Source organism: Neoarius graeffei, chromosome 8 (assembly GCF_027579695.1).
Source record: "Neoarius graeffei isolate fNeoGra1 chromosome 8, fNeoGra1.pri, whole genome shotgun sequence".
Lineage (NCBI taxonomy): Eukaryota > Metazoa > Chordata > Actinopteri > Siluriformes > Ariidae > Neoarius > Neoarius graeffei.
In genome coordinates this window covers 73,058,394-73,120,604 of record NC_083576.1, presented here as the reverse complement: position 1 = coordinate 73,120,604, position 62,211 = coordinate 73,058,394, and the positions used below count along the sequence as shown (strand labels likewise).

The 62,211-nt window shown below is 40.7% G+C and overlaps 1 protein-coding gene across 2 annotated transcripts; it reads right to left on the bottom strand.

Annotated features, from left to right (window-relative positions):
- Positions 1–13,812: 13,812 nt before the first annotated feature.
- znf277 (zinc finger protein 277) lies at positions 13,813–49,604 on the bottom strand. Of its 2 annotated transcripts, none has more exons than XM_060928203.1 (12): positions 49,562–49,604; positions 44,376–44,586; positions 40,769–40,857; positions 38,134–38,216; positions 34,055–34,146; positions 31,806–31,916; positions 31,463–31,595; positions 31,248–31,315; positions 31,038–31,134; positions 21,529–21,571; positions 21,273–21,447; positions 13,813–14,659 (listed from the first exon to the last, which is right to left on the bottom strand). In XM_060928203.1, the coding sequence occupies exons 1-12, from the start codon at positions 49,596–49,598 to the stop codon at positions 14,485–14,487; spliced, it is 1,314 nt and encodes a 437-aa protein (XP_060784186.1). In that variant the 5' UTR covers positions 49,599–49,604; the 3' UTR covers positions 13,813–14,484. The 2 variants fall into 2 exon arrangements, with proteins under 2 accessions (XP_060784186.1, XP_060784187.1); XM_060928204.1 differs by lacking the exon at positions 49,562–49,604 and adding an exon at positions 46,146–46,266.
- Between the last annotated feature and the right edge of the window lie 12,607 nt (positions 49,605–62,211).

Below are 62,211 nucleotides of genomic sequence, written 5' to 3'. Positions count from 1 at the left end.
TCAGAGAGATAGGAAGATGAATTTACTATCTCTGGTTTAGTGTTCGTTTTCATTTAGTGTTATTCATTTGATATCATCGGATGTTACTGAGCTGTTAGCCTATTGTTACCTTAATTTTGTGACGTTTCATGATTAAAAAATAAAAACACATCCCCCCTTCTGGTTTTTTGACAAATCGCACCCTGCTTAGGTGTATAAAGTTACAACTTAAAATACAATTAGTGATAACTGTAAACTTTTCAGTGGACTACAACCTTTTTAAGGGAATGTGATGTAGTCAACTATTTATCATGTCCCAGATCAAGCTGCCATTTTTCCACAAATTTGCAGAATTTTTGCCAAATTCTGAATAGAGTATTCACATAAAATATTTAGTTTTATCTGTATTATTTCTTTCAAATTAAAACCAACATCACCATTCAAAAACATATAGTTTATTGACTGTGAGTATATTTAGTGGGGTACCCCCACAGTACCCAGTTTCTGAGACAGACCCATATATATATATATATATATATATATATATATATATATATATATATATATATATATATATATACACACTAAATAATTTATTTTATTATAAATTTATATATAATATAACCTTTCTCTTTCATATATTTCTTCTTCCATATATATATATATATATATATATATATATATATATATATATATATACACACACACACACACACACACACAGTGGTGCTTGAAAGTTTGTGAACCCTTTAGAATTTTCTATATTTCTGCATAAATATGACCTAAAACATCATCAGATTTTCACACAAGTCCTCAAAGTAGATAAAGAGAACCCAGTTAAACAAATGAGACACAAATATTATACTTGGTCATTTATTTATTGAGGAAAATGATCCAATATTACATATCTGTGAGTGGCAAAAGTATGTGAACCTCTAGGATTAGCAGTTAATTTGAAGGTGAAATTAGAGTCAGGTGTTTTCAATCAATGGGATGACAATCAGGTGTGAGTGGGCACCCTGTTTTATTTAAAGAACAGGGATCTATCAAAGTCTGATCTTCACAACACATGTTTGTGGAAGTGTATCATGGCACGAACAAAGGAGATTTCTGAGGACCTCAGAAAAAGCGTTGTTGATGCTCATCAGGCTGGAAAAGGTTACAAAACCATCTCTAAAGAGTTTGGACTCCACCAATCCACAGTCAGACAGATTGTGTACTAATGGAGGAAATTCAAGACCAAAACCTTTCAAGCACCACTGTAATAATGAAGCTTAGAATTTGTCTTCGTGGTCCTCAAGGAGAGATATGTGAAATTATATTTTTATTCAGCTGATGATAAATTTGACTGGTGATATTTAATCGTCAGTTGGCACATGCGTCAGTTTCCTGAGACATTATGGATGTTGATAATAACTTCATAATCAGGAGACAGAAACTGAAGTGAACAACAGAAATGTAAAAAGCGCAGTGCAAAAAATCAACAGTAAAGATGTCATCACCTTTGAATGTGTCTGGGTGATAATATTTCTTGTAAAGTTAGATATAACCTCCCCAACTATCAATGCCAATCTGCCTTAAAAATACAAGCCCCAGGAAAACCTGACTCGGACCCTGGTCTTTTCAACAGCTAGAAACGCCCTTGAGTCAAAAGATTATGCAAAAATCCATTACATTCCAGAGAACAAGATGATATTCTGACACTTGTACGGTATCTTGAGTTTACTTATTGACTTGCGACAAATCATAAAAGGTTTAGTGTAAAAAAGACGTGGCTCTCTGTGTCCTTTCTTTCTTGTGGCATTATTTAGAAATTTTCTGGCTTCACTTTACAAGATTGGATCAACTTCATCACGTCCCAGACACCACGGCTGAGCTGAGAGTCTTTCCTCCTCGATTGCTTCATATAAAAGAGTAAAGCGCTAAGAGATTTTCAACTACATTTCCCAGAATGCACTGCAGCCAGGAAGCATGTGGTGGAGATGAATGTACGGTATAAACTTCAACAGCTTTGTTTATCCGTGTCCTTGTTTTAATTTTAGCTTTTTATAAATGTATAATTATTGTGCAAGAGCAGTTTCCTGTGATTTTCATTGTGTGGATTCTTCTCATTTGCTGAAACCTCTGTTACTTTGAAACGGCTGAGCCGAGAATTATAGGACATGCAGTCTTTCCTCCTCGATCGTGCAAAATAAAAGAGCAAAGTCCTATTAGAGATTTTCAGTTACATTTCCCAGAACGCACTGCATGTGATTGTTGTCTCAGAGAATATCTAAGTTTTTGTAACTGCAGCAATATGGCCACTCTGACGACTTTTCTTCCAGCCATCAAAGTTTCTAGTAGTGGTTTCCCACTGCCTTCTACTGGATTATTTTAGAGGTTTTCTCCCCTCGACACCTATGGGCAATTTAGAGTAGCCAGTTAACCTAACTGCATGTCTTTGGACTGTGGGGGAAACCCAGGGAGACACGGGGTGAACAGGCAAACTCCACACAGAAAGGCTGCCAACAGCCACTGGGCTTGAACCCAGAACCTTCTTGCTGTGAGGCAACAGTGCTAACCACTACACCACCGTGCCACCCTAAATTTGCAACTTTAATCTTGGAAATTATGGAAAAGTTTTTCTTGGAAAATTTCCCCCTCCCACAGCTCTGTACAACCCCAATTCCAAAAAAGTTGAGACAAAGTACAAATTGTAAATAAAAACGGAATGCAATGATGTGGAAGTTTCAAAATTCCATATTTTATTCAGAATAGAACATAGATGACATATCAAATGTTTAAACTGAGAAAATGTATCATTTAAAGAGAAAAATTAGATGATTTTAAATTTCATGACAACAACACATCTCAAAAAAGTTGGGACAAGGCCATGTTTACCACTGTGAGACATCCCCTTTTCTCTTTACAACAGTCTGTAAACGTCTGGGGACTGAGGAGACAAGTTGCTCAAGTTTAGGGATAGGAATGTTAACCCATTCTTGTCAATTGTAGGATTCTAGTTGCTCAACTGTCTTAGGTCTTTTTTGTCGTATCTTCCGTTTTATGTTGCGCCAAATGTTTTCTATGGGTGAAAGATCTGGACTGCAGGCTGGCCAGTTCAGTACCCGGACCCTTCTTCTACGCAGCCATGATGCTGTAATTGATGCAGTATGTGGTTTGGCATTGTCATGTTGGAAAATGCAAGGTCTTCCCTGAAAGAGACGTCGTCTGGATGGGAGCATATGTTGCTCTAGAACCTGGATATACCTTTCAGCATTGATGGTGTCTTTCCAGATGTGTAAGCTGCCCATGCCACATGCACTAATGCAACTCCATACCATCAGAGATGCAGGCTTCTGAACTGAGCGCTGATAACAACTTGGGTCACCCTTCTCCTCTTTAGTCCGAATGACACGGCGTCCCTGATTTCCATAAAGAACTTCACATTTTGATTCATCTGACCACAGAACAGTTTTCCACTTTGCCACAGTCCATTTTAAATGAGCCTTGGCCCAGAGAAGACGTCTGCGCTTCTGGATCATGTTTAGATACGGCTTCTTCTTTGAACTATAGAGTTTTAGCTGGCAACGGCGGATGGCACGGTGAATTGTGTTCACAGATAATGTTCTCTGGAAATATTTCTGAGCCCATTTTGTGATTTCCAATACAGAAGCATGCCTGTATGTGATGCAGTGCCATCTAAGGGCCCGAAGATCATGGGCACCCAGTAGGGTTTTCCGGCCTTGACCCTTACGCATGGAGATTCTTCCAGATTCTCTGAATCTTTTGATGATATTATGCACTGTAGATGATATGTTCAAACTCTGCAATTTTACACTGTCAAACTCCTTTCTGATATTGCTCCACTATTTGTCGGCGCAGGATTAGGGGGATTGGTGATCCTCTTCCCATCTTTACTTCTGAGAGCCGCTGCCACTCCAAGATGCTCTTTTTATACCCAGTCATGTTAATGACTTATTGCCAATTGACCTAATGAGTTGCAGTTTGGTCCTCCAGCTGTTCCTTTTTTGTACCTTTAACTTTTCCAGCCTCTTATTGCCCCTGTCTCAACTTTTTTGAGATGTGTTGCTGTCATGAAATTTCAAAATGTCTCACTTTTGACATTTGATATGTTGTCAATGTTCTATTGTGAATACAAGATCAGTTTTTGAGATTTGTAAATTATTGCATTCCGTTTTTATTTACAATTTGTACTTTGTCCCAACTTTTTTGGAATCGGGGTTGTATTTTTTTTAACCCATAATGGCTCTAATACGCTGTCGTAGGACTCTCTACTGGTTGTAGCCAAAATATTAACTACATTTGTGCTAACCAGCATTGTGGAAACAGTAAGCGTGGTTTGTTTAGCCCATTGACAAGAACATGGAATATACTCTGAAAGAGAAATATATATGTATACATTAATGGCATTAGCAGACACTCATCCATCATTATGTCAGATCTCCCCAGGCAAGTGCACTCCACACTTCCTTATATCGCATGCATGTTGCTATCTCCTCAGCGGTGGACAAACCAGTGTCTTTTTTCAGAGCATCTGTAAATGTGAGACGCTGTCCTCCTCTCGAGGCCCAGCCATGCCTTGATTCCCAGAGAACTAGCCGACTTGCAGGTAGATCATTGTGCCTCACACAGTGGCCTGCTCGACTCAAACGGCAAGATCTTATGTTGGCCAATAGCTGAGGGAGATTTCCATATAGAGCTTCGCTCTTGACACGACCCCTCCAAGATACATTTAACTCCATCCTTAGCATTCTGGTATAACCATCAAGCCTTGCCTCTTGTTCTGCCATAAGAGTCCAAGCCTCACAACCATATGTTAGAATTGATTCAATTGTCACTACAAAGAGGCGCCGTCTCAGCTCATTATTCAAAGTGACATACAACATACCCAGAGTAGCCTGGAGGTTAGGTGCCTTGCTCAAGGGCACTTCAGCCATTCTTGCTGGTCCAGGCAATGAAACCAGCAACCTTTTGGTCCCAAAGCTGCTTCTCTAACCGTTATGTCATGGCTTCCCCAAGGCATATACACATTTAAGGAAGTACATTTGGGGTATACACATTTAAGGAAGTAACTAACAACTTACATTGTTACACTGAACATACTTGGGATACTTACTCCAAGTACATTTAGGGTAGACACATCTAAGGAAGTATTAACAACTTACAGCAATTTTGAATTCAATCCTGAACTCAGGTTTTGACGCCAAACCAACTTCAACTCATCTGTTCTGTGCCCAGTGTGCTTGTATACAGCTTTTGGAAAGATGCACTTGTTTTCCTGTCATTTCCCCCCCCCATTGACATGAATGGAGTATTTTGGTCCAATGGGAATACATGAAGTTCTGAAATCAAAGTCTTCTGGCTCATTCACACTTCATCAGAGATCCACCAAACTTCATTTCATAAATCAGAACTCACCCAACCAATCCACCCATCCATCCATCATGAACCGCATTTGTCTTTTTCACCATGGAGCAACCACACTCACATTTTCTTGTGGAAATGCATCTCTAGATTTCCATTAGTATTTACCTCATCTTGTTTTACCTCATCTTGGGGGACACCATGCATGATATTTCATGTATATAGTTTTAAAGCTTTACTTCCCTTCAGAAATGAATATGATAAATCACACTAATATGGATACATACTACTAGGCAGACAAGTACTTTTCACAATCACAAATACTTCTGACAGCAGTGTTCTGGAAACAGTCACAAAGACACAAGTAACACGATATTCCCTTTTCAAAACACAATATGTTGGTAAAACTCATGAGCGTGACCACCATGACATTAAACCTACAGCCACAGTATTGATCCTGCAGTGATATCCATTAAAACTACGATGCACGCTTCTCTGTATTTTCTTACACAGTGTCATATCTATGGTAAACGTCACTAGAATAGCACCAGATGAACCACAGACTGACCTTGACTGATACAATACTGCTGTTGTGTTTTACAATGTTTACAAAGGGTAAAATACAGACATAATAAAGGTACTATTTTACTGTTTTATGATACTCAAACTTACTTTTCAGAGTCCAGGGATGACTAGTGCTCCATCTGTGGTTTGAAAGTACCAATTACTCTGGAGATAAAATCAAGAGACATAGTCTAGGTAAGGAGAACTTTTAGGTATTACTTTACTTAAAGTGCAAGCAATAATTTAAATAAAATAATATAAATACCAAGTTTTAAATATGTAAATCTTGGGGTGAGAGAGAAAATGTGTTTTGTTATAGTTGTGAGTTGTTGCGTAGATTTTATTTTGGGATTAAAACAAAGACAATAATTGCAAGGAAGGATGGATGGAGGGAGGGAGGGAGGGAAGGAAGGAGGCAGGAAAGGAAAGGAAGGAGGCGCGAAGGAAAGAGGGAGGGAAGGAAGGGAGGGAGAAAAGGAAGGAAGGAAAGGAAGGGAGGGAGGAGTGAGGGAGGAAAGGAAGGAAGAGGGAGGGAAGGAAGGAAGGATCACAACACAACATCAACCTTGTGTTGCTGCTTCTGCCCCAAGATGGCGTCATCATTGGGTGACAGTATTTAGTCATGATGACAGCTGGTGCCGAGCAGCTTCAACTTGTCCGGTGTTTCTCAACGTCAAGGATACTTCATTGGTAGGATGGGTCCTTCAGACGCAAGGTAGGTGCGCGTCATTGAAAACGTTCCTCCTTGTACTGTACATGCACACAGGATTGTTGGTGCTTTAAGAACGCCAAGTATACACACATACATCCTTGAAAATTCTCTAAACTACACTGCAAAAAATGGCCTTTCAAAAAAGAAATAAAAGATTAAAACAAAGCATATTTGCTTGAATCAGGTGAAAAAATCTGCCAATGGAACTAGTCAAATTTGACTTGGTAAGATTTCTTAAAGTAAGATGAAAAATCTAACCTGTTTTTGATGGAATAATTCCAAAATAAGATTGGGGAACTTATTATGCGAGATCTGATTAACTCAAAATAATTCTTATAACAAGATCGTACTTCTTACATTTAGCCATTCTTTTTTTAAGCCTTTTCCACCTTTATTGGATAGGACAGTGTAGAGACAGGAAATGACCTCAGGTCGGAATCAAACCTGGGTCCTTGGATTTATGGTATGGCACCTTATCCACCTGAGCCATGACAATGCAGTTTGGGGGCACTAGATTCAAACTTTTCAGTAAAGTTAATTTATTCCCAAAACAAGCATACGATACTTTTTTTTTTTCTTGAAACAAGATGAACCGCATTTGACAAATGTCCAAAATGTACTTACTTGTTTTTTAAAAAAACTTGTTTTATTTTCAAAGGTGCTCCAAATAAGACTTTTTCAAGACATTTTGTCTATACAAGATTTTCAAGATGGGCTGTCTAAAAACTAGCCTTTCTAGCTAAATGAGATTTTGCTTGTTGGGCAATTATGTCTTATAATAAGGGTGGCTAGATGTTTTGACTTGAAAATAGACAAATAAACTTCCTAAGATTTTTATTATTTGCAGTGTAAGGACTTGGCCGTTGGTAGAATTTGAAGGATCCTAGACACTGGAACAATCCTTTGGTGGGATTTGATGACATGGCATCCTTGAAATGCAGTTGTTTAGGATCCTTCCCTGACTTTGAGATACACCCATCAAGCCTTACCTGACTGTCTTCCTGGTTGTGCTTGAGTAGTCCACTCCATTGTTTATTGCGATGTTTCTGGTTCTTAACTGTGCCTATCCTGACTACGAGCTTGATCTGCCTTTTGGTCTTTGTTGGCTGCCTAGATTTGTAAACAGTCAAACTAATATTGTTGTAAATAACAATATATTGTGTATACTCAATGGTAGTAGGGGTGTGACTACCATTTTTGTTGGGTGTGGGTTATTGAAGAAGCAGCCTTTATTTTTCACATGTACACTCAAGCACAGACTTAAGCACATAGTGAGATTCCTCTTCTGCATTTAACCCATCTGAAGCAGTGAACACACACCCAGAGCAATGGGCAGCTATGCTACAGCGCCCACTCAAGGGCATTTCAGCCCAACCTTCAGGCCATGGCTGCCCCATATTAACCTAACCACGTGTCTTTGGACTGTGGGGGAAATCATTCTCTGTTTCTTGGGAAGGTAGTTTAGGGAGTTTGCTTTGTTGTTTTCTTATTTAGGTGAGTTAGTTTGCAAAAACAGTGTTTTTTGTTTTGGCCGTGATCCACCCTGAAGTTGTCCCTGGTTTCTTTGTGGTGTACCGTACAACAACTCACAAAATGTATATATTCTATCCCAATATATCACTTTTTGAGCTAACACCTGTGTGTTCTTCATTCCTGGCTAACTCTTAGGCACCATATATCGTACTCATTCCAGTCCACCTCACATACAACCCCTTGCTTTAACTTGCGCTGTGCCAGTGTTACCCTGGACTGGGTTGTAACAACATGCAAAAAAACATGCTGCTGGGTGGATTGGCTAAAGTAAATTACCCCCTGTTAGCAGAGCAGGTAATCAAATGGTGATACAAGCATGAAACTTGGCATGTGGCTTTTCTAGGGGATATGCATCAAATCTGCCTGACTAGCCACTTGAAAATCCAAGATGGTGGCCATTTTTTTTCAAGATGGCCACCAAAGGTCTCAATAGGCACTGGTTCTTCATGCTAGTGGCTGTATATGTTAACAATTATTGACGGTTCGGTCATTACTTGAATACACATTAATGAAATTTGGTCAGATCTAGCCATCTGAACTATCGGTGATTCGAAATGGCAGCATTTTTCAAGATGGCTGCCATTCAGGCCTTCAGAATCATCAAAGCGCTGCGATTATCTGACTGACCAGGTGTTAAGAATCAACATATTATTAGAGGCTGTTTGTCAAACTGAACTAAATGTCTATCTGGAAATACACAGTCGTAGTCATTGTAAGGTTCAAGATGGCAGCCAAGATGGCGGTTGTTCTTTTTTGGATTAGACACCTTAACTTTTTGATTTAACTTTCTTCACTATGTGATAAATCTAGATGTTGAACTTGGGTTTAGTTCATGTCAGACTGTACATGCAATAGTGAGACACATGTTCACAACTCCATGTTGTTTGCTACTGAGGCATCTAGGAGTGAGTCACATCTGTTCACAACTCACATTGTTTACTGCTGTTCTCACACACAGCTGCACAGCGCAGTACATGGAAGACCTGAGCTGTAACATTTGCACCTCTGACTGCAGTTCTTCTTACAGGAACACTTGGTAAGCTCTTGGCAGCTTGTTGCGATTGGTGGTAGAACTGTCCAGCATATCTCCCATGCGTCTCCGTTCTGAGTCCATCCCCAACTGGAAGGACTATTGAAGTCTGGAAGGCGGACTGTTGCCTGTCCCCAAATTATTCCTGCCTGATTTGCAGCACACTTTGCATGCTCCCTGAGAGCTGCTTGCATTGGCGGGATTGAGTCATACACACTCTGTTTTCGAGCAAACAGATGCAATCGAGCTTTATTCACGTGTGGTTGCACTAGACCTGTCATACATGAGAACAACAAACTTCTCAAGCTGTTGCAGGTCATCATCTGTGACTGTTGCAGGTCGATGGCGGAGTCTGGTGAAGATATCTGATACCTCATCGTCACATACATTCCATGTTTGCCATGCATTTTTTTTCCCTTTCCACAGAAGCCAGAAATGATGCCACAGCCAGTGAAAGCATGGAAATATACACTATATTGCCAAAAGTATTTGCTCACCCATCCAAATTATCGGAATCAGGTGTTCCAAATCACTTCCATGGCCACAGGTGTATAAAATCAAGCACCTAGGCATGCAGACTGTTTTTACAGTTTGGAGCTGGCCCCTTCCTCTTCCAACATGACTGTGAACCAGTGCACAAAGCAAGGTCCATAAAGACATGGATGACAGAGTCTGGTGTGGATGAACTTGACTGGCCTGCACAGAGTCCTGACCTCAACCCGATAGAACACCTTTGGGATGAATTAGAGCGGATACTGAGAGCCAGGCCTTCTCGTCCAACATCAGTGTGTGACCTCACAAATGCGCTTCTGGAGGAATGGTCAAAAATTCCCATAAACACACTCTTAAACCTTGTAGACAGCCTTCCCAGAAGAGTTGAAGCTGTTCTAGCTGCAAAGGGTGGACCGACGTCATATTGAACCCTATGGATTAGGAATGGGATGTCACTTAAGCTCACATGTGAGTCAAGGCAGGTGAGCGAATACTTTTGGCAATATAGTGTAGGATTCCATTCGCTCACTTCACTGATATTACAGAGTCTTTGAGGTATCTTGCTACTGCTCCAGTCTTCTGTCTCAGCTGCAGAAGCTGATCTTTTCTGGGCCCTCTGTAATTTCAAGTTGTTAAAAAGGAGCCTACAACTCTCATGATATTGTGCCCTGTTTCTCCTCATTGTCTCTTCAATTCCGTGACCCTCATTGAGCCTGTCAACATCAATTTTGATGGGCATTGCGTTCAGTGAGTGAAACAAAGGAATGTTCCTTGCCAAACCACTGTAACCATCGCCTTCTTTTCTGATAGGATGTGTCTGTGGACTCTTAAGGGTTTCCTTTTTGTCTTGCTGACAAAGACAGCACTTGGTCCAGTCTGTGGACCATGATTTCTTGGAGGTTTCCATACTTCCTGCGCTCTAGGGTCGAGGGGCTATCCTTTTACCACCCTAAGAAAAAGCACTGTAATGTACGGGATTCAACAAGGATCCTGCTCTCTGCCATACACCTAGCCCGATCATTCATCCAGTGCCATTAGTCCCGTGCGATCTGTACACCATTCGGATAACTAAAACCCCCGTTATCCTTGGCTCGGCTCTCCAGTGCTGGCACATCCAGTCAATTCAGGTGTGGCTGATTAACATGATTGGGGTTTGCTAATCAGCATTTGGGATACTGAAGTTAATAATCTACAAAACCTCAGCTGACACTGAACCCCATGCTGGGTTTCACAGCAGTGACGTCACCAGTGTGCCCTGGTAGTGCTTGACAGTCACTCCGTTAGAAATAAAAACAAATATAGATAGATAGACAGACAGACAGACAGACAGATAGAGCAAACTTCTTAAGTCTAGAAAAAGACAGTCAACCACAATCTTTCATTTCCATCCTTATTCAGATGAGTGTTATCAACGCCAAAAATAGGAATTTCAGAACAAAACCTGCTAACAAATTTCAAAAGGGAAACACAATTCACTTCTCAGATTCTAAAATAGTCACAGTCAATACTAGCATCAATGATCTGGCAAAAAGCGCCAAAGAAAAAAATGAAAACAATGCCTCTCTCAGCAAAAAAACTGATATCGGGTGACCAGTTTGGCAGCCATCTTGGATTTTTGAATGGCCAATCGGCTAAAAATTATCAATAGCCCATGGAGCATCACTGTACCAAATTTGGTGCTTGTATCACCATTTGCACGATTTTACGTAAAAGTTGGGTTTGTCCGCTCTGCTATATGTGAATGTGTGCGAGTCCCATCCAGGATAGCATGGTTACTGAAGATGAATGAATGAACGAATGAATGTTTTCTAGCAGGAAAATTAGGCATAACACAGCTGGCTACTTGATTTACTTGAGTAAAACATCCACTCTGCTTGTTATAAATGTCATAAAACAAGAAACAAGAGTGCTCTGAGAGCACAATATCCCCCGCTGGCAACTATATCTATGCTAGAAGTGCTTAATACACCCTCATGAAACTGTCAAAGTACAAGTTTGGTAATCAAGGGCCATACTCTGGGGAAAATGCGACTGAATTCAACGAAATTGCAATATGTGTATTACCAACGTACAGGGTATCCCAAAAAATGTACTCACATTGAATCCATTGGGCCGCGATATTGGCTGTGTTTGGAACACAGTGGTCGTCAGTTTGAACATTTGTAAACATGCATTTATCCATTAATCTTGTTTCTAAGTCAATAAACAATGCATTTATTGTAATTCAAAGAATGAGTACATTTTTGGGACACCCTATAACGAATCCTGTCAAGTTTCTTGAAATTCCTCCAAAAATTCTGAGAGGAGTTGATTTCAGAAGATGAGTACTCTTCCCGGGACGGCTGGCCAGACATTGCCACGACATAATCCCTCTTTGGGCCTTTCAGCCAGCGGAGGATAAAAATGCAATAAATACACTACCGTTCAAAAGTTTGGGGTCACCCAGACAATTTTGTGTTTTCCATGAAAAGTCTCACTTTTATTTACCACCATAAGTTGTAAAATGAATAGAAAATATAGTCAAGACATTTTTCTGGCCATTTTGAGCATTTAATCGACCCCACAAATGTGATGCTCCAGAAACTCAATCTGCTCAAAGGAAGGTCAGTTTTATAGCTTCTCTAAAGAGCTCAACTGTTTTCAGCTGTGCTAACATGATTGTACAAGGGTTTTCTAATCATCCATTAGCCTTCTGAGGCAATGAGCAAACACATTGTACCATTAGAACACTGGAGTGATAGTTGCTGGAAATGGGCCTCTATACACCTATGGAGATATTGCACCAAAAACCAGACATTTAGGCTACATCCACACGACAATGGCAACGATATTTTTTTTTAGCGGGTAAAAAAAAAATATCGCGTCCACATGGGCAACAGATCAGTAAAATATCAGGTACATATGGCAACGCAACGCTTGCTGAAAACGATGCAATACACATGCCACACCTCTACGTGCGCTGTAAGACGGTCCCATCGGAGACACCAGAACAATAGAAGAAGTAGGACGCATGTGCATAAACCCCTTCTTCTACCCGGCGTGAAGCACTCACAGGAACAAACACACAACAAGAAGAAGAAGATGGCTTAATTTTGCTTCAATAATGCGAATAAACTTAGCAGCGACTGCAGCACTGAAACTACTACTACTCTGGGGTCCGCCATTGTTGCTGTTACGAATGATGCGCGCGAGAGTGCTGCTTGTTCTAGTCATGTGATTGTGACATCATCGCAAACAAATCCATTCTACTCATCCAGACGACTTCACAATGGCGCCGTTGCCAGATTTTTCCATTCTGGAAACCGTTCTCAAAAAATATCGTTTTGGGGCACCCAAAACGCCGGTGCCGTGTGGATGCCAGGCCGAAACGATAAACAATTTTATCAGATTCACCTGAATCCGTTGCCGTGTGGACAGGGCCTTAGTAGAATTTAGCTAGAATAGTCATTTACCACATTAGCAATGTATAGAGTGGATTTCTGATTAGTTTAAAGTGATCTTCATTGAAAAGAACAGTGCTGTTGGAGACTATGTGGACAGGCGGAAGCAGATCATGCACATGTGTTCTGGAAATGCCAAAAAATAGAGACGTACTGGAAGGGAGTGTGGTGCGAACTAAAAAAAATACTGGGATATGAGATACAAAAAACATCTTTGGTACTGTATTTGGGATATATACCACAAGACGAGGTCCAAGGAGAAGATGTATACCTGTTAAAAGTATTACTTGCAGCTAGCCGAAAAGCAATTACAAGAGCATGGTATAAGGAAGACCCCCCAACTCTAGAACAGTGGCTTAGTATTGTGGAAGAGATTTACAGCATGGAAAAGCTATCATACATTTTGAAAATGAGGGAAGAACAATTTGAAAAGAAATGGGAGAAATGGTATTGGTACAAGGAGGAAGATGATACCACGGACTGAATGATAATGTGTCAGACTTGATTGTTTACATCTACAACAGTATAAATGAAGGGACCCATAAGCTGTTCATACCTTATTTCTTTTATTTTATAGTTATTGTTATTACTATATCTTTTTTACATTATTTTTCTGTTCTTTTATTCTTGTACATTGTATTTGGATGTAAAAGATCTAATAAAAAACAAAGTTTAAAAAAAAAAGAACAGTGCTTTTCTTTCAAAAATAAGGACATTTCAAAGTGACCCCAAACTTTTGAACGGTAGTGTAAACTAATATAAGAGTACTTCGCCAAACTACCTCAGTATACCTTAAAAACAAAACGTGAGGGCCGAATGTAAATTTGGGATTTGCAGTAATACAGTAATAATGTGCATGAGAAATGTAGAACACACTTCAAGTTCTGTTCGATTAGCTTTATTTACACTTGCGACAATTATGAAATGACTTTCATCTTTGATATAAATGTAATAACTGAATACTGAGATCCAAACTTCAGGCAGTGAGTCAGTCACGTGAACAAAAACATACAGTACACAGGATAAATTAAGTTTCTTCATGAAAACTATTCAACTCTGACGCATTGAAGTGATATAAAAATGAGTGTTTCTTTTGGAATCACTCGAGTGTGTATGAGAAACTATATTATCATGAATTTCTGTGATGCATTCTGAGAACACCACAGCGAACTGTGTTTTACGAAAAACCTGCTCATTATATAAACACCACTCTCTTATGCGGAGTTTACTGTACAGCAGCAGAAATGTTCTTGTGCAGACATTTGCCGCTGTGAAGGAGGCACCGTGCTCACGACAGTGAGCATTTCCAGGGCAAAACAACAGTGAAGTCTGTGTGTGTTGGGGTTGATTGTAGTTGGCGATGCCTCCTAAAAGTTCTTCAGGAGTTTGTTCAGCACACTGTTCTGCTTCAAGGCCTTCAGGTTGGAGATGTCCTCGGCGAACACAGGGACGTCCGAGTTCTGTTCAGCTCCTTCACACTCACTCTCGCTGTCGGACAGAGCTGTGAGAAGAGCATCGTTCTCATATGTTGGGAAATAGTACCTACAAACAAAGGGAGGGACAGGAACTTAAAGAAAAACTGCACACTCAAATGTGCATTTGAGCTGGAAACTAAATGAAATGACTGTATTGTGATGAAACACATCACATGCTGGTGTTAATATTGACAAAATCATTTTTATTTAAAAAAAAAAAAATCTGCATTTTATGATTTGAAAAATGGATCAAATCGCCATCTACTGGTTAAAATCATCCTGAACCCGATAGTTCACTGAAAACAGTACAAAGACAACATATCAAATGTTGAAACTGAGAAATTATTGTTTTTTTTTTTTTTTTTTAAATAATACAGCAACACATTTCAAAAAAGTTGGGACAGGGCCATGTTTACCACTGTGCTGCATCATTTCTACTTTTAACAACACTCTGTAAACGTTTGGGAACTGAGACCAATTGCTGTTTTTTTGAAAGAGAAATGTTGTCCCATTCTTGCCTGATATACAATTTCAGTTGCTCAACAGTTCTGGGTCTCCTTTGTCTTATTTGGTGCTTCATAATGCACAAAATGTTTTAAAGGCGAGGCAGGTCTGGAGTGCCAGCAGGCCAGTTTAGCACCCAGACTCTTACTACGGAGCCATGCAGTTTATTATGTGCAGAAAGCAGTTTGGCATTGTCTTGCTGAAAGAAGGAAGGCCTTCCCTGAAAAAGATTTGGTCTGGATGGCAGCATATTGCTCTGAAACGTGTCTATATCATTCAGCATTAATGATGCCTTCCCAGATGTACAAGCTACCCATGTCATGTGCACTAATGCACCCTCATGCCATCACAGATGCTGGATTTTGAACTGCGCACTGATAACAAGCCGGATGGTCCCTCTCCTCTTTAGCCTGGAGGACGTGGTGTCCATGATTTCTAAAAGGAATTTCTAATTTTGACTTTTGCACAATTTTCCACTTTGCCTCAGTCCATCGTAAAAGAGCTCGGGCCCAGAGAAGGTGGCGGTGTTTCTGGATATTGTTTATATCTGGTTTTAACTTGCATTCGTGGATGCAGTAATGAACTGTTTTCACAGATGATGCTTTTCTAAAGTGTTCCTGAGCCCATACAGTGATTTCCACTACAGACACGTGTCTGCTTTTAATGCAGTGTCTCCTGAGGGCCTGAAGATCACAGGCATCCAGTGTCAGTTTTCAGCCTTGTCTCTTGCATACAGAGATTTCTTCAGATTCTCTGAATCTTTTAATGATATTATGGACCATAGATGATGTGATCCACAAATTCTTTGCAATTTTACATTGAGGAACGTTATTCTTAAATTGTTGTAGTTTGCCCTCGCAGTCTTTCACAGAGCGGTGAACCCCTCCCCATCTTTACTTCTGAGAGACTATGCCTCTCTGGGATGCTCTTTTTATACCCATTCATGTTATTGACCTGTTGCCAATTAACCTAATTAGTTTTTTTTTTTTTGACATGACAAATTTTTCAGTGTTTTGTTGCCCCTGTCCCAACTATTTTGAAATGTGTTGCTGACATCAAATTCAAAATGAGCACATATTTTTCAAAAAGCAATAAAATTTCTCAGTTTTAACATTTGGTATACTGTCTTTGTTCTGTTTTCAATGAAAAATAAAGTTTCCATGATTTGCAAATTTTCACATTGTTTTTTATTTGTTTTATGCAATGTCCCAACATTTTTGGAATTAGGCGTGTGTGTGTATATATGTTAACACCCTCTAATCAGCGGTGGGTAGCCCACCTGCCCCAGCCCCCGCCTCTGAGTGGGAGTCTGAAACTGCGCTCATTTTCAATTATATGCTGATTGAAACTCATTCACATGAGTCTACGCCCCCAGCCCCTCCCCGCCTTCCCTCAAAATTATGTAGTGGGTGGAGTTAGGCTCAGAGCTGGGGGTGAAGTTACAGTTTAAATGAACGGTCAATCAAGAAAGCATGTTAATCTCAGAATTCAGCAAGTGTTGATAAGTCTCACTATTTTACACTTTATGTACAATGCTGTACTGAATCACAAAATGAATATCATAAAACACGCAACTTGTCGTGTCACAGAGAAATCGGAATACGCAAACTCCTCTGTCCCGAAGACTCACAAAGTCCTGACGCCAGAGTCTCCTTCCATGAATGTTAAATAAAGATCTCCTTCAAGGAAACTTCAAGTTACGTATGAGTTTACATTTTTAATCCTTTTATTATTAGTCTTAGATTATGTTAAGGGTCGACCGTACAAGTCATTCTGAGTGAGCTGTTGCTATAGGAACGATAACATATCACAAGGAGTGCATTAAAGGGGAACTGAAGGCAAATTTTTTATCATCAAAATTCTATTTCTCATTTTATTAAATATCGGAATGCATTTTCGATAGCCATTTTGTTGCTGCTATAGCAAGTTATGAGTGTTTGAAATGTACTACGTACAACCCCGATTCCAAAAAAGTTGGGGCAAAGTACAAATTGTAAATAAAAACGGAATGCAATGATGTGGAAGTTTCAAAATTCCATATTTTATTCAGAATAGAACATAGATGACATATCAAATGTTTAAACTGAGAAAATGTATCATTTAAAGAGAAAAATTAGGTGATTTTAAATTTCATGACAACAACACATCTCAAAAAAGTTGGGACAAGGCCATGTTTCCCACTGTGAGACATCCCCTTTTCTCTTTACAACAGTCTGTAAACGTCTGGGGACTGAGGAGACAAGTTGCTCAAGTTTAGGGATAGGAATGTTAACCCATTCTTGTCTAATGTAGGATTCTAGTTGCTCAACTGTCTTAGGTCTTTTTTGTCGTATCTTCCGTTTTATGATGCGCCAAATGTTTTCTATGGGTGAAAGATCTGGACTGCAGGCTGGCCAGTTCAGTACCCGGACCCTTCTTCTACGCAGCCATGATGCTGTAATTGATGCAGTATGTGGTTTGACATTGTCATGTTGGAAAATGCAAGGTCTTCCCTGGAAGAGACGTCGTCTGGACGGGAGCATATGTTGCTCTAGAACCTGGATATACCTTTCAGCATTGATGGTGTCTTTCCAGATGTGTAAGCTGCCCACGCCACACGCACTAATGCAACCCCATACCATCAGAGATGCAGGCTTCTGAACTGAGCGCTGATAACAACTTGGGTCGTCCTTCTCCTCTTTAGTCCGAATGACACGGCGTCCCTGATTTCCATAAAGAACTTCAAATTTTGATTCGTCTGACCACAGAACAGTTTTCCACTTTGCCACAGTCCATTTTAAATGAGCCTTGGCCCAGAGAAGACGTCTGCGCTTCTGGATCATGTTTAGATACGGCTTCTTCTTTGAACTATAGAATTTTAGCTGGCAACGGCGGATGGCACGGTGAATTGTGTTCACAGATAATGTTCTCTGGAAATATTCCTGAGCCCATTTTGTGATTTCCAATACAGAAGCATGCCTGTATGTGATGCAGTGCCGTCTAAGGGCCCGAAGATCACGGGCACCCAGTATGGTTTTCCGGCCTTGACCCTTACGCACAGAGATTCTTCCAGATTCTCTGAATCTTTTGATGATATTATGCACTGTAGATGATATGTTCAAACTCTTTGCAATTTTACACTGTCGAACTCCTTTCCGATATTGCTCCACTAATTGTCGGCGCAGAATTAGGGGGATTGGTGATCCTCTTCCCATCTTTACTTCTGAGAGCCGCTGCCACTCCAAGATGCTCTTTTTATACCCAGTCATGTTAATGACCTATTGCCAATTGACCTAATGAGTTGCAATTTGGTCCTCCAGCTGTTCCTTTTTTGTGCCTTTAACTTTTACAGCCTCTTATTGCCCCTGTCCCAACTTTTTTGAGATGTGTTGCTGTCATGAAATTTCAAATGAGCCAATATTTGGCATGAAATTGCAAAATGTCTCACTTTCGACATTTGATATGTTGTCTATGTTCTATTGTGAATACAATATCAGTTTTTGAGATTTGTAAATTATTGCATTTCGTTTTTATTTACAATTTGTACTTTGTCCCAACTTTTTTGGAATCGGGGTTGTAATATATGAGTTCATATGTCAAAGCAATGGCCGTAAACGAGATTCATTGAGACCTGTGTGAGACATCGTAGGACGGAAGTAAAACGTACAGCGGAAATCAAAGCGACCAATATCTGCCAACGTTCCCTGTGTCCGAAATCGCTCACTCGTTCACTACTCCCTGTATAGGGAATTACTATATAGAGGTGAGCTCATTGGTAAAATGAAAAAAACTCTTTCGGACACCAGTCCGTTGCGCTGGTATTTACGTCATTACTGTCGCACAATTAAAACGTGCCAGATCAGGCGGCTGGTGGTTTTTTTATGATAAATCCATATTATACTGAGCGTATTTCCCACATTAATCAATACAAAGTACCTGCATCTTTCAGTTCTTTTAAATCAAGGCTGAATACTTTCTTCTTTGCTGCTGCCTTTTATTAAATCAAATTTGAGACTTTTAATTTGATTTCTTTCAGCGCGACCGCAATGCATGATGGGATATATTGCTTTGGTTAGTGATCATCGTTGTACACTTCTTTTCATGATGCATTGTGGGATACTTTCAGTGCACTATATAGGCTGTAAATAATCCTCACTAAGGTTTCGGACAGCGCTACAAAATGGCGTCCTCACTATACAGTGCCCTATGTAGTGAGTAGGGAGCGATTTCGGGCACAGGGGTCGTCAAAAGACGCGTGCGCCCTTTTTCGAACGCTGATGTAATCAAGCCGAAAGTTTTGTTTGTTTTGAAAGCGATCATAGCCCAGGAGTAATAGGGTTATACCCGGAACAAATTAGTAACAAGCTGAAAATTTCAGAATATGTTCAGAATACCTTTAGGAATAACATACTAAAAGTCCCCGGAAATCCCCCTTGTGCTCTCTGAGAAATTCAAGATGGTGTCCAAAATGGCCGCCAAATGGAGATCTGCCCATATCTCAGGCCCAAAACAAAATATTAATGCAATTAAAAGGTCAGAATATATGTTTTGTAGGGTAGGAAAGTAAATTCCAACATGTGTGTATTAATTACATTGTGTATTAACATTATATAATAACAATGTACACATTATTATAACAGTATATTTGTGTATAGTGTGGATCCATTGGTTACTCGTTCACTCCGTATCATCCTATTCTGCTCACAAAACAACAAACAATTACTAGGGGTTGGAGCACTTATTTTCATTAATATTAAAGTAAATTGGTGGTGTAAAATGAAAAATGGCATGTTAAAAGGTCATGCTGAGTTCAGTCATTTTTAAAAGGTCATGCTGAGTTCAGTCATTTTTAAAAGGTCATGCTGAGTTTAGTCATTTTTCGTCCGAACACACTGGCATTGCTAGTAGTAAAGACTGGCGCTAGAAACTCAAAGATTAATTTTTTTTCCACCCTTAAACAAGCTTGAATAAATTCCCTACTTCATTGATGGTACAACAAAGGTCCAAGCATTACAGCTGAGGCACTGAGAAGTGTTTAAGTCTACTCATTGTTTATAAGCAAGAGCTTTTATTGAGGCAGACCTTTTTGTCATGAAAGTCGCCGGAATGTTGAAGAAGTGTACTGAAACAGCTTGCCATTGTAGTTTTAGAAGATAGAGTTCTCAAATTTAATTTCCCTTTAATATTTTATCAAAGCTTAAAGATGCACTAAATATTAAGGAAATTGATGTCTAATTGTTGTCTTACATTATGTTCATGTATGTAGGTAGCCTACTAAGCTAATCTGTCAATCATGTCAACCATCAAATTCCATGTAATTTCCACATTAATGACCTTGTAATCTTGGTTAATTTTAATTTTAACAGTGTGACAATGGTGAATTTGCATTGCTTGTATGAGAGAACATATAATTTAACATTTTAATTGCATTTATATCATGTTTTATCCCTGAGATATTGAAAAATCTCCAATCGGTGACCATTTTGGACGCCATCTTGAATTTCTCAGAGAGCACAAGGTGGATTCTCGGGGACTTTTAGTATGTTATTCCTAAGGGTATTCTGAACATATTCTGAAAAATTCAGCTTGTTACTAATTTGTTCTGGGTTGGACTCAATTTTGAGCTAATGCTCTTGGGCTAATCAGGAAAGTTTGAAAAAAGTCGGCAGTAATCGTCATTTAAACTCGTTTTTGTGCAATATTTCGTTTGGAAAAGAGTTTTCAAAATGGCGGCACTGACACCTGGCTGACACTTCACGTTTTGAAGTCTCGCAAAGATCGCGCGGATAAGCGACACCTGCCGTGGACCAAACGAACTAAATTCGACATGGCTAAAAACCGAATAGGCCGATAAGTATAATATTTAATTGCAATTAGTTGCCAATACAAGTCACAATATAAGGTTACTAAAACCGAAAACGTAATTGAATAACACGTTAATTAAGAAATAAAGCAAGTTTAAAAATGACTTCAGTTCCCCTTTAATTATGAACCTGTGAACTGAACTACTGTCAGAGCTGCTGTTATAGAAAATTAATCCACACCGTCTGACTGAACAGAATCAAAATTTCATCAGCACTCTGGTATAACCGTGTACAGCCCACATAATAATAGTATGCGGTAAATGTGGTTGTATGCTGTATAACTGATTATTAAATACAATATAATAAAGAGTGTTCGGTGGATTCTTCACTCACTGTGGTTGGTCCCAGGGTGAGCTGTCTGGAAGCTGCATCACATGACCGGCCTCCTTCAGGTGCTGCACCACTTCCTCTTTGGTTCCGAACTTCCTCTGGCAGCCATGACAGCGGCACTGGTGGAGCTCACGGCGGATGTAGTTCACGAGTTTGACTTGCTGGTAAAATTTCAAGTCTGGACAGGAAACGGTATGACAAATGAGGAGCTGCATTTCCTGTTGCACTTTAAAGGTTGGAATGATGAGACTGTACTCACTGAGATCTGTTTTTAATTTATGGAGGTCAAATTGATGAGCATCCTGTAACAAATAGAAATAAAGTACATGTCGATATACAGTAAATCATAATGAAACTGACTTAAATGTCGTAAGAAATGTCAAAATGGCCATTTCTATGGTAATAAATTACATGAGAGTATGTTATTGGGCGCGCCATATAAACGGATTTAACAGAAACGTGTGTAACCTTGGATATAGTAAAGCTTTCTGTCAGGGGATTATTATTATTTTTTTTGGAATTTTATTGAAGGAGTCTTCAGTGTTAGGTCTTTGTCACCGTCAAAGGTTAAAGGAGTACGCCACCCCCAAGTGAAATTGAGTCAGTCCCTGCAGTCCCTAGAGTTGGATGAGTGAGCCAAAGCGTTTTGTAGCCGACCCAGCCATTGTCCTGATCTGGAAACGTCCCGGTTAGCTTTAGTTTAGCGTAGTCGCTGTAATCACGTGTACATTCACATCGAGTACACATATCAATGCAAATTAACACGAAGGGATTTACTAGACCAATTTATATCTGGAACTATTTTCGGCCACAGCACAGGCAAAGCACCGCTGCAGGCGCAAAGACACCACGCAGCACCACAACTTCCGTCAATACACCAGTGTTACCAGGGAAACCAGGGTTTTCAGGTGCTGCGTGGTGTCTTTGTGCCTGCAGCGGTGCTTTGCCTGTGCTGTGGCCGAAAATAGTTCCAGATATAAATCGGTCTAGTAAATCCCTTCGTGTTAATTTGCATTGATATGTGTACTCGATGTGAATGTACAGGTCATGAGAAATAATTATAAAAAATCTTGAGTTATTTGATTCACTTTTGCAACGACAATGCTAGCTGGACACGCCGGATTACAGCGACTATGCTAAGCTAAAGCTAACCGGGACGTTTCCAGATCAGGGCAATGGCTGGGTCGGCTACAAAACGCTTTGGCTCACTCATCCAACTCTAGGGACTGACTCAGGTGGTGTTTACATTAGACCATATCCGTCTCGTTTTCGTCGCGGATGCACTGTCCGTTCACATTAAAACGCCGGGAAACGACTCCACAGGCGGAACAACTTGAATCCGCCAGAGCCCACGTATTCAACCCAGTTCGTATCTGATCCGGTGCTGTGTAAACATTGAGATACGAGGAAACGCAGTGCTGAGCTCTAGCTGACGTCGTCATTGGACAACGTCACTGTGACATCCACCTTCCTGATTCGCTGGCGTTGTTCATGCCACGCTGGTCATGTGACGCGACTGCTGAAAAGCGGCGTGGACTTCACTTCCTGCTATTGTTTCCGCCTTGTATCACCTTTTTGTTTTTCATTAAAGAGTATAAAAGTATGAATATAATGCTTTGCCATTCTTAATGTTGTTCATGGTAAGATGCAAACACTGCCCATTGTGTAGTTATGATTGTCTTTAGGCTTGCCATCCTTCCACTTGCAAGTGGTGAGTGACTTGCGCATGCCTGATATGCACTGAGATCACACACACAGCGGCTCAGTCCCGAATCGCTGCTCGTGCGCTTCACTCGCGCACTCTGTGAGCTGCGCAGGGCCGGAGTGCGCACCCTCCAGAGGGCACTCGCTGTTCAGGGCGGAGTGATTTGGAACGCAGCCGCTGAGTAGGAAGCGCTGAGCCGCACTGACACATTTCAACTTACGTGCCGTCTAGTCATGTGATTAGCGTATCCGTGTATTGGCGTTGCTGTGTGCACGCGAATCGTGTATTGGCGTTGCTGTGTGCACGTGAATCGTTTTAAAAACGTTAATCTGACGATCCGCTGATACGGTCTAATGTAAACACCACCTCAATTTCACTTGGGGGTGGCGTACTCCTTTAAGCTGTAAGATGTGAACGTCTTTCTTGATAAATTGCATTTTTTTGTCATTAAATTTAAGACATACAGTACCAGATAGAAGTTTGGATACACCTCCTGATTCATAGGGTTTCTGTATTTTTTTTTTTTTTAAACAATATTATTTACATCGTAGCAATACCGAAGGCATCAAAACTATGAAATAACATCTGGAACACGTATAGAATTGTGTGGTAAACAAAAAAAAGTGTCTAAAAAAACAAACAAAAACAAAATATATTTCATTGGCATTATCTTCACCAGCTTTATGAGGTCGTCACCTGGAATGCTTTTCAATTAACAGGTGCCTCGTCAGAAGTTAATTAGTGCAATTTCTTGCCTTCTTAATGCGTCTGAGATCAAACAGTAAACAGTAAATAATAAACATCGAGTAAATAGCCCTGTTCCACAACTGTAATAATCCATATTATGTCAAGAACCGCTCGACTAAGTAAAGAGAAACGACATCCATCGTTACTTTAAGACATGTAATCAGAATTAGTGTCCAAACATTTAAGCTTAAGTTTAAAATATAGCTTTTATACAGGGGGCTGTAAAAGTAGGTATACAGTAACGAAAAACAAAACGTTCGCACAAAACGTCATTTTACTGATTATACAGCACCCTCCACGATTATTGGCACCCCTCGTTAAGATGTGTTCTAATAAATTCTTTTTTTTTAATAATATCTGACAACAATGCAAAAAAAAGAGAAAAATCCAACCTTTAATTCAAGTGCATTTATTCAGTGGGAAAAAAATCCCACATTAAGAAATAATTCTTTTACATGAAATCATGTGTGCCACAATTATTGGCACCCCTGATGTTAATACTTTGTACAACCCCCTTTTGCCAACAAGACAGTACTTGATCTTATCCTATAACATTTCACAAGATGGGAGAATACAGAGAGAGGGATCTTTGACCATATCTCTTTGCACAATCTCTTTAAATCATCCAGAGTCCTCTCCTATGCACTCTCCTCTTCAGCTCACCCCGCAGGTTTTCAATTGGGTTGAGGTCTGGGGACTGAGATGGCCATGGGAGGAGCTTGATTTTGTGTCTGGTGAACCATTTTTGTGTAGATTTGGCCACATGTTTAGGGTCATTATCTTGCTGAAAGACCCAGTGACGACCCATCTTCAGCTTTCGGGCAGAGGCCACCAGATTTTGATTTAAAATGTCCTGGTATTTCAAAGAGTTTGTGACGCCATGCACCCTAAGGTTCCCGGGGCCTTTGGAAGAGAAACAGGCCCACAGCATCACCGATCCTCCTCCATACTTCACAGTGGGCATGAGGTACTTTTCCGCATACTCATCTTTTGTGATGTATTAGAGTGTTTGTTGCCAAAAAGCTCTATCTTGGTCTCATCTGACCAAAGCACACGGTCCCAGTTGAAGTCCCAGTACCGCTTAGCGAACTCCAGACGTTTACGTTTATGCTTGTAAGTGAGAAAAGGCTTTTTCTGTGCATGCCTCCCAAACAGCTTGTTGGCGTGTAGATAGCGCCTGATGGTTGTTATGGAGACTTTGTGACCCCAAGATGCTACTCTTTGATGCAATTCTCTAACAGTGAGCTTTGGAGAACTTTTTACTTCTCTTACCATCCTCCTCACTGTGCAAGATAAACTTGCATCCTCGTCCAGGCTTGTTTGCCACTGTTCCAGTTGTTTTAAACTCCTTGATGATTCCTCTGACTGTAGATATGGGCAGGTGTAGGCGAGCGGCTATTTTCTTGTAGCCGTCGCCTGAGTTATGAAGGTCGACACACATCTGCCTTACTTGAATGGTGTGTTCTCTTGTCTTTCCCATGTTGAAGAGTGGATAAGAGAAATAGGCCTCTGTGTCACATCATATTTATACCCCAGGGAAACAGGATGTGATGAATTACTAATTAAAGGTTCTTAGATACTCTGATCAACTTTATAAACTACAGTAGAAATGACAATGCTTCCATTACATTTATTTTCTAGGAATTGTTATGGGTGCCAATAATTGTGGAACAGGTGATTTTATGAAAAATTATTTCTTAGTCAGGGATTTATTTATTTTTTTTAAATTCACTTGAGTTAAAGGTTACATTTTTCTACAATTTTCAGTGTGAGATTATGCTTCTGCAATAAAAATTGAATTTATTTTAAGGCTTTTAACACGTCCTAACCAGGGGTGCCAATAATTGTGGAGGGCGCTGTACAAACATATCAATAATAACATATCAATCCCTCAAATGTTCAAACAGTTTGCCCCCGGCATTCAGACACTCCGCTAGTCGAGTGTGGACACCCATGCACACTCTGGCACAAAGGTCTTTATCAGCATCAATTTCCCAGCAAGCCTCCCGTATGAACTGAATCGTGGCATCAACAGAACGTGGCTTGCGTGCGAAAACCCTACCTCTTAATGAATTCTAGTATTAAATGAAACCTAGCACCACTATTATAATACTGGTAATACTGGAATAATCCTTACTTTGGCAGCCCCCTGTATGTAAGGATCTTCCACATCATGAAACACCCATCAACATGTAAAAAAAAAAAAATTATATATATTATGAATTATCTACGGAAGCCGTGAGAGGCCCTTCATATAATCTTTTTTTATTCACCTTGTTATCCCGAGATAACAACATAATGAATTCAGGGTCTCGAGAAAACAACACAACTAATTCGAGATCTCAAGAAAACAAAACCGTTATTTCGAGATCTCGAGAAAACAAAACCGTTATTTCATGATCTCAGCTGGATCACTGTATCTCCATCGGTAGAGACGAAGCCGGGCCAGTCTTCTGCGGAGGTGCCGCGGACTAATTTTGAAATGATCCCTTATTAAAAGGCTTAATGCAATCTCTCCCTGTGTCAACCCCTGATCAGAATATTGCCTTATTAGGTGATCGATTATTCCAGACATTCTAATGACCAAAGTTGCGTCTATACAGAATGAGAAATAGCCCCAAAGTCAGCATATCACAAGTCTCTTGGCGCACCTGAATGAACCATTTCTCAGCTGTTTACTCGAGATCATGAAATAATTGTTTTGTTTTCTCGAGATCTCTAAATAACGGTTCTATTTTCTCGAGATCTTGAATTAGTTGTGTTGTTTTCTCGAGATCCTGATGTTGTTATCTCAGAATAACGGTTTTATTTTCTCGAGATCTCGAATTAGTTGTGTTGTTTTCTCGAGATCCTGATGTTGTTATCTCGGAATAACGGTTTTATTTTCTCGAGATCTCAAATTAGTTGTGTTGTTTTCTCGAGATCCTGAATTAATTATGTCGTTATCTCGGAATAACGGTTTTGTTTTCTCGAGATCTCGAATTAGTTGTGTTGTTTTCTCGAGATCCTGAATTAATTATGTTGTTATCTCGGAATAACGGTTTTATTTTCTCGAGATCTCGAATTAGTTGTGTTGTTTTCTCGAGATCCTGAATTAATTATGTTGTTATCTCGGAATAACGGTTTTATTTTCTCAAGATCTCGAATTAGTTGTGTTATTTTCTCAAGATCCTGAATTAATTATGTCGTTATCTCGGAATAACGGTTTTGTTTTCTCGAGATCTCGAATTAGTTGTGTTGTTTTCTTGAGATCCTGAATTCATTCTCTCGGAATAACGGTTTTATTTTCTCGAGATCTCGAATTAGTTGTGTTGTTTTCTCGAGATCCTGAATTAATTATGTTGTTATCTCGGAATAACGGTTTTGTTTTCTCGAGATCTCGAATTAGTTGTGTTGTTTTCTTGAGATCCTGAATTAATTATCTCGGAATAACGGTTTTATTTTCTCGAGATCTCGAATTAGTTGTGTTGTTTTCTCGAGATCCTGAATTAATTATGTTGTTATCTCGGAATAATGGTTTTATTTTCTCGAGATCTCGAATTAGTTGTGTTGTTTTCTCGAGATCCTGAATTAATTATGTTATTTCGGAATAACGGTTTTATTTTCTCGAGATCTCGAATTAGTTGTGTTGTTTTCTCGAGATCCTGAATTAATTATGTTGTTATCTCGGAATAACGGTTTTATTTTCTCGAGATCTCGAATTAGTTGTGTTGTTTTCTCGAGATCCTGAATTAATTATGTTGTTATCTCGGAATAACGGTTTTATTTTCTCGAGATCTCGAATTAGTTGTGGTGTTTTCTCGAGATCCTGAATTAATTATGTCGTTATCTAGGAATAACAAGGTGAATAAAAAAAGATTATATGAAGGGCCTCTCGCGGCTTCCGTAATTATCCATTAACTAATAAAACAAATTAAATTATTGGCACATTTCTGAGGTCAGGACCTGATGTTATAAGAAAAAAATAATCATTCTGAGAGAGAGAATGATGAGAATTGACTATTTTCTTCCAATCATCTTAGTCTTATTCTTTATAAAGCATACAATATACGAACAGCATGTCTTCTTAACCTGCTTTTACACTGGCAGCGGGAACAAGTTGCACCCACTTTCCTTTGTGTTTTCACGCTCTCTCTCTATCCATGACAAAACGGAGATTAAACAGGTAAACACGAAAGTGCGGCTGCATAAATCTGTGATCAGAAGCGTGTTTTTAACTCGCTTTATTGTCCTCTTGCTACTCGTTTCTGTTTAAACGTTCAGCGATTTGCTGGTAAATTGGCTCGTTGTGGCCCGATTTCTCCAAATCCAACTGGGTCTCTGCATCTCCCCACAACTGGATGAGGGTAAGAACAACTTCTTTACTCCAGTTATGACTGTGATTGACTTGGAAATCGCTTGACTCCATTGTTTAAAAGGTGGAGAAGTTTGACAAGGAAAAGCACTGGCCGTTGAATTTGCCGTGAAGCGGTTTTGTCTGGATGATAAATGACCCAGATGAACGCTACCGTGCATCCGCAAGACCTCCTACTTGCCAGCGATTGTGTTCAGACGGTAAACGGGAACAAGTTGCGCTCAGAACAAGAAGTTCCAGAACAAGTTGCACCACCTTGTAAAGTGGAGAAAGCTGCACCCACTGGTGTCAAATTGCTCCGGAACAACTTGTTCTGGCGCAAGTGCTCGAGGAAAAGCAGCTTTAAAGTGCATATCCTGGACCAAATTCGTTTTTTTTTATTTTATATGAAAGTATGTCCCTTAGGGTGCATCAGTTGCCCTTACTTTCTAGCCTAGTAAACTAGACCCACCCGCCTAGCGGCCAAAAATATTTTTTGCCTAGCGAGTGGGTCTAGCCTCGCACCATATAAACAAAAACACCCCGGGCATCAAATTGTGCCCGCCAATCACAATGCAAGGTTTTTGTTTGGATTCTTTGGGCGGGCTTTTGCAGGAGTGACGACAAAGCTGCGCGACGCTGGAGAAAGCACAGCAAGAAAGATGGCTACGGCTAGTGAACAGCGCGCGTTTGACTCCGCTTTGGAATCAGTTTTAGAAGAATTAGACTTGGAGTTTTCGTTGAAACATGAGCAGGAAGAGGCTCTTCGCTCATTCCTTTTCAAGAAGGACGTTTTCGCTGTTTTGCCGACCGGCTATGGCAAAAGTCTGATCTACCAGCTGGCTCCGCTCGTAGCCAAAAGGATGGGGCTAGTTTGTGCAGTACGAAGAATTAATAAACAGCTTTGAAACATTACTTTTTGATTGTTTCTTATTTTCCCGTGTGGCAGCGGGGGCGTGGTCAAGCGCCGGTCTGTGACAGGAGGGCGGAGTTGGGGAAGGTAAGTGGCAGAATCGCTTCACCTGAGTGTGATTAATCTATGTTTTGTGTGTGTTCTCCCCAGTAAACCGGGCTATTTAAGGAGGGAGAGCGAGAGCAGAGGAGCTCTCTCCGCAACCAGACAACCGGAATGTGTGTGCGCGCGTGTGGCTGAGAGAGAAACGTATTCCACTGAAAAGTGAAAATAAAAGAGTTTTTGCGAACTCAGTCTCTGTCCTGCCGTCCTCTGTGCTCCACCCACATCTAGTGAACGTTACATCCCGTTATTTTAAATTTAAGGGAAATTATTTCACCAAACACCACTAAATAAAAACTCTCAAAAACAGTTTAAGCAAACCCTTGAAAAACACTTGAAAAAAAAAAAAAAATGAGTGTATGTGGTACAGACTCCAAACTTGTGGTCATTATCTCCAAACTTCTTAATATCTAGAACCTGTTTATTAATTAATACGCATTTTGAAAAATTATTTATTTCAAGGTCTCCCCCACTGCTTTCTGTCGCTCTGACTACGTCACAGTCACTGTTGCGCTGATTGGTCAGAGCGTTGGCCTATACGCACAGAGACAGTTTGAAAGACAGCGGTTTGTTCCTCCCACACCCTTCGGAAATGTCTACGGATCGAGGCCAGACTAAATATTCACATTTAGTCTGGCTTGCCAGGCTACTTACTTTCATAAAATCTGATGCATTTTTGTTTGGGTGTTCCTTTTCACCAATAAAGACATCCTGTAAAATTTTTTGACCATATTCAAAAGTCTAATGGTGGCACCATGAGGTTCATTTTTTGCCAAAAACGCTTATGTTTTCACGTAAGGTTTGAATCACAGTGTTGGACTCCATTTATTGATTTCTTGTGAGCCAGAGATGATGTTAAGAACCTTTGCAAGGGATTGAGAAGCATTAATGTGATTCATAATACATTTGCATTGTTTAAAAGTAGTTGAACAATGATTCAATGAACAGCCAAAACTCAAACTGTGCTTGATAATATATTTAGAATATGTACTAAAAATGTGTATCTAAGATATTTGGTATACTCTATAAGGTGCCATAATGTTTCATGAAAAGTGATTGAAATTGTGTCATAAAAGTCATAAAATAGCAGCTTTTTCCATAACTTTGAGCTCCTGGTGCCACCATTAAACTTTTGAATTTTGTCAAAATATTTCACCCAGTGTGTTTTCTTACCAAAAGGAACATAAAAACAAAAATGCATCATGATCGGAGGAACTTTTCATTTTTAGGGGGCAACTGATGCACCCTTTACACCCTCACCCAGAAGGGTAATTTTGCACAAGGCCATCTGTCTACAGCAGAAAAAAATAAAATAACAAAACGCGTCTGGAAAAATCCCAAGGGAGTCTGGAGCCAGATTCGTGACGTCACCTGTGGAAGCGCCAGCAGGCTGCGCGAGCTTTGCACGGTTTCAGTGCACAGCCTGTGTAGACCAAGTTTAGCAGCTAGCGATTTTGCATTGAAATATGGAATTGCCACCTGAGCGCAATGTGGGAAACGATGAGTACTAATCCCATCAAGATTGGTGTTGCTACTCCCTCCTACGATACATCTGTTAACCATTTTAATAATTACGCGATAACGTTGAAGAAATTTGCAGAAAACCACCAGGTCGTTTTCTCATAAACAAACCAGCGCTGACATAGGATTCAGAGGGAGGCGTCCCGCACGCGACGTCACGAAAATCAATGTTTCCCGGGAAATCCAAACACCAGGTTTTTCAGAGGCGGACCAATTCGCCTCAAATGGCTTGATTTCAAACTGAATTTTTCTGGTATTGCGCAAGGTAAAAAAACTGCACAAAATGTGACAGATATTTGACCAAAGTTTAATAATAAAATAGGAGAATTACATTGATCTCGCTCCTGAATTTACCCGTGATATGCACTTTAAACAGTCTGATTCCAAGCAATATCAAAATCATAATGCATGAAGTGATGTGTGCGGAGTGGGAATATTAATAATAACCTGCATGTGGGTGTAGATCTTGTCCATCGTTTCCTCCTGCCGCTCACAGAACAGACAAACAGCACACACTGGGTGAGCCTGCCAATCGGACCAGTCGCTGCACACAACACAGCAATCTCACAAATCTACCAGCAGACCTTATGACGTACGTGCAGGGGATTCAAACACGCCCATGCCGTCTATGGTAGAAAATCTAAAGGAGGCTCTTACTCCTCTTCATCCTCGAGCAGCTCCCGGTCATCCTCAGACTGCACCTCCTCCCAGGTCTTCCCCAGCTCCTGCACACGTTACAATAACCACTTCAGCTTGCCCTCTTAACCAAAATCAGGTCTGAATGGACTTTAATATCTGTATAAAACAATTACTCTTCAAATACTTCGCATACGAGTGACTAGAATCTGATATTCATGACCTGAAACACACACCAGGTAATTGATGACATAGAAGCGATCGTAGTCGTGATTGCTGGCGTTGATGCGTCTGTGTTGCTTCTTTCTCATGTGATCTTTCAAAGTCGTCTTATCTCGAAAGATCTTCTCACAGTACAGACACTGCATACTGCCAAAGCACAAAAACTTTTAAAGACAGGAAATGTACTTTCTTTCATTATATACACACACAAACAGTACAAACTGCGCTTTGGACGTGTTGCAACTCCATGCAGCCACCAAGAGAGGGCACTCTACTCAAAGCTACGTCCTTTCTCTACTAGAAAATCTGTGTATCTCTGTAGTAATCTGTGGCTGTGTGCAGCAGCTGCAGGATTACTTGTCCAGTTTCCTTTCCAGCGTATCGAGGAACTGCGTGCAGTAGACGATGTTGTCGGGCAGGCCGATGCTGAACGCGTGCTCTCTGGCCATGTGATTGAGCAGCAGAGACCTAGGAAAGGATGAGGAGCACAATCAGAGCACGAGGACAGGAGAAACATGCACCACATCTATTCATCACTATTCAGCGAAATATAAATTAGTATGAAATATTAAAGGGGAACTGAAGTCATTTTTAAACTTGCTTGCTTTATTTCTTAAAGATATTTTCCTGGGCTTTTCTCACCCTCATTATTGGACAGGACAGTGCAGAGACAGGAAACGAGCGGGAGAGAGAGAGAGACGGGGAGGGACCGGGAAACGACCCCGGGCCGGAACCAAACCCGGGTCCCCGGACCCACGGCACGGCGCCCCATCCACCCGAGCCACGACGCCCCCACTTGCTTTATTTCTTAATTAACGTGTTATTCAATTACGTTTTCGGTTTTAGTAACCTTATATTGTGACTCATATTGGCAACTAAATATTATACTTATCAGCCTATTCGGTTTTTAGCCATGTTGAATGTAGTTCATTTGGTCCACGGCAGGTGTCATTTATCCGCGCGATCTTCACGAGACTTCAAAACGTGAAGTGTCAGCCAGGTGTCAGTGCAGTGCCGCCATTTTGAAAACTGTTTTCCAAACGAAGTATTGCACAAAAACGAGTTTAAATGACGATTACTGCCTACTTTTTTCAAACTTTCCTGATCGCTATCAAAACAAACAAAACTTCCGGCTTGATTACATCAGCATTCGAAAGAGGGCGTGCGCGTCTTTTGACAACCCGTGTCCGAAATCGCTCCCTACTCACAATATAGGGCACTATATAGTGCGGACGCCATTTTGTAGTGCTGTCCGAAACCTTAGTGAGGATTATTTACACCCTATACAGTGCACTCAAAGTATCCCACAATGCATCAGGAAAAGTAGTGGACAACCGATGGTCACTAACCAAAGTAATATATCCCATCATGCATTGCGGTTGCGCTGAAAAAAATCTAATTAAAAGTCTCAAATTTGATTTAATAAAAGGCAGCAGCAAAGAAGAAAGTATTCAGCCTTGATTTAAAAGAACTGAAAGATGCAGGTACTTTGTATTGATTAATATGGGAAATGCGCTCAGTATAATATGGATTTATCACAAAAACACATGCATGCATTTATTATTTTGAAAACCCACCAGCCGGCTGATCTGGCACGTTTTAATTGTGCGACAGTAATGACGTAAATACCGGCGTGACGGACTAGTGTCCGAAAGTGTTTTTTTTTTTCCCATTTTACCAATGAGTTCACTATTTAGTCCTCTATATAGTAATTCCCTATATAGGGAGTAGTGAACAAGTGAGCAATTTTGGACACAGGGAACGTTGGCAGCTGTTGGTCACTTTGATTTCCGCTGTACGTTTTACTTCCGTCCTACGATGTCTCGCACAGGTCTCAATGAATCTCGTTTACAGCTGTTGCTTTGACATATGGACTGATATATTACAGAGCATATTTCAAACACTCATAACTTGCTATAGCAGTGACAAAATAGCGATCAAAAATGCATTCCTATATTTAATAAAATGAGAAATAGAATTTTGATCATAAATTTGCCTTCAGTTCTCCTTTAATGTTATGATGGGACAGTTATGGTTTTCCAAATGCAATGATTTCTGCTTAAAACGCTGCATTTTACAGACTGCACTTTCGCACCAATCCTTCAAGAGTTCATTCAAAACGAGCATTGGTGTCAGCGAAAAATCTCTGTTCTGGTTTGAAAACTATCTTGATAGCAGATCGCAGTCAGTATCTATTAATGGAAGTCTCTCCGACCCTTTCTCGGTCTCTTTAGTACCACAGGGTTCAGTTCTTGGACCTTTGTTGTTTCTCACTTTCATAAATTATCTACCCATAAACATAAAACACATTAAAACTTATGTTTGCAGATGATGCAATGCAACTGGAGAGTAAATATTACATTCAAAAATATACTGTTAGAGGAACTAGAACTTTTTTTTTTTAAAGAGCTCTAGGCCTCAGTCATTTATCAAAACTAATTTCTTTAAATTTTTTTTACCTGCTAGTTCTTTAAAAAAAAAAAAAAGTAGGCTTTTTAAAAACAGCATATTGCTGATACACCTGGAAATGAGAACATCCTCAGGTGTGTTTGTCAGGAATAAGAAACCTGTGTGTGAGAGACAGAGATATCAGCAGTAGTTCTTGCCTATTTCCGGTAAATTCTTCATTGCAGAACATGCAGCTCCGTTGAAAACTGGTATCGTCTCTTTCCTTCTGCTGCTGTTCAAGAACCTCCTCCTGCTCGACACACAGCAAAACTCCTCAACAATTCAAACACATCACTCCTTCACGAGTTCATTCAAAACGAGCATTGGTGTCAGCGGAAAATCTCTGTTCTGGTTTGAAAACTATCTTGATAGCAGACTGCAGTCAGTATCTATTAATGGAAGTCTTTCCGACCCTTTCTCAGTCTCTTTAGGAGTACCACAGGGTTCGGTTCTTGGACCACTATTGTTTCTCTTTTTCATAAATTATCTACCCATAAACATAAAACACATAAAAACTTATGTTTGTAGATGATATTGCTATTTTTAATGCTAGCAAGGACTTGAATGAAATTCATCTGAAATTGCAAGAGGATCTAAACAACCTTTCATCTTGGTTTGATAGAAATGAACTGATGGTGAACACGAAGACCATGGTGTTCGGTTCAGTGACGCGTTTATCTAACACCTCATTTAGTAATAGTTTGTCATCTTTAAAGCAGTCGAATTTGGAGAGCACACCAAGTATGAAATACCTATGAGTTACTTTGGACCCTTCTTTGAGCTGGAATGATCACAGTGACTAGCAAGAGATTAGGGATATTGGGACATTTAAGAAAATACGTCGATACCAAGACCAACAAGATGATCTTTAACACCTTGGTTTTACCTCTCCTCGAGTACTGTGATGAGGTCTGGTCGAATGCAGATGTGACTAAGTCGGAAAGGCTCTATCGTTTGCAGAAAAGAGGCGCACGTTTGATACTCGAAGAAAATCAGGGATGAACATTCTGAAGTCCTTTTCAGAAAGCTAAACTGGGTTCCTATTGTCGAAAGATGGAAATTGAACGAATGTCTGATGGTGTACAGATGTATGAACGGACTTCTACCTGAATACATACGTAAAATTTTTGCTAAAAACTCCATAATTATAACACGAGTAAAGAACGATATTCATATCGTGAAAAACTCAAAATCAGGAAACAGGACTTTTACTTTTTCAGCTGCTACGTTATATAATTCTCTGCCCGACGATGTTAAAAAAACTCGAGACTACGAAGACATTTAGAATTAACTATTGGAAACACTTTTCTGGTATTTAGATATATTTTTATAAATGGAATACAAATTTCATTCATTATTAATCATAATAATATGCTTATTACTTATTTTATATTATTATATATATATATATTTTACAAATTTAATAATGTAGATATAGATTATTAGCATAAGTTTATACACATCTCCAATGGAATACAGCGTCAACTGAGTGGATCTTGTGTCTAATAAAGCTATCTATCTAACAAAAGTTTTATTTATAAATGTAAAGAAATAGCTGTTTTATTTCTTAAAGGTAGACTGACTTTCAGATTTTTCACGTTTAGGTCAAGAAAACAATTTTCCCCGACACCCGATTATTTTCGTTTAGTGTACCGAAAGCTACTGAATTCGCATCACAGACTTCCAAATTTTTTTTTTTTTAAATAGAACAATTAATGAATGTAGAGCCCCATGGCCCTAAATTCTCCGCTATTTTTTCCTGCTTCACCATGACCCAATACAAGATACTACGTCATGCATCACGTGGTGGGCTTTCCCTGTTTGCGCAAGGCATTGTAGGATACAAATTTGAAACAGGAGAGAAAAATGGCGGACGTGAGTGTGCGAATGAAAAGTGAAAGACCGACTACAGTAACGGAAAGCGAGAAGAAAAGACGTTATGTTATAGACGAAGGAAAGGAAATGCAGGACCAAACTAATAAATATCGGCGGTCAGCGAGCACCTCGGTGTGATCAGCTGTTCGTTTAGCGACAGAATGATGGAACTGTCAGTGCACGCTCAAAGGTAAACCTGTAGATGGCAGTAATGCGACACTGTGGATGCCAGCTGCCGTAAAACCCAAAAGAAGACGATGACTCAGGTAAGCATGTGCACACGGACTTCTTCTGTCTGCTTGACTGCGCAAAGCGAGCGATTTTATGCACGTTATTTGCTCGGGAATCTCCTCAAATTAAATAACTTCTCCGCCACAGAATGGCCTGATTTTTTTTTTTAAGATATTACAAAAATAAACATACATCACATTGATCAAATTTCAAAGGGAGTTAAATTTCACCGATTTTATGAAATCGAAAGGCCGGGTACTTTTAAGTATAGATATATCATACAAAATCCAATTCCACATATCCATACACGCCGTTACATTGTTTTCAGCATACTCATCACGCGTCGGAATAAATCTGCATAATTAAGCACGAGCGTGTGAAGCTCTCTCTGCGTGTTCCTTTCTCTGTGAACGTCTGAGGAAGGTCGCAGGAGTTCGTTCAGCGGCGGTCTGCTACTTTGCAGCACGGCCTGTGGTGGTGATGGCGATGCAGGGTTGCCTAGCAACGGCAATAGCAGATTTTTCCCAGAGATGTTTGTGCGAGATGATGATGTTGACTCATTATAACCCACAGAAACAATGCGAGAGGGAGCTCAGGCTTCTCAGTATGCTACTAATCACTTTCAGAAGATTTCCGAGAAATATCAGGAGGCTTACGCAGTTCAGAGCCACATAGCACACTGCAACTGTGATTTTATTCAGTAGCTCACTGTTTATTTTTACTGGAATTGTTGTTGCATTGTATTAATTAATGCACAGAGACAAATATTTAGGTTTGTGAAGTTAAAATGCTTTTGAAGGACTACCTATAATGTTTTAAAGGAAAACCCCATTCAGTAATATCTCACTTAGATAATATGACCTAAAATTTATGTGAAAAGAAACCCCATAAATAAATGCTCCCTACAACAAAGCAGTGTCTCCCCTCTTACTATTCTTTAAGTTCGTTTCTTAAGACAAGGATTTTTTAAGATGTTACCTTGCTGTTGACAGTTTCGGCGATAAACTTCTGCCTTCTTCAAAACAGTCACCAGATGTCGAGTGGTGACGTGCCTTATCAGCTGATGTTACTCTATGGAGGCGTGAATGTCCCGCCCAATTTGACAGGTAGTTCACGCCTCCTGCTGTCAGGTCGCTCCTCCAGGACTGCGCTCCAGGTGTGCGACAGCGCGTACGCTCCCTCATCCCGGTTCATAGTCCTCTGCACCCGCTTGCGTATCTCCACTGCCTCTAAAATCCACCGCTGGTATCTATTTTCTTCAGCGCGAATGACTCTGGCCTCTTCCCAATTCATTATATGAGAACCCGGCACTTCGGTGTTCATCGTTCGACCATTTCCCGTTTGAGTCAGCGTTACAGACAGACAGGGAGCACCAGGGATCGTCCACGCCCTGGTCAGCCTCGAGTCACGACGCCAGTTCAGGATCAGCACATCAGGCTAGCTCACCTCCGTGACAGATTCCTGACACCCTCAGTCACTGCTGCTGAGACCCCTGGACGACACAGACCCAGAATCTCCAGCATGACGGTCCGAACATGGACCAACTGTCACTTTGAATTTTTTTTATTGTGAATTAATTCTTGAGTTTGACAATAAATGTCCTTTATCAATGTTTCAAGATGTGTGTGCATTACATACAATATCCTAAATTTCAAATATATGCATGGATCTAAAGTGATATCGTGTTGAATTCCATTGTGCGTTTTTAAAGTTACTTAGTATATGTTGAGACTGTTTGTGACCGGTGTTTTTGTAAAGAGGGATATGACGTCATGTGATACAAAAATTTCATCCTTTTTTATCTTGATTTCCTTTAGTTCTTTCGCCAGTTGTTTTGAGTTTTTGCAGTGGTATTCCGTGAGTCCGAGGAGTGGTTTAATTATGTCTGCCAGTGTCTTGGAAAGGTTGTAAGTAACTGATCCTATACTGTCTACTATGGGTCTTAGTGGTCCTTGTCTTAAGAAACGAACTTAAAGAATAGTTTGAATAGTTAGACATAATGAACTTTCACTACAGTGTCTCCCCTCAATTCGTTTATCACCAGTCTTACAGTAAACTATACAGCAGTGTGATTTGTGAGCATTTCTGTAATTTCTTTGGGCCAGTGAGTGAAGGATTAATAAATACACACCAGTCGTTTCTGCTGGAGCTCCTCTCGAAGGATGCGGTCCTCTGGAAGAACGTCACACAGGAGGAAGTAGTACTCCTGCAGCTCTGAGACACGAACAGTTACAGAACTGGTTACAAATGTGCTGGTTAGAAACTTCCAACATGTACGTGCTTTAGATTTAGAAGCCCAAGTCTGCTTCTTACTAATTCAAATTCACATTATTGGTCTCACACACACAACCATACACAGTATGACATGCAGTTAAAAGGTTTTGATGACTGTCCGGTGACCTAAAAACAGTGAACCTAAAAACCTAAAGTGGCTAAATACATCTTATTTAATTTAACTGGTACCTTTTATAATAAATACTGTGAGTTGGCCAAGTGGTTTGCGTGTCCGCCTCTCTACCGGGAGATCGTGAGTTCTACTTGCAGTCGGGTCATACCAAAGACCATCATGAAAATGGCACCTACTACCATCTAGTGAGGCATGCCACAATACAGATGTGAGTAGGGAGTCAAACTTTCGTGGTTAACAGAGGACCAGCCCCCTACTGTAACCCTAGCTATGTAATAGACAAGAGGCCGAGGGCTATGGAAACAGAGCTTGGCGCCACCCGATGCGCTAAGTGCCTAGTTAGTACTGGGACAGGAGACTGCCTGGGAAGATCAGGTCCTGGCACAGGAGGGACTTCATAATAAACGAGCAAAAATGATAGTGTTAAAAATAAATAAATAAATAAATAAATAAATAAAACATTTAAAAACCCACCCAAGAACTATTTTCCACACTACAAAATATTTGTCTTTGTTGCAGCAAAAAAAAGCATAACTTTTTTAAAATAATAATAATAATAATAATAATAATAATAATAATAATAAGAAGAAGAAGACAGAGTCCTCTATATCCCCCGCCCTATATACCAACGATATACCAAGTTTCAAAATATTGTCACATTTTTCAAGTTCTGCTGCAGGAAACCAACCCTACCTCTTTACACCGACCTCAGCAGCCCATGGCATAAACCCACCAGACCTTTGGTCCAGGTGAGCTAAAAATTACAATTTCTCACATTTCTTAGTATCAAAAGGCACATATACATTACTTAATCAACACATATACCAACTTTCAAGACTCATAGTTTTCAAGTTTTGCTCCGGAAACAAAACCTACCCCAAGACTAAGTCAGAAATTGTTTCTATGGAAACATGAAAAATTAAAATTTCTCAAATTTCTTAGTATGAAAAGGCACATCTACATCCCCTTGTTAACATGTATACCAAGTTTCAAATCTGTATCATGAATAGTTTTGGATATATGCTCCGGAAACGAACATTGCTCTTAGAAACGAAGTCAAAATCTATTTTTTAGGTAAAAATTTGGAAAAGACTTTAAAAAAAAAAATCCCAAAATAGCAAAAGGCACCAGTTCACATGTTGCTTGATATGTACCGCATACCAGGTTTCATGAAGATATCTTCAGTAGTTTTAAAGATATGGCCCGGAAAAGAAAATGTGACCGGACGGACAGCTGGAAACCGTTTCTATATACTTTGTCAAACTTCGTTTGGGCGGGGGATAATAATAATAGAAAGTCTCATCTCATCTCATTATCTCTAGCCGCTTTATCCTGTTCTACAGGGTCGCAGGCAAGCTGGAGCCTATCCCAGCTGACTACGGGCGAAAGGCGGGGTACACCCTGGACAAGTCGCCAGGTCATCACAGGGCTGACACATAGACACAGACAACCATTCACACTCACATTCACACCTACGGTCAATTTAGAGTCACCAGTTAACCTAACCTGCATGTCTTTGGACTGTGGGGGAAACCGGAGCACCCGGAGGAAACCCACGCGGACACGGGGAGAACATGCAAACTCCGCACAGAAAGGCCCTCGCCGGCCACGGGGCTCGAACCCAGGACCTTCTTGCTGTGAGGTGACAGCGCTAACCACTACACCACCGTGCCACCTAATAGAAAGTCTTCTCACAAAAATATCCATCCATTATCTGTAGCTGCTTATCCTGTGCAGGGTCGCAGGAGGCTATCCCAGATGACTATGGGTGAGAGGTGGGGTACACCCTGGACCAGTTGCCAGTTTATCACAGGGCTGACACACACAACCATTCACACTCTCAGTCACACCTACGGCCAATTTAGAGTCACCAGTTAGCCTAACCTGCATGTCTTTGGACTGTCGGGGAAACCGGAGCACCCGGAGGAAACCCACGCGGACACGGGGAGAACATGCAAACTCCACACAGAAAGGCCTCCGTCGGCTGCTGGGCTCGAACCCGGAACCTTCCTGCTGTGAGGCGACAGTGCTAACCACTACACCACCCTCACAAAAAAAAAAAAAAAAAACGTTCCAAAATTTTTGACACCCATTCAGAATATTTCAAATAAACACAATTTACTTTGCCAATCTTGAAAAAAATTTACATCTTTTGCTCTCATTCCCCGTTACCTTTACCCATGTGCTGTCTTCCAGGGACATGCAGTAAATATGACGTTACACAAATATAAACTCTCTCAGTTATCCATTATGATGGGAAAAACTGCACAGTTTATGAATCTTTGAAGTCATCAAGTTTTTTTTTTTAAATTAACATTTAAACATCTCCTTTCATACAGTAAGAAGCCTTCTGGCTCACCGGCAGGTCCCTCAGAGTTGGTCTTGATGACGCTGCAGAAGTCTGTGATGGGCTGCTCCGTCAACCTTTTCTTCCAATAAAGCATGTACCTGCAACAGAGCAGCAACATTTTTCATGACCGCTCTGAATCTAATGCTATATTTAGATTCTCAAACTCCCTGAAGCCACTGGTGCATCCAGATTTACTTTCTTCCTTACTCTCATATCTACATATGTTTCCTATCAGCAGTTATTAAATAATTCAAAATAACTGCTCTCATATGAAGCTTATTCACGTTAATGCGCAGCCTCAGCCATGAATAACACTATTAAACTTAAATGGACATTTCCACTGTCAAAAGTTTGCACACACACAAACACGAGTGAAGACATTTTTTTTAATGCTCCAACTGTTAAAGGTCCCATGGCATGAAATTTTCACTTTCTGAGGTTTTTTTAACGTTAAAATGAGTTCCTCTGACCTTCTTAAGTCACCCCAGTGGCTAGAAATGTCATAATGTGTAAACCAAACTATGCCCACCCTTTGTCAACATTTGAGAATGGCGCGTCAAAATGGCGCGTTGATAGGCTCTTCCCTTTACTACGTCAGCAAGGGAGATGATCCCCACGCCCCCCCTCTGGATTCCCACCCACTGTATGGATTGCCCACCCAGCTCAAAAGTTGCCACCATATATACGTCACTTCAATTTTGTAGTGAGGAGACCATAGAGGACACAACAACATGGCACCACCTAAAGGCCCGGTCCCACTGGCCGATGGACAAAACGTATGCAAAAAGGACACAGCGGACGAGCAAAATTTCGGGGGTGGCGCTATCTGTTTTCATCCGCTCCAGAAATGGACAAAATTGGCGAAAATTTGCGAAAACAGAACGGAAAAGAACGGACGTGGGTAGTATATAGCGGGGATGTTAAACGCATGTTCATAGGAAGCCTAGCGGATGAAAGCGGATGGAAGTGGATGACAGCTCCGAAGGGGTTACCGGTGATAACTGAGAAGCGGACGCATAGCAGAAAGAGCGGATGCATAGCGGATGAAGGGGATGCATCACGTACGCCTAACGGAAACAAAGGGGATGTTGCGCGGATGTATATCGGATGCAGACCGATTGTCCGCTAGGTGTCTTCTACATACTCTAGACATACTCCAGACATCCTAAATATACGAGATACATCCCAGATATAAACGCTTTGTCCGTTTTGAATACTTTATATACGATATGCATACGCTTACATCCTTTCTATTTCCGTGCTACTAACGATGAATAGACGTTTCATGTGCCTTATCTTTCCTCCCTCTTTCCGTTTTCAGCTGCAGCGGATGTGAGTTGCGAGGATGCCCAGAGGATGCAGAGAGGATACAGCAGACGTTTAACGGATGATAACGGACATAGAACGTTTGTTGCTCGTATATGTCACGGATTTACATCGTACACGGCGGAAAGTTCATCCGTTCTAAAAGTTTTGTGCAGCTCAAAACTTTTTGCGCGGATGAAATCACAGTGGACGGATGCTCGATGGATAGAGCGTATGAAGCACGTATGCAATGAGTACACAACAGATGCATAGCGTTTTCCAACGGATGGCAAAGATGTTTTTTACGTTTTACATCCTCTTTGCATCCGTAAGTGCAGTGGGACCGGGCCTTAAGCGAGCGAAACATGGAAATTGCACTATACATGGATGTGACAACACAGAAAAGAGTCTGTTTTTACTGCCGACGGGAGAGCCCCTGAAGACGTGGTGGCTTAATTTTATTTACTCCAATAATACGCCGTCGAGTCTACCTAAGACGGTGTATGTTTGTCGGAAGCATTTTCCTGATGAATGTTTCCACAACTTGGGACAGTACAGGGCAGGTTTTGCACATCAACTGTCACTGAAGCCTGGGTCCGTACCAAGCATCCCTGCCGCATCAGCCACAAACACCGAACAAGTAAGTGTATAACTGTTAAGTCGTTTTGCCGTGTTTTAAAATCGGTGCGTTAGCCTTGCAATGGCTACATTAGCTGTGCAGCTAACCGCTGTGCAAAAATAGTTGAGTTTTACAAATGACTTCGTGTAGATACATTTTGTATCCAGCACGATAGGGATATGATGAAGTATGGTGGCTATTTATATCAGCATGTGAACGTTTTGTCAAGCAAACCGGGATATAGCCTAAATCACTACCTTTGTGTAAACACAGACTCGGTTTGATCGCGAACTTTATAACGGGGAACATAACCAACCCAATAATTCCCGTTTCCAGACATAACATTTCAAACTCACCATTCTGATACGTCCTGCTGAAGTCGGTGATTTACAGTTTGTTCAACTGCTTGCGCTTCTGCTTCGGGGTCGGACTCCGGGTCAAAAGCGAAAGCTTGGACTGTTGCTTGACCTGCCATTGCTACTGTTCACACACAGGTAGCATGCCCGCAGCTTGGTCAAGCCCCTCCCCCATGGCCCGCCCCCACCCTCTACCCTTCCCCGCCTCCATGCTTCTCATTAGCAAAACGACGCACTGGGAAAAGGGCTGAAATGGGGCTTTCTCCCAGGAGGCTATATCTACGTGCCGAGGGTTCATTTCGAGAAAGGCTGCGGATATAACATCCGGAAACCTCGACGAGCCCGTTTAACCTCCTAGGGCTTAGCGATCACATGCGTGGACAGCACTTTATGGAAATTCGGAACAAGAATCCACATATGTGGACATACTTTTTCTCTAAAAGTACATCTTATCAAAAGATGATGCTTAGTTAACCCCGCCGACAGTAGTCGGAGGGGTTATTATTTTCACCTGCGTCAGTCTGTGTGTGTATCTGTCTGTCTGTCTGTGTGTCTGCAAGATATCTCAAGAACCAATGGATCGATTTGGACCAAATTTTGTACGTGTTGCCAATCACCCAGGAAGGAAACCATTAAATTTTGGAGGTCAAAGGTCAAGGTCATGGCAGAACTTCGAAATTTTCGCCCAATGTATTTTAATAGGGAAAAGGCGGGGTTTGCACTCGTTAGAGTGTCCCTGTCTAGTTTTTATTCTAATCAGGTTCTAATAAGCCCAAATAGCAAAGAGAAATAAAAAATGCATGTAAAAAAAACAGCTTGGGCCTTAGGAGGTTAAAGCATCAACAAACCACCATGCCATGGGTCCTTTAAGACTCCAGTCCTGGAGAGAAACAATACTATACAGAGTCGTATTTTACCCTTCGAATATATATATATATATATATATATATATATATATATATATATATAAATAAGTTCAAGGGGGTGAATACTTATACAAGACACTAAATATATGCAAGTTTTGTTTTCGGTCATAAATCCATGCATGTCATTTCCTCTTTTTTTTTATGATAACCCTAAAACGTGAAAAAAAAAAAGTGTGTCTGTGTGTTCACACTTTTGAGTGCCACAATAAAGCCTGTCATGTGATCACTCTCTTCATTATTCAGTCACACGGTTATATAAAATACACAAGTGCTCCTCCTGATCAACTCTCACAAAGCGCACTGAAATATTCAAACCCATATCATCTGACACTTTCGACTTTAATACTGTATTACGATTCATTCGGAAAACCTGACCAAAGGTGGAATCACAGAATTGTTTATGGTCGTACTTCGGGAAATCAGCGACGAGTTTGATGTCAGCGATGACCAGCTTGTGCTCCAGCAACAGGTGCTTGAGGAGCTGGTTTTTCTCCGAGAGAAGAGCCGTGTATGAGCACAGGACACAGCACACGGGGGAACCGTCATCCATAGGGGAGACGCTAATACAAGCTGTCAGCTGCTCAGGAAAACACAGCGGCTCCAGAATACAATCCTGTCCACCTGAAGAGACGACACGGCAAGTCATTTAATGCACAGATTACACATTATTACAGTCCTTCAAAGGGAAGGAGGTGTGCAAAAAAAAAAAGGAATTGTTCAAACAGGTATGAAGGAAAAACAGGAATTTTCACTTTATTTCCCCAAAAAATTGCTTGACCATTCGACTGATCATTCATCCATCCATAACCGCTTATCCTGTGCAGGATTGCGGGCAAGCCGGAGCCTATCCCAGCTGACTACGGGCGAGGCGGGGTACACCCTGGACAAGTCGCCAGGTCATCACAGGGCTGACACATAGACACAGACAACCATTCACACCTACGGTCAATTTAGAGCCACCAATTAACCTAAAGCCTAGGTCACAACTGGACGTACGATTTTTTGGCCGTGCGATTTTTGGCGTTTCCCAAATCACTGCGTTTTTTTTTTTTTTGTTCGTGGAGAAAGACGCACGTTGGCCGTAAGTTTGTCTTGCAACCTGAAAAAACTGTAAGCGCCCGTAGAGTTTGTTTGACATGACAAAGAACCTCTGCGGCCAGTCTACGGCTCGAAAATCAGCACTTCACACGCGCGCCCTCCGTGCGTTTCTTGCACGTAGACCGGCCGTAGGAGCACGTACGGCCGGTTGTGACCGAGGCTTAACCTGCGTGTCTTTAGACTGTGGAGGAAACCCACATAGACACGGGGAGAACATGCAAACTCCATTCCACGCAGAAAGGCCCTCGTCGGCCGCTGGGCTCGAACCCAGAACCTTCTTGCTGTGTAGTGACAGTGCTAACCACTACATCACCGTGCTGCCATAATCATATAAAAATGAAAAATAAAGCCAAGCTTGGTGAGCGTGAGTCCAATGAAGCAGATTAACAATTATATTGTAGGCTGAAACCATAGTGGACACAAGAACAAGTGCTGCTTGTGCAAGGGTTTGAAAATCTGGGAACATTTCACTGAGGACACGAATCAGGAATCAGCAAGAATCTTTAAATCTTGGTGTGTTTTTTTTTCCGGCTTCCTCAAGCATGTGCTCTTGCACGACTCATGGCAAAACTGTGCAATTCAACAGATGAATTCTATACAATTGTTCAATTCACAAATAATTTATAAAACGAGACGACGAGAGAATGCTTACACCCCAGCGTAACATCGTTATTTACTATAAAGCAACCTTTGCTGATAACAGATGTACTGGGTGTTTCAAAAAATTTGATATCATTTCACAATCTAATAACTTTGCCAATTCTCCGTCAATTGACCTCAAATTTTAACAGCATGTGCGGAAACAGGTCAAAAATGTATGCTTAATGTTTTTATCTTTTTGAGTATAGAAATGCCATTCACTGGAAAAGAAAAGGCGTTTTGTGTGTTAGAGTACACACAGTCGAACACGACTGTACAGCGTGCATTTATGAGAAGAGAATTCTCTAAAAATGCACTAACTGCAATGCAGCTTTGGAAGGCTGTCCGTTTGTGCAGGGCAAAAGGATCTGGACAACCACCAGTATCAGAAGAGACGGTCGAGCAGGTTAGCGAATATTGAAAATTTCATGGAATCCACATACCTTGGAATTTCTCATTCAAATTTTGAAGAATAATGCCGCTTTTCCACTACCAATGCGGCTGAGTTGGGCTGAGTCGAGCTGAGTGGGGCTGTTGGAGTTGCATTTCGACTACAACCGCGCTGAACCGTGCTGGCTGGAAGTGGGTGGACACATTGGGTGGAGTTAGCGAAAGTGGGTGGACGTCACGTGATGTCGTTAGGCGGCGCAAACAGTGACATCAGTGACCTTTTAAGCGGTAGTCTCACGACCCGGAGAGTAAACAATAAACATGGAGGACATGGAGTCGTTAGTGTTGCTGGTCTTGGTGCTGTGGCTTGTTGTCACCGACAACGCCAACAGATACTGGCAAGAGCGTATAGATGAGGCGAGGCGCATAAGGCTTCATAATTCTCATAATTCGCAATTCTTCTTCTTCCGGGTTTACGGTGTTTACAGATCCCAGCGTGCTCGCAGGGCGTGTGTGGGCATGTGAGGACACGCCTCCTCACCAATCAGTGCACAGGGGAGTGTCTCCTCACGCCCCTAGCCCCACTCGGCTCGGTTTGGCTCGCTTCAGCCCTACTCCAAAACCGTGCGAGTTTTGGGTGCTGAGTAGGGCTGAAGCGAGCTGAGTCGTGCTGCTCTGAGGTAGTCGAAACGCGAGCCGTGTCGGGCTGAACTGAGCTGAAAAAGGGTAGTGGAAAAGGGCCATAAATCGTATATTGCTCAACATTAAGCCTGCTCAGTTTCATTTGCCTAGACTACGTGGTTTCTGGGATATTTACAACTCAAATAATACAAAATTTTTGAAACACCCTGTATTATGGATGTGTCAGAGAGGTGGGCTGCAAAAATGAAGCCCAAATGGATACTGAATCTTGGCACGACTATCACTAATAGGCTTCATGAATCTACAAAGTGAGCTAGAAAGAAATCAGCCCCAGTCTTGCTTCTTCACATATCAGTGAATAACATCTAAGACGAACTCGAGGTTATTATTCATCGATATTCATTGAGCCTGAGGCGGACAATTGTTTTAGCATAAATACACAGTTGAATATTTAAAAAAATAAAGTTAAAAAAATAATTTTTCAAACTTCAAAAGTGGCATGCAAATGTAATGCACTTATGTCACTTATCTGTGCGGAGTCACATAAAAATACTGTTTTAAAATCGATAAAATTAATCACAATTCCACCTTACCGTTGATTAGTTTTAGACCAAATTTCATAGCATCTTTAGTGCTTTTAGGAACAGCATTTTCTTTCATCATTTGTAATTCTTCTTCACTTACAGTGACAAAGCGATTGGCCGCCATTTTGCAGAGTCGCTCGAGGCGATTATCGAGAAATAGTCTGAATCTCTCGACCAATCAGTGCACACGATTTCTGATAATCACCTGCATATTTATAGTAAAAATAGTGTTATTTATTAAACAAACTCTGTGGTAAAAACATTTAAGGATTTTTTTTTTTTAATTGGGGAGATGGGGAGAGTTGAGGCAGTTCATCATCTCATCTCATTATCTCTAGCCGCTTTATCCTGTTCTACAGGGTCGCAGGCAAGCTGGAGCCTATCCCAGCTGACTACGGGCGAAAGGCGGGGTACACCCTGGACAAGTCGCCAGGTCATCACAGGGCTGACACATAGACACAGACAACCATTCACACTCACATTCACACCTACGGTCAATTTAGAGTCACCAGTTAGCCTAACCTGCATGTCTTTGGACTGTGGGGGAAACCGGAGCACCCGGAGGAAACCCACGCGGACACGGGGAGAACATGCAAACTCCGCACAGAAAGGCCCTCGCTGGCCACGAGGCTCGAACCCAGACCTTCTTGCTGTGAGGCGACAGTGCTAACCACTACACCACCGTGCCACCCACAGTTCATCATGTTACAGTTTTTTGTTTTTTTTTCTTGTGTTTTACAAATATAAAATTGTTTGTTAAAAATCTGGGCGAGTCCCTGCATGAGGATTACATTTATTTCATTCCTTCTTGAAAGTGGAACTGTTTTGTCGAGTCAGGTTTTGGCTACACTGACATTTTTTTCTATCGCTGTACCAGGATTGTGTGTCCATACAGTTCATATGGAACAAGTTTTGATCATAAATAAAAATTAAACATGTAGGATTAAGCTAGGGGGCGGTACGGTGGTGTAGTGGTTAGCGCTGTCGTCTCACAGCAAGAAGGTTCAAGCCCAGAGGCCGGCGAGGGCCTTTCTGTGTAGAGTTTGCATGGTGTCCGCATGGGTTTCGTCCAGGTGCTCCGGTTTCCCCCACAGTCCAAAGACATGCAGGTTAGGTTAACTGGCGACTCTAAATTGACCGTAGGTGTGAATGTGAGTGTGAATGGTTGTCTGTGTCTATGTGTCAGCCCTGTGATGACCTGGCGACTTGTCCAGGGTGTACCCCGCCTTTCGCCCGTAGTCAGCTGGGATAGGCTCCAGCTTGCCTGCGACCCTGTAGAACAGGATAAAGCAGCTACAGATAATGGATGGATGGATGAAGCCAGGTATTTTATTTTTGTCCCATGTCTCACCTAGCCTGGGAAATCCCATGCTGCTTTGCACAATCGTTCCGATCTGAAAAGACAGCATGGAAACCATGGTCTAAAGGCTCGCCTGAGTTAGGGAGCCAATCAGAGAGTGGGGAGGGGTGAAAAGACGGTGACGCGTACTACTCGACAAACGGAAGCTTGTAGTTTATTTGGGACTGTTTACGGATCACATTTAACAAGGCGGCGAGCGATACGAATCAAACTTTCGATCAAGCTTTAGACACTGTTCTGAATAGTTTAGAGCGAAAGTTTGTTTTAAAAAAAGAACAGCGTTTGGCATTACAGTCGTTTTTCGCCTTCTTCGTCGCTCTAACTACGTCACCGGGTACAACTGCCATGATTGGCCATGGGCTACGTATACGCCAAATGATAGACATTCGCAACATCCAATAAACGGCCGTTGACAATCGTAAACCACACCTCCTCTACGAGAAATTCAATAGGCGGATTCCAGACCATATTTCACTTGTGATATGGTCTGGTGTTAACCAGACTATGTCTCACCTGCAAAAAAAAAATAAATGAGAGAAAAAGTGAAGGCCAGTATATGTGACAAGCTGAGAAACTAATGTTATGGTAAGAAGGGAGAGTAAATCCTCTCTAGTGCAATATGAATGTGATGCTCCCTTCAAATTATTTCACACAATCTACAAAAATTGAAAACTTGTCAAGTTTCCCCGCTCTCCCCTAAACAACAGGATGTAAAAAAAAAATTGCGACATGAAGCTGTGTCAGTAATTTACTTTAGTCCTAAACTAAGTAAAAGTGCGGCAATTAAATTACGAACAACACAACCAATTCGACAAAAAAAGCGACAGAACATATATTTTTCGCACGACTGTCACTAATAAACACACAACACCGCTCTCTCTACCTGACAGCTCAGGAGGACTTCCTTTCACAGCCGCCATCTTTAAGTGACGCAGTCACGTGACGCACTCACGCACGCACGCTTGTCTGGCTTATGGGATTTGTAGTCTTTCTGCTCTTGAATGCCTCAGTCTCCCAGGATGCATTGCTGTCGGGAGCCTGTGCTGTTGGAAGGATGCTGAGCTGAGCGTCTGCCCTCCGAACAATACAGTGACATCCAGCGTGCCAGCAATATGGACCGTATGGCTTTTAATTCCCCTGTTATATAGCTGACATGTGTTTATTTTATTAGACGAGACAAAAAAAATGTGGATACCAACTGAACACGAAAAATATGGCGTGGGTAAGATTGCATTATATTACATTTTCATTGTTTGCCGCGTTTATAAGTGAAATAATCTCAGTGGTGCGTTAGTGCAGGTGGGGAAACAGATCAGAGCAGAGCAGATGTTTGGCAACATGCACATGCAATAAAAGCGTGTTTATTTGTTTATTTATTTGTGTTTATTTGATGTTGACGAAGTGATCACTATATAAATGTCAGAATATTTCAACATTGATTTGATCGGGGTGTTAAATTCATTAGTAATTACATCAAGGGTGTTTAATTGATTTCACTGAAAGGGGATTTGCATCTTTCTTTCTTTCTTTCTTTCTTTCTTTCTTTCTTCACAGAAACAATGATCAGTTTGTTTGTTTGTTTGTTTGTTTGTTTTGTTTTATTCTTTAAAAGCTATTTTAATAGCATTCGAGGAAATGCAAGATTTGTTGACCCAGAAATATATTCATACATGTCAACCTTAAAGTTACCCATGCCCTTACAAAATCTGTACTTTTCGCTTCCATACACCCATGAGCCCTTATAGAGCAGATGTTTGGCAACACGCACATGCAATAAAAGCTTGTTTGTTTATTTATTTATTTATTTATTTATTTATTTGTATTTATTTGATGTTGATGAAGTGATCACTATATAAATGTCAGAATATTTCAACATTGATTTGATCGGGGTGTTAAATTCATTAGTAATTACATCAAGGGTGTTTAATTGATTTCACTGAAAGGGGATTTGCATCTTTCTTTCTTTCATCACAAACAATGATCAGGTTTTTTTTTGTTTGTTTGTTTTGTTTGATTCTTTAAAAGCTATTTTAATAGCATTCGAAGAAATGCAAGATTTGTTGACCCAGAAATATATTCATACATGTCAGCCTTAAAGTTACCCATGCCCTTACAAAATCTGTACTTTTCGCTTCCATACACCCATGAGCCCTTATAGAGCAGATGTTTGGCAACATGCACATGGAATAAAAGGTTGTTTATTTATTTATTTGTGTTTATTTGATGTTGATGAAGTGATCACTATATAAATGTCAGAATATTTCAAAATTGATTTGATTGGGGTGTTAAATTCATTAGTAATTACATCAAGGGTGTTTAATTGATTTCACTGAAAGGGGATTTGCATCTTTCTTTCTTTCTTTCTTTCTTTCTTTCTTTCTTTCTTTCTTTCTTTCTTTCTTTCTTTCTTTCTTTCTTCACAGAAACAGTGATCAGTTTTGTTTGTTTGTTTGTTTTGTTTGATTCTTTAAAAGCTATTTTAATAGCATTAGAGGAAATGCAAGATTTGTTGACCCAGAAATATATTCATACATGTCAGCCTTAAAGTTACCCATGCCCTTACAAAATCTGTACTTTTCGCTTCCATACACCCATGAGCCCTGATAGAGCAGATCAGATGTTTGGCAACATGCACATGCAATAAAAGCGTGTTTATTTGTTTATTTATTTGTGTTTATTTGATGTTGATGAAGTGAATGAAGTGATCACTATATAAATGTCAGAATATTTCAACATTGATTTGATTGGGGTGTTAAATTCATTAGTAATTACCAGGGCTTTGAACCAAAATTTTTTTCCTATTGGTTCGTTCCGAACAGAAACGGAATTTTAATGTTTCCGGTTTTGGGTTCCACCATTAAATAGACGTTCCCGAACCGGTTAGAACAAAAAAATTTCGTTCCCGGAACGGTTAATTACGTTCCCTGTCAGCTGTTTAACAAATGGCTATAAAATTATGTCTCTGTCTCATCCAGCTTAAGCCAAATGTAGGCTAATTCTATTACAACCTTCATTAAATAAGACAAGAAATAATTCAAAACAATTATTATTTCAAATGTTGGCGATTTGGATTCTCAGTATGTCTTCCCATCTACACAAACAGAAAAAGTGCCAAAAATGAAAGAGAATTCGTTTAGTGTGTTACCAAAGGCTAGTCAGGCCCTATAGAGGGCTACCGCATGACGTCACCGCGCCACGAGATTTTGTTAGGCACCATATTGGAAGACCAAGTACACATCTATGCAAGTACATACATACATAAAACAAACTACACCTGAAATGTAGCCAGGGCCGGTTCTGCCCTAATCTGGACCCGGGTGCAACATCGCGCAACACCCCCCCCCCCCCCCCCCCCCCCCCCCCCCCAAAAAAAAAAAAACACCAGTCTAAATCAGGACAACCATCACATAACTATAACTATAAACATTTTATATCAACTATTTTAACTAAATGGGCTATAATAAATAAGCCTGCAGGCAGCCACGGCGGGCTGCCTCAGAAAAGTAACCATTCAATGACACAACTGAAAGCCTGCAGCCATGGCGGGCTGCCTTAAAAAGTAACCATTTGTCCTACCTTAAAACTCGTTTTTTGCATTTTCTGCCTCCTTTTTTGTATTTTCAACCCTCCGTTTATTTTCTTTCCTTTTCTGAAAACCCGATTTGTGTCCAGACATTTTGTTCTGCTACCAACGAACTAACTCGTTAGGTCTCGTCTCTCGAGCCCGCGATGATTCCCGTGGGAAGGGCAACAATTGATACATTTTTACAAACAGCCAATAGGGAGGTTGCATCATTCAGGCTCTTCTTTGCTCAGACACTCAGTAATGGAGACGTGATAGTAGTCCACCCTCCCGCTCTCTCCATTCAGTCAGTGAACGTCACACAGGAAGTGAACCCCAGAGGGTCATAGAAACTTGCGCAGGAGAAGAATGACTTTTTTATTTGTAGGCTACGGAAACTTTGAGGAACGAAATAAAAACCGGTATTAACCGGTTACCATTATTTTTAATAAGCGTTTCTGTTCCGGAACATAAAAAATAATAAAGTTTCTGGTTTCGTTTCTGTTCCATGTGAAATAGAAAAAGTTCCCGGTTTTCGTTTTCGTTCCTTGAACCGGTTCAAAGCCCTGGTAATTACTAATCGATGTTGAATAATTCTTTCTTTCTTTCTTTCTTTCTTTCTTTCTTTCTTTCTTTCTTTCATCACAGAAACAATGATCAGTTTTTTGTTTTTTTGATTCTTTAAAAGCTATTTTAATAGCATTAGAGGATAATGACCCAAAAATATATTCATACTGTACACGTCAACCTTTAGTTACCCATGCCCTTACGAAATCTGCACTTTTCCCTTACATACACAAGAAAAAAATTCCAGCATATAATCCAAAGCACTGATTGTTTTATTCCATATTATACACTCCTACTGTAATCGGCATATTTATCACACTGCATCAAGTTAAAGCGATCAAATAAGCATGTACTGAATAAAAATAAATTTTAGATCCCAGAGAAAACAACTGAATTAAAAAGGACTATATGTCCAGTCAAGTAAACAATTATCTACTAAAGAGAATGACTGAACTATAAACTTAATTATTTAAAATACATTGTATCAGAATTATTTATGTAAATTTTGCAAATAAAATGTATTAATATTAAATAGTTCATAAAAATTACACAAAGTGTTGACATCACCTACGATATTACATTTCACCAAAGAAAATTACCTGAAATATAACAGCAGTACTAAGTAGGTATGTTAATTAAAATAGTAGGTTACATGTAATACATTATATATAATTATGTTAAACAGTAGATGAAGGTTAGTAAAAGTTCCATTTGAGAAAAAAGTGTTGACACCGCAAGCAGTGTTCGATCCAACTAAAGATGACTGAACCACATCAAGTATATTATGTAAACAAGGATAAGTGAAAATATTAATAAATGATGAAGTTAAATTGAAAATCTTCCCAGTAATTTATAACAATAATTTAAATCTTATTCCTTATTCGGCACAGTGGTGTAAGTGGTTAGCACGGTTGTCTCACAGCAAGAAGGTTCTGGGTTTGAGCCCAGCGGCCGGCGAGGGCCTTTCTGTGTGGAGTTTGCATGTTCTCCTGTCTGCGTGGGTTTCCTCCGGGTGCTCCGGTTTCCCCCACAGTCCAAAGACATGCAGGTTAGGTTAATATGGGACGGCCTTGGGCTGAGGTGCCCTTGAGCGAGGCACCTAACTCCCAACTGCTCCCCGGGCGCTGTTAGCATGGCTGCCCACTGCTCTGGGTATGTGTGTGTGCTCACGTGTGCATCACGTGTGTGTGATGGGTTAAATGCAGAGAGGAATTTCACAAATGTGTGATGAATAAAGTTGTGCTTTCTTCTTTCTTTTTGGAGTGTTTTTTGTTGTACAAAGATGTTGCAGATTTGGCACGAGCTATAATATCAGTGCTTGGGTCGCAGTTGTAGCTCCTCATCACAGTTCATTTTAATTTGCAGATATGCAGTTAATGTGTCTGCAGCCATATTTTTTCTGTCCTCAGTATGAATTTTCCTAACCAATGAAAAAGCCCTCTCACTATCTGCATTGCTATGTAGGAGGCACAGCAAAGCAGTAAAAAGTTGTTTCAGCATTGGAAACCTGGCAACACCCAGAGCAGTTTTTACATCGAAGACCTTTCCCCAATATACATCTATTATTTTCCTGGTCAATAAAAGAAAATCAGAGCACGGCAAACATGTAGGTGGTGTTAAATTGCTTCCATCCCCTACTATACATTTTAGAGACAGGTTACCAACGGTCGTTACCGCCATTACTCTCCATTCAATACTTTTCCAGTTTACTGACGACTGATGGTAGTAACGGGTGTTGGGCATCTGTGTCTACATATAATGTCTCTCAGCAATTAAAATGTTTAGGGAAGCGAAACCAGAAATCGCCGGGTAACTACAGTTGCCGCTGTATAAACGGCGACTCCCAGTATCACCTCCCTAAATTATCATGATAATGGAGGAAGCTTTCCTACATGCAAACAGTAAAAACTTTTTAAAATTTTTTTAAAATAAAATAAATAAATAAAAACAGATGCTTACCTGTGCAGTCTTTGAATCGAGAAACTTTTTTGGGGGGGGATGTTGTGTTCCATGAGAAATTGGCAGAACGTAACTTCTGCAGCTGTCACAGAAGTCTGGACAGTCCGAGCCGATGGACTTAAATGACTGAGAAAACCATGTGCAACTGTAAAACCACATAAATCGAAAATAGTTCCGTTTCACTGGGCATGCGCGTTTGAAAAAATAAATGATGGATGCTAAGAAAATTTTCTCAGAGTAACGGGAAAAATCTCTGATGCAAAAGGTAATTTTCCCGTATGAAAATCAGTGCACTCTGTATTAGCCAAAAAATTGCATTTTCCTGTACAAAATACGGGGAAACCCGTATAACTTGACATGTATGCATATTAGACATTTAGACATTTAAATTAATGTCTAATGTTATAGTCAGGCTGTCTGTTGTTGCCCAAATGAGGATGGGTTCCCTTTTGAGTCTGGTTCCTCTCGAGGTTTCTTCCTCATGTCGTCTGAGGGAGATTTTCCTTGCCACCGTCGCCACAGGCTTGCTCATTGGGAATAGATTAGGGATAAAATTAGCTCATGTTTTAAGTCATTCAAATTCTGTAAAGCTGCTTTGCAACAATGTCTATTGTAAAAAGCGCTATAGAAATAAACTTGACTTGACATTTGTGTTTGTTTTATATTTTTATTTATTTAGGGAAGGGCTTGCTTTTTAACACGACAACGAACAAAGATTCAAATCTGGGACATTAAATCAGTTTATAATCCATATTTAAAATTTACTGATTGAATTAGAAGATTTGCAGAAAGAGGTGTTCGGTTATTTCCACTTAGGAGAAAAACAGAACAATAAACTCATGGACTATAAACTTTACTACTGGCAAAACTCCTGCTATTGATATATAATTATTCATTAGTAAACCAGTTATTACCTCCATCGAGTTTGTTGTTGGAGGAGGTTGTTTTCACCAGCAATTGTTTTTGTTTGTTTGTTTGTTTGTTTGTTTGTTTGTTTGTTTGTTTGTTTATCTGTTCCCAACGTAACTCAAAAAGTAGTGAATGGATTGTGATGAAATTTTGAGGAAAGGTGGACCATGGGCCAAGGAAGACTGCTTAAATTTGGATGCAAATCCAGATATGTATTTGGATCCAGGATTTTTTTTTTTTTTTGGTCTGTTCCCAATGTAACTCAAAAAGTAATGAACAGATTTTAATGAAATTTGGTGGACATTTAGTTTTGGCCAGGCTCCTGCCCAAACTGATAATCACATCATCAGTTTCTCTTTGGCTAATCAGACACAAGGTACACCACCTCACTTGCTGGAGCAGTTAATGGTTAGCCAGTCCCGCTGGTCCAGGGAATTAAACCAGCGACCTTTTGTTCCCAAAGTGGCTTCTTTAACCATTAGGCCATGGCTTTTCCCTACTTGGTGTACAGCTTTTGTATTATCCCAGGTTCAAGTGATTTGATTTTGATGTTGATATGTGGCTTGGCGGAGGTGTGCACTCTACCAAGATGCCTGATCCATCCTGGTGCCCTGTGTCTGGTTGGAGTCTCATCGCATCGCTCCTGTGGAGGACGGCCCCATGTGGACAGTTGGGGGTCGTGCCTGGAGGACGCTCTGGACTCTTGCAGTGGTGCTTTTGTGGCTGGGGACTGCAGTTGACTTGCTGACTTTGGGACTGCGGTTGTCGTGAACAGTTTTGCGCTCGGGTTTCCGTCGGTGGGGGGTTTACAGCATCAACGAAGCTGACTTTATGTTAGGACTGTTAATGTTATAGTCATGTTGTCTGTTGTTGCCCAAATGAGGATGGGTCCCCTTTTGAGTCTGGTTCCTCTCGGGGTTTCTTCCTCATGTCGCCTGAGGGAGTTTTTCCTTGCCACCGTCGCCACAGGCTTGCTCATTGGGGATAGATTAGGGATAAAATTAGCTCATATTTTAAGTCGTTCAAACTCTGTAAATCTGCTTTGCGGCAATGTTTATTGTTAAAAGCGCTATCGAAATAAGCTTGGGTTGACTTGACAAGTGCCCTTCCAGTTTAACAGATTTGTAATCATGTTTCTTTGGGGGTGAATACTTATGCAGTCATAAGTTTTATGTTTTTTATTTGTGCCTATCAGATAAATAAATCCATTAGATGCGTTATTGGTCACTATACTGATTGTTTCGTCCAGCGCACTTGATACTGGACCAGGTATAATGTGGTCTGTTCCCTCAGATGAGTGAGACACCCCTGATTTAGATAATAATTGAGGTCTTTTTTTTTTACTGTAAGAAATTAGCACACTGTATGTTGTCTAGCTGAATAAATATCAACCTGTTTACTGTAAGGTACTGAATATGATCTCACTTTCAATATGGTTATAATATTATGGGTCTGTTCTGTCTTTAGAGATTTGCTGTATATCTTGTGTCCGGGGATATTACTGTCTGGCACAATCTCACAAAATCAGCAGTCTAAAAAAAAACCACAGATAGGAAGGAAAAAAAGTAAAACAACAACAGTTTTTTCTGCTGACAGGTTGCGTGATAAATCTTGTCAGGTGGCTGGAGTAGGCCAGAGCTGTCAAAATCTGGGTAGAATCTCCCCGAGGCTAGCGTCGAGTGGACAGAATCTTCTCACTGCTTATAACAGGAAAAGACAGAGGACACAGCATCCGCTTAGCCAGAAGCTTGCCTGAGCACACCGTTTACAGTGACATGCTCCTACTGACCCATTTCCAACCATGTCGGCTTCAAGAGACCTGTGACGAATCACGTACCCTGTTCCCAAAACCTCCCAAACCTCTGAAGCACCTTGTGGTTTCTGTAGCAAGCATTTTACTTGAAGAATTGCCGCTATTGTTATTGGATTTGTCTTTAGATAAGGCCAAAAAAAAAAGTGTGTTTCCGGTAACCCGACCGATCGAGAATTTCCGCGTCGAAATTGCCGACCGTAAAGTTTTTATTACAAATTTCCCTTGATATTTTAGTGTAAGCGATGTTAGTTTGTCATAATTTTTTGTTTCAACGCATTCAAGTTGTGAAAGAAACGATAAAAAGTAAAATGTTTCGCCACTTCTATCAGCCCTCCTGCATAAACATGGAAGCGCACTTGTATACTGAAGGAGGAAGGCAAAACTGAGCCAAGCCGCCATTTTGAATCCTCATTCAAGGCTGTAATGCAAATTGCTTCCTCTTCAGTATACAAGTGCACTTCCATGGCAGGGAAAAACACTACGTTTTGCCGCCTATATAGTCCCCTATTTATACAAATAGGAGTCATTCAGGATTCAGCCATGTTTTTGCTCGGTGTTTTTGCTTGACCCAAGTTCTACAGTAGGCTAGGCAGGCCGTCTGCTTTTAATGGAAGTAGCCTAGCCTAGGACGTTATTTTCACGTTATTTCTTGATAAGGTGTTTTCACGTTATTACTAGTGCTGTCAAAAATGTTGTGTTATTAACGTGTTAACTTGACTCAATTTTAACGGCGAAAAATTTTTTATCGCGAGATTAACGCTCTGTGACATGATGCCACGCCCCGCACAGCCAGAGTCCTCTGCCCTCCCCCGAAGAGCCACGGTGCTCGACTTAGGTTTCGTTTTCCCATCGGCAGCTCCAGCCCCACTTTGCAGTGGCTGTGACAAGACGTGTTATGCTCTGCAATAAAAAAAAAAAAACATTGGTACAACCAGTGTTCGAACTATGCCGATATTTTCAGGGGGGGGTCCCTTATTTTCCCTGGGGGGGGTGCTTGCGCTTGTCTCAGAGCGCGGCTCTCCATCGCGCGCTCACTTCGGATATGCGAATGCTTCCCGTTACACACGATTGCTATGTCAATAAACATAATTTTGCCAATATTTTAGAGACCCCCCCAACATTTCCCAAATCATGTTTTCAAGGGATCTCATGTCTGTTTCAGGGGATCTCGGATCCCCCGAGTACCCCCGTAGTTCGAACGGTGAGCAAGCCCATTCACTTTTTTATGCTGATAAGAGAATTACAATGGTTTTTCATGTGACAAAAATGTGCGATTAAATTGCGATTAATCGCGAGTTAACTATGACAGTCGCGACATTAATCGCGATTAAATATTTTAATCGCTTGACAGCACTAGTTATTACATGAAAATATCATGAAATAACGTGATCATTTCGTATCATGAAATTACGTGATGTTATGTTATTACATGATAAATATATTGTAAAAACATGATAACTTTGTTAACAATATCTTTTCACGTAATTACTTGATTCTAAGCCATTTTTTTTGAGTGTGGCAGCAATACGCTTCCGTAGATCATAACTCGAACTCTCGCGATATTTTTTTTTATTCGTTTAAAGATTTAAAACACTTTTATTTTATTATGATGTGTGGTATAAAGGATTCTGTGCCAAAATGCTATTTTGTAAGATGTTTACTTGTGTTAATTTTTTCGAGCAAAATAAAAAAAAATTAAGAAAAAAAAAACTTTTTCCTACCTACCGACCTTATTTTAGTATTTCATGTTATCGGAAACACACTTTTTTTTTTTTGGCCTAATGTAGACAAACTTCAGTATTTTATTTATACTGTGCGATATTCCATTAGTGTGTGTTAAAAACGAACTACTGTAGCTTTAGATTATCTTGCATTCTTCTTCTTCTTTTGGCTGCTCCCGATTAGGGGTCGCCACAGCGGATCTTTCGTCTCCATTGCTCCCTGTCTTCCGCATCCTTCTCTACCACACCTGCCACTTTCATGTCCTCTCTCACCACATCCATGTATCTCCTCTTTGGCCTTCCTCGATTTCGTGTGCCTGGCAGCTCCATCCTCAACATTCTCCTTCCAACATGCTCTGCATCTCTTCTCAGGATGTGCCCATACCATCTCAGTCTCATCTCTCTTAGCTTAATTCCCAAGCTCTCCACATGTGCTGTCCCTCTGATGTGCTCGTTCCTTATCCTGTCCAACCTCCCATCGCAAACCTTAACATCCTCAACTCCGCCACCTCCAACTTTGCCTCCTGTCTCTTCGTTAAGGGTACGGTCTCCAATCCATACATCACAGCTGGTCTCACTACTGTCTTATACATCTTCCCTTTCACTTTTGCTGGGACTTTCCTATCACAAATGACTCCCGAAATCCTTCTCCAACTGCTCCACCCTGCCTGCGCACTCTTTCTCACCTCACTATCGCAGCCCCCATTTTCCTGCACAGTTGACCCCAGGTACTTTCTTTACGTCCACTCCTTGCATCTTCACTACACTCTCATCCCCATTCTCAAAAGCATTTATGTTTACTCTGATTCATTAAAAGCCCTACAGCCTTCTTTATTACAATAATAATTAATAAAGATTATATTGTACAAATATACGAGGCGTAGGAAAAAATATCTCATTTCAGAAAGTGCAAAGATAGAGAGGGGGCATAAAACACTGTTGTTATTCTCATGTGAGAAAGACAACAATGAGCAAAAGAGACAGACACACAAATCCAAACGACAGAATTTGCTTGAAAAGAACTGTTTGTTTTTATATCAATTTCCCGACAATAAATTAAATAGTTTACTTCGTAATAGGTAATAAAATCCATTCATCTATTATCCGTAACTGCTTATCCTGTACAGAGTCGCAGGCAAGCTGGAGCCTGTCCCAGCTGACTATGGGCGAGAGGCGGGGTACACCCTGGACAAGTCACCAGATCATCTCAGGGCTGATACATAGAGACAAACAACCATTCTCACACACACACATAATTCACACCTATGGACAATTTAGAGCCACCAATACATAGTTTGCACATGACGTCACAGAGTCGGGGATTCCCTAGTGGCGGCCATCTTGTGGGTCAAGCTTACCGTACGGGTCACTGAGCACACGTTGCAACGCGCGAGTACAAAGTCTTCAAAAGAACCCAAGCAGGCTATTTAAAGCTAGCAATGGTGCACACCTGTTGTATTCACGGCTGTCGTAATAGGTCAGATGATGACGTCAAGCGGAGCTTTTATGGAATTCCCACTGTACGGGAGCACGAAGGCGAGCAAACAAAGAAACTCAGCATACAGAGGAGAAATCTATGGCTTGCGAGAATCAACCGCAAGGATTATCAGCCTTCCAAACACAGCAAAGTCTGCTCCGATCATTTTATAAGTGGTAAGTTGTTTAAATAAACAATCAGTTGTGTTTAAGTTTGTTTTTGGAAACCAAAACATCATGTGAACAATCTCTGGAGAACGCCTAACTGGAACCGCTGAGTGTACGTTTACATTGTAATGTGCACTTAATATCGCTCGTTTGTCATGTTTTCTATTTCTATTTCCAATGTTTACATACCTTGGCTGTAATTAGGACACGACTGTCACTTGTTTTTATATGGTGGACTTCACTGACCCAGCCACAGACAAAATAATTGTATGACTCCAGCGACTTGTATGCTTTGAGGTCGTCAAGTGTGTAGGCACTTTTACTATTCACGAAATAGTTCACAATATCAGGGTACGATATGGATGGCAGCCCTGCATAGTTACTTGAAAATGCATCTTTGTCCACTTCGTAGGGGTCAATTCCCCCAATCAAGGCCAGTTTGGCTGCATACCGTTGTCGTGAGATGTCGTCTAATGTATCTATATACTTCTGTTTGCTTGATTTTGCCGACATTGATCTTTATTTTAGAAAACTGACTATATAACTTCATAAATTTGTCTGAGATAACGTAGCCGGTAATGGCGATGGTCCGTTTTGTTTGACGCACAAGATGGCGGCTGGAGGGCATTCCCCGGAATGCCGTGACGTCAGTGAAAACTATGTATTAGCCTAACCTGCATGTCTTTGGACTGTGGGGGGAAACCAGAGCACCCGGAGGAAACCCACGCAGACACGGGAAGAACATGCAAACTCCACTCCACACAGAAAGGCCCTGGGCTTGAACCCAGAACCTTCTTGCTCTGAGGTGACAGTGCTAACCACTACACCACCTTAATAAAACGTCATTTAAAATGGAAGACTATTTCATCGATTTGGCATTATTTATCAATCTTTTGTGTGTAAAGTTGTACTTTGTTTTTTCATCGGCCAAATCAAATTTACTAGAGACCTGTGCAGGTCTGAGCTCAGCCTTTGTCTGATTGGGAGATAGAAGCTACAGAACAGAAATAGAAAAAAATAGCCGGCTCAGAAATACATCGACGCCAGGATTCGAACCAATGTTGCAAAATCTGTTCTTTTCCTGGATGGCACACTAAACTGCTCAGCCATGGAGAATTATGTCATAAACTGAGGTTATGTAACATGGCATTTACATAGTCAGTGCGCCATGGCACCACACCGCGACTATGGAATCACTACCTGAGGCTGGCACGCCAATTACATTATTAAACACGCTCCAACTTGGTTAAACACACACATACAGACAGGTGCTTCTCACGGCTTCAGCCAAAGGCTGAGCCAAAAATGTGTATTTTTATTATTTACTCTACAAGGGTGGCACGGTGGTGTAGTGGTTA

Coding starts and splice junctions, on each gene's coding strand:
- znf277 (XM_060928203.1), bottom strand. CDS start 49,598: ATGGCGGCTGTGAAAGGAAGTCCTCCTGAGCTGTCAG. Junction 40,858..44,375: donor CTCGTCGCTGATTTCCCGAA/GTACGACCATAA, acceptor GCTCTGTTGCAG/GTACATGCTTTATTGGAAGA. Junction 34,147..38,133: donor AGCTCCAGCAGAAACGACTG/GTGTGTATTTAT, acceptor TGTGTCGAGCAG/GAGGAGGTTCTTGAACAGCA.